This window comes from Pan troglodytes, chromosome 9, assembly GCF_028858775.2.
Source record: "Pan troglodytes isolate AG18354 chromosome 9, NHGRI_mPanTro3-v2.0_pri, whole genome shotgun sequence".
NCBI lineage: Eukaryota > Metazoa > Chordata > Mammalia > Primates > Hominidae > Pan > Pan troglodytes.
The window spans coordinates 62,292,312-62,364,400 of NC_072407.2; the positions used below are offsets into that span (position 1 = coordinate 62,292,312).

At 39.4% G+C, this 72,089-nt stretch overlaps 2 protein-coding genes and 1 pseudogene across 2 annotated transcripts in view; all 3 read left to right on the forward strand.

Moving 5' to 3' along the window:
* Positions 1-4,147, forward strand: part of MS4A3 (membrane spanning 4-domains A3) — a 14,428-nt gene extending 10,281 nt beyond the window's left edge. The window contains exons 5-7 of the mRNA XM_001136457.7: positions 1-134; positions 2,601-2,702; positions 3,231-4,147. The exon at positions 1-134 is cut by the window's left edge and continues 25 nt beyond it. Coding sequence (XP_001136457.3) covers positions 1-134; positions 2,601-2,702; positions 3,231-3,260 — 266 coding nt within the window. The 3' untranslated portion in view covers positions 3,261-4,147. The remainder of the gene's footprint in view (positions 135-2,600; positions 2,703-3,230) is intronic.
* Positions 4,148-10,395: 6,248 nt separating this feature from the next.
* LOC466620 (14-3-3 protein zeta/delta-like) lies at positions 10,396-11,464 on the forward strand (annotated as a pseudogene).
* A 10,232-nt stretch (positions 11,465-21,696) lies between these two features.
* Positions 21,697-29,938, forward strand: MS4A2 (membrane spanning 4-domains A2). Its single transcript, XM_024347168.3, has 7 exons — positions 21,697-21,854; positions 22,726-22,855; positions 23,371-23,505; positions 25,803-25,859; positions 26,420-26,578; positions 26,982-27,080; positions 28,573-29,938. Exons 1-7 carry the CDS (start codon positions 21,799-21,801, stop codon positions 28,669-28,671), a joined length of 735 nt encoding a protein of 244 aa, XP_024202936.2. The 5' UTR covers positions 21,697-21,798; the 3' UTR covers positions 28,672-29,938.
* Positions 29,939-72,089: the final 42,151 nt, after the last annotated feature.

Consider the following 72,089-nt stretch of genomic DNA (forward strand, 5'->3'; position numbering starts at 1 on the left):
TTGCCAGTGCTACAATTGCACTAGTGGGGACTGCTTTTCTCTCACTAAATTTAGCAGTTAATATCCAGTCATTAAGGAGTTGTCAGTCTTCAGAGTCACCGGACCTATGCAATTACACGGGCTCCATATCAAATGTATGTTTCTGAAAAATATGTATAAGTATAAAATATTTCAAACAATCCAGGATGTACAGAAAAATAATATATCAGGTACCAATGTGCCATAATTTGAATCTTTTTTTTTTTTTTTGAGACGGAGTCTCGCTCTGTCGCCCAGGCTGGAGTACAGTGGAGTGATCTCGGCTCACTGCAAGATCCGCCCTCCTGGGTTCACAGCATTCTCCGGCCTCAGCCTCCCGAGTAGCTGGGACTACAGGCGGCCACCACCATGCCCAGCTAATTTTTTGTATTTTTTTAGTAGAGACGGGGTTTTACTGTGTTAACCAGGATGGTCTTGATCTCCTGACCTCGTGACCCGCCCGCCTCGGCCTCCCAAAGTGCTGGGATAAGGGGCGTGAGCCACCACGCCCATCCCATAATTTGAATCTTGGGTCTGTCGCCTATTTGCTTTATAATGAAGGGCAAATTAGATAATCCCTTGAATTTTCTCATTTTTGAAATGAGGATAACAATAGTACCCGTCTCATAGGATTGATGTGAGTATTTAAAAAGTTAACATATGATAAGCAATTAAAACAAGGCTTAGCATATCATGATACACAATTATTATTATTTATTATTACCACAACTACTACTATTACACTCCCCAGAGAGATTTTTTTTTTAAAGTTTCATTTCACCGGGCACGGTGGCTCACGCCTGTAATCCCAGCACTTTGGGAGGCCGAGGCGGGCGGATCACGAGGTCGAGAGATCGAGACCACCCTGGCCAACATGGTGAAACCCCGTCTCTACTAAAAATACAAAAAAAAAAAAAAATTAGCCGGGCATGGTGGCAGGCGCCTGTAATCCCAGCTACTTGGGAGGCTGAGGCAGGAGAATCACTTGAACCCGGGAGGCAGAGGTTGCGGTGAGCCGAGATTGCGCCATTGCACTCCAGCCTGGGCAAAAAGAGTGAAACTGTCTCAAAAAATAAAAAAATGAAAACATAAAGTTTCATTTCATATCTCCTTGCTTAATAAAACAAACTTGAGAGATTTACAACTTTCTCTGCAATCTGGAATGTTCAAATAATGACTTGAAGTTTTGAAGGACTGCACTTTAGAATGAAATGAGCATGGTGTTTTCAAAGGAAAGCTCTTTAATAACCTTACCTTTTTTTTTTTTTTTTTTTTTTTTTTGAGACGGAATCTTGCTCTGTCGCCCAGGCTGGAGTGCAGTGGCGCCATCTCGGCTCACTGCAAGCTCCGCCTCCTGGGTTCACGCCATTCTCCTGCCTCAGCCTCCCGAGTAGCTGGGACTACAGGCGCCCGCCACCACGCCCGGCTAATTATTTGTATTTTTAGTAGAGACGGGGTTTCACCGTGTTAGCCAGGATGGTCTCGATCTCCTGACCTCGTGATCCGCCCGCCTCTGCCTCCCAAAGTGCTGGGATTACAGGCATGAGCCACCGCGCCCGGCCAACCTTACCAATTTTTTAAAAATTTGTGTTCAGGTACTCTACCTCTTCTGAAGTCTACTTAGAAATTAATATTTTCCTTTGGAATTATCCATTTCATCCCAGTGATCGATGAACTGTTAATTACAGACTCACTCCTAAGCTTCCTGTTTTTATTATTATTATTATACTTGAAGTTCTAGGGTACATGTGCACAACGTTCAGGTTTGTTATATATGTATACATGTGTCGTGTTTGTTTGCTGCATCCATTAACATGTCATTTACATTAGGTATTTCTGTTAATGCTATCCCTCCCCCAGCCCCCCACCCCACGACAGGCCCTGGTGTGTGATGTTCCCCGCCTTGCGTCCAAGTGTTCTCATTGTTCAGTTCCCACCTATGGGTGAGACACTACTTATGGAAGTTTGTGTTCTCATTTTCTTTATTACATTTTTAATGATCTAAATTTATATTTGTCAGAGCCTGATTTTTCTGTGAATTTGGAGGTATTTTTCCTCCAGGGATATATTGTATTGGTTGCTTCTAGGTGCCTCAGTAACAATAGTAGAATCATTAGCCCAACAATTTTATTTTTTGTTTATATTAGCTCAGTGTTTTAGTTTCTAGGGATAATGTAAATGCCTAAACCCCTATGAAGTGCTATTAATGAAATTGTGGAAGGGCCATTTTTGTTCATTTTTCTAAACTGCCTACTCCTCTCCTTAGTTTACTACTATTCGGATTGGAAGATGTTAGTGATAATGTCAGAATTTTGTTTCTACAGCTTCTTCCCCCTGTAGCTACTTCACATGCGTTGACATAGAAATGTGACACATCTTTCTCATTAGAGAAAATGTTTTCATGCTTTTAGATTGAGATACTATCTCTTCTACAGTGTTATATGTGTCTCTGTCTTTAATTTATGGTTCACTTTGTTCCACTTTACGGGAGGGAGATGTTGTAGTCTGGTTTCCTGCTGACATTTTTTTTTTTACCTCTGGATGTTGCCACTGGGTTTGATATAAGGCATCATATCCCCTAGGGCATGGTGTCTCTACTGCTGATTCTCACCTCGCTGGAATTATGCGTAACCATCTCTGCCATAGCCATGTGGTGCAGTGCAAACTGCTGTAATTCAAGAGAGGTGAGATTTTTCAAATGATTAATCATTCACATGGTCTCAAAGCCTCCCTGTAGGGTTTGAAGTTGTTTCTGATGCTTAGAAATAAACCTTTATGTGGTAATGATTTGTGGAGTTCCTGGAATTAGAGATTGTATGAATGTTAGAGATGGAATGAAGGGTAGAAAAGAATTTGGATGTGAACATGCAAGAGGAAATACTGTACTTGATATATAAGAGCATACTTTCTTATACAGCTGTAATTAAGTTTTATTATTTTCTTATAACTTGTAACTTTCTACTTGTATGACCTAGGAAAAATTAATAATTCTTTCTAAATTTTAGATATATTAACTGTAAAATGAAAATAATATTTTCATTCTCTTCTAATGTTTGTTGTGAGTACTGTGTATATAATCTTTATGGCATTTGGCACAGTAAACATCAATGAATGGATTTTATTGTTGATGATTATGATGATAACAGGAAGGGATGGGAGGAGAAGGAGATAATGATCCTGTTCTTGGACATTAATGTTGTTTTATTTTCTAGGAAATTTCCTCACCTCCCAATTCTGTGTAATCAAGAATACCTCCTTATGAAAATAATTCTGAGAGCATGAATATTTGACCTTAAATCTCCAGTGACTCAGAGCTTCACCCACAAACTCAGGAGAACATGAGCCTGTTCGTAAAGCTCAATCCTTCTATCATGGCACCAATCACAAGAACCTTGGACGTTTGACTGACTCTATCCTTTCTCTCCTAACTATAAATCCTATTTGTGTGTCGTGGGTATGGAAGGACAGATATATTTCTTTAGGCATTCTTGGATATCTGTAACTTCTGTGATCATTACTCCAAAGTTGTTTCCAGAAATTGGTTCTATTTCTTCTTATCCACCTACTCCATTGCTTTATGAGGTTTAAGGAAGGAAGGCGGTATAATCCCTATTCAATATATTTTTTCTAAAATCCAACTTCTGACCGCCCAGTAGGAAGAAAAATGAGACATTTTTTCCATTACAGAGAAATGCTTCTTGACTTTAACATCAGCATTATAAAAAGTGTCAAATAAAAAATTACCATCATTATCATTAAAATAAATTTTCACTGTATTTGAGATGGGAGGGTTAAGGCTCAGGGATTTTATTTCAGTGAACTGCTGGAACTCACACATGCCCTGATATGTAAATGATGATTTATGTTGGTGAGTCTGAGAGCAAGCCCAAATGTGTTCTTCAAAGGACAATGGGAAACTGTAAAGTAGAGAACTAAAGAATAAGGCCTTTAGAATCTGACACATCTGGGTTCAAATTCTGAAACTGTCACTTATTACCTGTATGAACATGGGCAAATTATCTAATCTCTCTGATCTATTTTTCCTCATCTGTAAAATAGATGTAATAACAACTACTTTGTCAGTTGCTCTGAGGGTTAAATGAAAATAAAAAGAAAATGTGAAACAGCACCACAGGTACTTGATAATGATGTTGCTGTTGTTGTTGGTCTTGCTGTTGCTGGTGAAAGCTAAGGTGGGATTGTGGTCAGATGTGCTGGAGAGATACAGTGGAAAACTTACTTACACTTCCATTGTGGCTCCTCGTATAACCTCCAACAACTCCAATAGCCATCTTTTCAAGGTGGCAATGTGGCGTGAAAACTTCCCTCAGTTCCTCGTTTATAAATCTGCTAAAGCACTTATATTTCCTATTCATAAATATCCAAGAAAAATAAAATTTATGAATAAGAAATATAAGCACTTATTGTGTCCATAAATTTATACCAATAATTTATTCTTAGTTACGTGTATATCGTATGTGCAAAGGTTCTTTTCTAACACTTGTTGCCTACTTATATAATAATTATTTCTTTATTTTTTAATCCATTCTGCAGTGGGATAATTAAGGAACCAGAGAGACTGAGGGGTTGAGGAGGAATTATTTAATTATTTAGGTGCACCGACCCAGTCGGATTAACATCCAAAGGACTGAGCCCCAAACAAAGAGTCCGGTTACCTTTTAAGCATTTTGTGCGGCGGGCGAAGATCTGTGCAGGGGGAAGCATATTACAGAAGTGAGAAACAAAGACAGTTATTCAATTAAGACATGTATTACAGTATTTCTTATTTTTTCAAGGAAAAACATGTTTTACGACTTGAGTTTATCTGCCTAGTGACCTTGCACCTGCACAGCTAGAGAAATAGGGTCTTCACAATGCCTGGGAAAGGGAGAGATAAGGCTCACTAGCCACAGAAAAACAAGCAGTTAATTTTAAAGGACTCCAGCTCTTTCTCTTCTTCAGGGGGAATTGGGTTTCTCTTACATACAACCGAGCTTTTGCTTACACATTCTTTAATTTCTTTTAATTCCTGTTCTAATTCAACAATCATTTAGGGAGTGCCTACAGTGTGTCACGTATTGTGCTAAGAGCTTGGCATATAATAGAGAATGATGCAAAATCTCCGCTCTTAAGTTGCTTGTAGTGGGAGATACAGACCCCTAGAAACACACAAGGGCTCTCATAGGAAGAGTATAGGAATCTTGAGAAGCACATAGGACGAGCTTCTAACCCAGATTAGAAGACATGTCAGTGATAATTTTTTAGAACACTTTTCTTCTCAACTGAGTTCTTAAAGATAACTGAGCGTTAACATGATGGAAGGCAAATGGAAGAAAAGAGGATACATTAAAAGCCTTTAAGTTAGAAAAAATTTTGAATATTCAAAGAATAAACTAGAGACTTTAGTGGGTCTAACTTCAGTGTATAATGGGCAGATGGAAAAATAAAAGTTTGGAGAGAGGTGTACATCACAAGAGATTATAAAATGACAGCACTGTGAGTTTTTTTTATTTTTTTATTTTTTATTTATTATTTATTTATTTTTTAATTGATCATTCTTGGGTGTTTCTCGCAGAGGGGGATTTGGCAGGGTCACAGGACAATAGTGGAGGGAAGGTCAGCAGATAAACAAGTGAACAAAGGTCTCTGGTTTTCCTAGGCAGAGGACCCTGCGGCCTTCCGAGGTGTTTGTGTCCCTGGGTACTTGAGATTGGGGAGTGGTGATGACTCTTAACGAGCATGCTGCCTTCAAGCATCTGTTTAACAAAGCACATCTTGCACCGCCCTTAATCCATTTAACCCTGAGTGGACACAGCACATGTTTCAGAGAGCACAGGGTTGGGGGTAAGGTCATAGATCAACAGCATCCCAAGGCAGAAGAATTTTTCTTAGTACAGAACAAAATGAAGTCTCCCATGTCTACTTCTTTCTACACAGACACAGCAATAATCTGATTTCTCTATCTTTTCCCCACCTTTCCCCCTTTTCTATTCCACAAAACTGCCATCATCATCATGGCCCGTTCTCAATGCGCTGTTGGGTACACCTCCCAGACGGGGTGGTGGCCGAGCAGAGGGGCTCCTCACTTCCCAGAAGGGGCGGCCGGGCAGAGGTGCCCCCCACCTCCCTCCCAGACGGGGCGGCTGGCCAGGCGGGGGCTGACCCCCCACCTCCCTCCCGGACGGGGCAGCTGGCCTGGCGGGGGCTGACCCCCACCTCCCTCCCGGATGGGGTGGCTGGCCGGGCGGGGGCTGCCCCCACCTCCCTCCCGGACAGGGTGTCTGCCGGGCAGAGACGCTCCTCACTTCCCAGACGGGGCGGCTGCCAGGCAGAGGGGCTCCTCACTTCTCAGATGGGGTGGCCGGGCAGAGATGCTCCTCACCTCCCAGACGGGGTTGCAGCTGGACAGAGGCGCTCCTCACATCCCAGATGGGGCGGTGGGGCAGAGGCGCTCCCCACATCTCAGACGATGGGCAGCCAGGCAGAGACACTCCTCACTTCCTAGACGGGATGTCGGCCGGGAAGAGGCGCTCCTCACTTCCCAGACTGGGCCGCGGGGCAGAGGGGCTCCTCACATCCCAGACAGGGTGGCAGCCGGGCAGAGGCTGCAATCTTGGCACTTTGGGAGGCCAAGGCAGGCGGCTGGGAGGTGGAGGTTGTAGCGAGCCGAGATCACGCCACTGCACTCCAGCCTGGGCAACATTGAGCACTGAGTGAACGAGACTCCGTCTGCAATCCCGGCACCTCGGGAGGCCGAGGCTGGCGGATCACTCGCGGTTAGGAGCTGGAGACCAGCCCGGCCAACACAGCGAAACCCCGTCTCCACCAAAAAAAATGTGAAAACCAGTCAGGCGTGGCGGCGCGCGCCTGCAATCGCAGGCACTCGGCAGGCTGAGGCAGGAGAATCAGGCAGGGAGGTTGCAGTGAGCCGAGATGGCAGCAGTACAGTCCAGCTTTGGCTCGGCATCAGAGGGAGACCGTGGAAAGAGGGAGAGGGAGACCGTGGGGAGCGGCAGCGGGAGCGGGAGAGGGAGAGGGAGAGGGCAGCACTATGAGTTTTAAGAAGCAATTGAAAATGTATGCAGGTTCCAGGCACGGTGGCTCACACCTGTGATCCCAGCACTTTGGGAGGCCAAGATGGGTGGATCACTTGAGATCAGGAGTTTGAGACCAGCTTGGCCAACATGGTGAAATCCAATCTCTGCTAAAAATACACAAATTGGTCATGTGTGGTGGCATGTGCCTGTAATCCCAGCTACTCAGGAGGCTGAGGCAGGAGAATCGCTTGAACCTGGGAGGCAGAGGTTGCAGTGAACTGAGATTGCGCCACTGCACTCCAGCCTGGGCAATAGAGTGAGACTCCATCTAAAAAAAAAAAAAAAAGAAATTTACACACGAATGTCCTGAGACTGGCTTATATTGGTTTGTGGAAGTCAATTTTAAATTTTCAGGGAGCACAGGTCAACATAGTTTGGGTAGCCTGAAGTTAGCTCTGATGGGAGGATTTACACCACAGAGATGGGGAAAAACCACAAGTTTTAGCATTCATGTGTAGATTTTGCCTGCAGCAAATACTATTGTGTTGTTCAAAAGGTGATTTTGTTTCCCTCATTTCTCCTTTATTTATCATTTAAATGTTTCAGTAAGGAAGATTTGTATCTTCTTTCATTTGTTTATTAAAGTATTTATATTGTTATGTACTCATGAATATTTATATTATTCTTTTGGTTATGAGCAATATTTGTTTTGTTTCTCAAAGTTTTCCAGCTTTGGCCATTGGGAGCTGAGTTGGCTCCTGTGTAGTTTTGACATGCTGCACCCCACTCTCCCCTTTTTAGCACTTCCATATTTTCTGGAACTACAAGATTCTTCATGTTATTTCACCTGCTACAGACCTAGAATTTTCATTTCTTCGGGGAGCCCTGGTTTCTTTACTTAGAGAACTATATTTAGAAAACCTGACCTGGAGGCAAGATGTGCTCATTGCTACTGTATGTCACTGCTTTTAGGCCCCCTCAGGAGACAAAGCTAAGAAATATATGCATGTACACTGACCCATGCATGCACACGTCTATATTTATTATCATATGTATGTATGTATCTATCCATCTCTCTCTCTCCATCATGAATTCCTACTGATAAATTCCACTCAAATATGGCCACACAGGGTCCATTCTAGCAACCTCTCAACCTTGCTTATTTATAACCTGTTTTCTGAATGTAATAAATCTGGCAACAATTTCCACAATTTATTTCCTTACCTGTTTAACATTAGTATACATGTAAATTCATTTCAGAATTGCTAACCAGTATTTTTGTGAGAAATAAATTTACCACCTAGAGTACACTGTTTGTGTACAGTTCTTTTTATCCTTAGCTTTAAGGTATGCAGTCAAAGTAGTTGTTTTTTATAGGTACTTAGGCCAGCTCCTTTTAACCTCTACCTCTTTCAGTGAGGTTGGCATGCATTTCTAATGTTGTTTAATTTATTTTTCACAGTTTAAATTTCATCCTGCGTTCCATAGGTATCTTGGTGAATTTTTATTTTAAACTAGCCTACAGTAAAGTTCATTATTTGCAAAACATCATTTTATCAGTTTTAATGAAACATAGAGTTATGTATCCACAGTACCATACAAAGCAGTTTCATCATCCTAAGAGTTCCCTTCTGTAATCTCTTGAAAATCAACTTCTCTCCCCACCCCAAACTCTGGTAACAACCAAACTATTTTCCATATTAATAGATATATAGATATAGTCTTTTCATATGATATTCTGGAAAATACTATATCTATATATCTATTCATATGGAGGCAGTAGGGTGAGAAGGAGTGAAGGCAGAGATCCAGTCATAAAGCAATGGGTGTTATGGAATGGATTTCAAAGGATGGTGATATTACTAATAATGCCAATTTGAAAGGTCACTATGGCTGCATTATGAATAACAGCTTTGAGAGGGCTGGTACATAAGTGAATATGTAAAAAAGAAACCCAGTGGTACATAAGTGAATATGTAAAAAAGAAACCCAGTAAGAATGGTATTAACAGTGTAAAGTTGGACAATAATATGAGCTTGGATAACTGCTGTGCCAGTGAAAATCAAACAAGTATACAAAATCAAGATAGTTTTAGAATTGGGAAATTTGAGACAAAAATAATGGTGTTAGGAAAGCTAGATATTTACATGGAACAAAGTGATATTGGACCCTTATACCATATACACAAATTAACTCAAAATGAATTAGAGACTTCAATGTAAGATCTGAGATGATGAAAATTCTAAAAGAAAACATAGGGAAATCTCCTTGACATTGGTCTTGGCAATAATTTTTTTGATAAGACACCAAAAGCACAGGTGACAAAAGCAAAAATAAATAACTGGAGTCACATCAAACTAAAAAGTTTCTGCATAGCAAAGGAAACTAACAAAATGAAAAGTCAATATATAGAATGGGAGAAAACATTTGCAAGCCATTTATCTGATAAGAGGTAAATATGCAATATATGTAAGGAACTCCTACAATTCAGAAGAAAAAAACCACATAACCTTATTTTTTAAAATGGGCAAATGACCTGAATAGACATTTTTCTAAAGAAGACATACACGTGGCCAACAGCTGCATAAAACATGCTCAACATTACTAATTACTAGAGAAATACAAATCAAAACCATAATGAGCTATCACCTCACAGCTGTTAGAAGAGCTATTATCAAAAAGACCAAAGATAGCAAGTGTTGGCCAGAGTATAGAGAAAAGCGAACCCTTGTGCACTGTTGGTAGGAACATAAATTGGTACAGCCATAGGGAAAACTGTGTGGGGGTTTCTCAAAAAGTTAAAAATAGGTCCAGCAATCCCACTTCTGGTATATATCCAAAGGAATTGAAATCAGTGTGCTGAAGAGATATCTGTACTCCCAAGTTCATTGCAGCAATATTTACAATGGCCAAGATATGGAAACATCCTAACTATCCATGAACAGATAAATGGATAAAGAAAATGTGGAATACATATATAATGGAATATATTTTTTAGTGATAAAAAGGAAGGAAATCCTTCCATTTGTGATAACACGAATGGAACTGGAAGTCATTATTCTAAGTGAAATAAGCTAGGCACAGAAAAACAAATACTGTATGAGCTCATTTATTTGTGAAACCCAAAAAATTTGAACTAATAAAAGCAGAGAGTAGAACGATGATTATCAGAGACTGGGGAGCAGGGGACGGGAGGGAAGTTTGGCTAAAGGGTACAAAACTTCAGTTACAAAATAAACAGGAGCTTTCGAGCAGCGAGATCCAGGGACAGAATCTCAGCTTCCTGCTGCGGCTGCTGCTGCCTAGAGACTGCTGAACCCCTGTCCGTCTACTTCCACCTACTCCGGACACAGAGCATCCAGTCATGGATAAAAATGAACTGGTTCAGAAGGACAAACTGGCGAGTAGGCTGAGCAATATGATGACACTGCAGTCTGCATGAAGTCCCTAACTGAGAAAGGAGGCGAATTATCCAATGAGGAGAGGAATCGTCTTTCAGTTCCTTATAAAAATGTTGTAGGAGTCTGTAGGTCATCTTGCAGGGTCATCTCAAGTATTGAGCAAAAGACAGAAGGTGCTGAGAAAAAACAGCAGATGCCTTGAAAATACAGAGAGAAAATTGAGAAGGAGCTAAGAGATATCTACAATGATGTGCTATGTACTATGTCTTTTGGAAAAGTTCTTGATCTCCAATGCCTCAGAAGCAGAGAGCAAAATCTTCTATTTAAAAATGAAGGAGGGCTGGGTGTGGTGGCTCACGCCTGTAATCCCAGCCCTCTGGGAGGCCGAGGCGGGCGGATCACGAGATCACAAGTTCGAGACCAGCTTGGCCAATATGGTGAAACCCCATCTCTACTAAAAATACAAAAATTAACCGGTTGTGGTGGCACGCGCCTGTAGTCTGAGCTACTCAGGAGGTTGAGGCAGAAGCATCGTTTGAACCCGGGAGGCGGAGGTTGCAGTGAGCCGAGACTGCGCCATTGCACTCCAGCCTGGCGGAGGGAGCAATGCTCCATTTCAACAACAACAACAACAACAAAAAAGAGACTACTATTTTTACTTGGCCTGAGGCTGCTGCTGGTTATGACACAAAAGGGATCCTAGATCAGTCACAACAAGCGTACCAAGAAGCTTGTGAAATCACCAAAAAGGAAATGCAACTAACAGATCCTATCAGATTGGTTATGGCCCTAAACTTCTCTGTCTTCTATTATGAGCTTCTGAACTCCCCAGAGAAAGCTCATTCACTTGTAAAGGCAGCTTTTGATGAAGCCCTTGCTGAACTTGATACATTAAGTGAAGAGTCATACAAAGATCGCCTGCTAATGCAGTTACTGAGAGACAACTTGACACTGTGGACATTGGATACTCAAGGAGATGAAACTGAAGCAAGAGGAAGAAAAAGTTAACCAGCCCTCCGACTTTTGTCTGCCTCATCCTAAAATTTACACAGTAGACCATTTGTCATCCACGCTGTCCCACAAATAGTTTTTTGTTTAGCTTTATGACGGGTTTATGTGTATTGCAGCAATATTCAGAATGGCCAAGATATGGAATTTCTATTTAAATTTTAATATTTCCCATGTGGTTTTTATGTTTAATATTAGAAGATTAGAGCCAGTCAACATTTAGGGAGTTATCTTTTTTCATCTTGCGATGGCAAATATGGGGATGTGGAATTTTTATACAAGTTATAAATGTTTGGCATAAGACTTTTGGTACATTGTGACTTCACAATGGCCAGAGTTAAAACTGCTTCCATGTCTGAGTGAAGAAAACTGCCTACATATTGATTTGTCCCCATGGGGAATAAAAGGGATAATTCGTTCCAGTCACAGATATAGTAACTGTGGGTACTTTAAGGTCTGGAGCACTTACAAGGCTGTGGTAGAAACAGATATGCTATGGATATCACATGTTAAACCACATATATCTGCAGAATACTCAATCTCAACGTGCACACATTTGACTACAGCTGCAGAAGTGCTCCTTTAGACAGAGCTGAGACCAATTTACTCTGGATACGGGCAGAAGTGGTTTATATTCCATATTTGTAAAGTTCACTGCTGTTTGCTTTCATTATTTTTGCTACGCTCATTATCTTTGTATTTAAATGTTTTAGGTAACCTAAGAACAAATGTAAAAGTAAAGATGCAGTAAAAGCGAATTGCTTGATAGTCATTACTTCATGTACATCAAGCAAATCAGTAAAATTAAAAAAAACACACGTATTTAATTTTTAAAGTGTTTTTTCTTTTATGCCTTTTTTTGATACTTGCCTCACATGCATGTACTGTAAAAGTAGTTAACAGAGAAGTAACTTGACATGATGCACAGTTTTGTTTCATATCTTATGAAATTTTTACAGACAATCCAACATAATTGTTAATAACACATGTATTATGTTCATGTAAGTGGAGTAAACGCTGTATAAATAGACTTTCCAGCTGCTTTCTCTATAGCTTTTCATGTAAATTAGTCTTCTGATTCTGAAATTTCTCTAAAGGAAATTGTCCATTTTTTGAAATTTATTCCTCATTCTCCCTTGGCAGTTAATGAAATTTTACCAAGTTTAAACACAAAATTTATCATAGCAAAAATACTACTAACATAACTACTGTTTGCAGCCATGCCCCATGTTCCCCTCTGCTCCTCCTCACCCTGAAAAAAATGAGTTTCTGTTTTTTCTAGTGGAAGGGGATTGATTGGAAAAAAGTAATATGTTCCTTTTTAAATTTTAATATACAGCATTTTCTAACTTAGGAAGCTACAATGTTCTTGGTCCATCATGACATTGGGTAGCATTAACTGTAAGTTTTGGGCTTCCAAATCACTTTTGATTTTTAAGAATAATTTATAGATATTATTATAGGCTGCCTTTGATTTTGATCCTTTATTCTTTCTATTTTTCAGGAGCACAAGATTACCTTCCTTTTTTAGCCTTCTCTCTTGTCACCAACCATTCCTACTTGGTGGCGGTTTACTTGGAAAAAGGCCGCATGAAATGTCTGGCTCCACTCAGTGTTTAAAACACTCTGCTTCCTTTGCCTGCATCCCATAAACTATTTCCCTCATCCTATTTACTGCAACAAATCTCTCCTTAGTTTGTGTTTATCTCCCTTTAAACCTTACCTATCCTGAATATTCTGTCACTGTCTGCCTTTAAAATCCTTCCTCTTTCTCTTCCTCTATTCTCTAAATAATGATGGGGTAAAGTTATATCCAAAGTTCGCTCTACAGAATATTTTCTCAATACTCTGCAGAAAACACCAAACAAACCATTTTAAAAGAGGCATTTTTTTGTTTTGTTTTGTTTTTTTAGAATGTAATCTCCTCAAGAGCAGGGACAATGTTGTCTCTGTGTTCTATTGTGCCTCACACATTGTAAATGCTCAATAAATATTGATGACAGGAGGCATTGAGTCCTGATTATAAGGGTGAGAAATTGAAATCCCAAACACTGTTTTGTTGCTTGTTTTATTATGACCTTAGATTAAGTTGGAAAATATTTGTCCTTTTGAATAACTGTCCCAAATATTACATTCAAATAAAAGTCCAATGGAGGAAAAAAAAAGACTAACAAGTTCTGGGTTTCTAAGGTGATGTGGTTTGGCTGTGTCCCCACCCAAATCTCATCTTGAATTGTAGTTTCCATAATTCCCATGTGTCGTGGGAGGGACCCTGTGGGAGGTAATTGAATCATGGGGAGGGCTGTTCTCATGACACTGAGTGAGTTCTCACAAGATCTGATGGTTTTTTAAGGGGCTTTTCCCTCTTTCCTCAGCACTTCTCCTTCCTGCCCTCATGTGAAGAAGGACATATTTGCTTCCCCTTCTGCCATCATTGTAAGTTTCCCGAGGCCTTCCCAGCCATGTGGAACTGTGAGTCAATTAAACCTCCTTCCTTTATAAATTGCCCAGTCTCAGGCAGTTCTTTATAGGAGTGTGAGAACAGACTAATACCTAAGGTATGACATGGGTGGTGATGGATATGTAAATTAATTTGATTATAGTAGTCATTATACAATGTATATGTTTATCAAGTCATTACATTGTACATCTTAAATATATACAACCTTTGTCAATTACATATTTAAAAGCTGGGGCAGGGGAATAAGCAAACATGGAAACCTCCAGCCAGCCACCCACCCACATTATAACAAAAACAAAAATTGTGGCTAAATAGATATTTGCCATGGAAAATAGTAATGAAAATTTATAATAGATCATAAATAATAGGACATGCCTGAAAGAGGAAAAGCCAAATTGATATTTTATTCAAAATACATTATATTGAGGTATGTGAAAGGTACAGAAAAATGTACAAATAGTGTACAACTTCATAATTTTTTTATTACAGTAAGAACACTTAACATGAGTTAACACTTAATGGTCCTCTTAACAAATTTTTAAATGTACACTACATTATGGACTATAGGTGCAATGTTATACATTATATCTTTAGAGCTTATTCATTTTGCTTGACTGAAACTTTATGACTGCTAATTAGCAACTCTCTATGTCTCTCTCCTAGGGACTGGCAACCATTATTCTACTCTTGGATTCTATGAATTTGACTATTTACATACCTCATACAAATGAAATCATGCTGTATTTGTCCTTTAGTGACAGGCTTATTTCACTTAGCAAGTGTCTTCCAGGTTCATCCATTTTGTTGCTGATGGTAGGATTTCCTTTTTTTTTTAAAAAAAAGACTGAATAATATTCCATTGTATGTACTTAACACACATCCATTTATGGATATTTAGGTTGTTTCCACATCTTAGCTATTCTGAATAATGCTTCAATGAACATGGGATCCTGGTATTAATTCTCTTAAATATAGAAAAGTAGGGTTGATGGATCATATGGTAGTTCTATATTTAATTTTTGCTGAAACCTCCATACAGTTTTTCATAGCTGCTGTGCCATTTTACATTCCCACCAACGGCGTACAAGAATTCCAATTTCTCCACATCCTCGCAAATACTTATTATTTATTTATGTGTTAATAATGGTCATCCTAACAGGTATGATGAGGTGATATCTCATTTTGGCTTTGATTTGCATTTCCCCAATGATTAGTGATGTTGAGAATCTTTTCATCTACCCATTGGCCATATGTATGTCTTTTTTGGAGAAATGTCTGTTCAAGTACTTTGCCTACTTTTTAAATTGGGTTATTGTTTTTGTTTGTTTGATTGTTTAACTACTGAGTTGTAAAAGTTTCTTATATATTTTGGATGTTAATCCCTTATCAGATAGATTATTTGCAAGTACTTCTCCCATCCTATAGGTTGTCTCCTCATTTTTTTGATTGTTTCCTTTGCTGTGCAAAAAGTTTTCATTTGGATTTATTTCTACTTACCTATTTTTGCTTTTGTTTCTTTGCTTTTGGTGTCTTATCCAATACATTATTGCCAACTTCAATGTTATGAAACTCTTCCTCTATGTTTTATTTTATGGGATTTACAATTTTGGATCTTCTTTACAGTTAATTCTTCAATTCATTTTAAGTTGAATTTTGTATATTGTGTAAGATAAAAATCAATTTCAGTCTATTATGTAGGATATCTAGTTTTCCTGGCACCATTTGTAGAAAAGACTCCTTTTCTCATTCTGTATTGTTGGCAACCTTGTTGATGATCAGTTGACCATATATGTGTGGATTTGTATCTGGGCTCTTTTGTTCTGTAGGTCTTATGCCTGTCTTTATGCCAGCATTATACTGTTTTAATTACTGTTGTTTCTTAATACATTTTGAAATCAGCAGATGTCTCTAGCTTTGTGTTTTCTCAAGATTGTTTTGGCTGTTGGGGCCCTTCGTGGTTTCATATGAATTTTAGAATTTTTATCAGCTTCTGTAAACAGTTATATTAGCATTTTGATAGAATTTGCTTTGAATCTGTAAATTGTTTTGGGTAGTGCAGAAATTTTAACAATATTAAGCCTTCCAATCCATGAACATGGATGTCTTCTTATTTATTTGTGTTTAATTTCTTTCCTCTGTGTTTCATAGTTTTCAGTGTACAGGTCTTTTACCTCATTAATTAAGTTTATTCATAAGTATTTTATTCTTTTTGATGCTATTTTAGATGAGATTATTTTCTTAATTTTCTTTTCAGGAAGTTTGTTGTTAGTGTATAGCAACACCACTGATTTTTGTATTCTGCTACTTAACAGAATTTATTCAAAGTGTATGTGTGTGCACGTGTGTGAGTATATGTAGTCCTTAGGATTTTTACATATATGATTATGCCATCTACAAAGAGAGATAATTTTACTTTTACTTTTTTCCAATTTGAATACCTTTTATTTATTTTCCTTGCCTAATTTTTCTTGCTAGGAATTTTAGTACTATGTTGAACAGAAGTGGCAAAAATGGGCATCCTTGCCTTGCTCCTTACTTTAAAGAAAAAGTGATTTTATACTCTCATATACTTTCATATTGCTTTTAATTGTTCTTTGTTGCAACTTGAAAAACTCCTTTCAGCATATCTTGTAATGCAGGTTCAGTGGTGATACATTTCCTCAGCTTTTGTTTGTCTAGGAAAGTATTCATCTCTCCTTCATTTCTGAAGAATGGTTTTGCCAAGAGTAGTATTCTTGTTTGGTATTTTTTTCTCTCTCTCAGCACTTTGGATATATCATCCCACTTACTTCTGGCCTGCAAAGTTTCTGCTGAAAAATTCTCCTAATATTTTTATGGGGACACCACTGTATTAACAAGTCACTTTTCTTTTGCTGCTTTCAAAATTCTCACTTTGCCCTTGACCTTTGATAATTTATCATAATGTATCTCAGTGTGGCTATCTTGGTATCATCTTATTTGGGGTCCACTGGGCATCGTAGGTGCCCATTAGGGGATTTCTAGATGCCCTTAGATTTGGAAATTTTCCTTTATTATTTTTTGAATAAGCTTTCTTTTTCTCTCCCTTCTTTTTCCGAGAATCCTATAATTTCTATACTGACCCACTTAATGGTGTCCCATAAGTCCTTTATGCTTTTTCTTTTTTTTTTTTTTTTTTGAGACCGAGTCTCGCTCTGTTGCCCAGGCTGGAGTGCAGTGGCACAATCTCGGCTCACTGCAAGCTCTGCCTCCTGAGTTCATGCCATTCTCTTGCCTCAGCCTCCTGAGGAGCTGGGACTACAGGCGCCTGCCACCACGCCTGGCTAATTTTTTTTTTTGTATTTTTAGGAGAGATGGGGTTTCACCATGTTAGCCAGGATGGTCTCTATCTCCTGACCTTGTGATCTGCCCGTCTCAGCCTCCCAAAGTGCTGGGATTACAGGCATGAACCACCAAGCCCAGCCCTTTTAAGCTTTTTTTTTTTTTACTCTTTTTATTCTTTTCATTTCTGTAGATAATTTCAATAAACTTTCTTCAAGTTCACTGACCTTTTCTTCTGCTTGCTCTAGTCTGCTGTAGAACCTACCTAGTGAATTTCATTTCAACTATTGTGTTCTTCAGCTCTATGATTTCTATTTGATACTTTTAAATCTTTCTATCTCTCTTGAAATTCTCATATTCATGCATGTTCTCCTGACCTTATTTTGCATTTTTACGATGGTTATTTTGATTTCTCTGTCAGGTATATCACATATCTTTGTATCCTTGTGGTCAGTTTCTGGAAACTTATTCTATTTTTTGGAGCATATTTTTCTGTTTCTTTGTTGTCCTTGACTCTTGTGTTGATGTTTGCACAATAGTCTCATAGAATGGACTCATATAGGAGAAGCACTTCACCAATCTGCCAGTCCAGACATTCTGGGAGCATCTCAAGTCCAGATGCTATCTCAGACTGTTATTTCTGTTCTCAGTGGTTCCTAGGCATTTGGAATATGGCAGGACCCATAAATGCTCTGAGACAGTTGAGGTAGAGCCAGTGCCTTGGGCAGCCCTCAGAAAAATCAGACTGTTGAACATATGGTTCTCTCTTTTTCTTTCCCTTCTTAGGGAGCTGGGTTTTTTTTTTTTTTGGAAAGGGAGCAGTTGTGGTTCAGTGTTGTTCTGTTTATTTTGCCTATTTGCTTTGCCCTGAGCTGGAAGCGGGGAATGTGGCATGTACTAGCTTGCTATTCAAACTGCAGCCTTTGTTCTTAATGATGCCCCTGTGTCTAGGGTATGCCAGGTCCTGTCTGCCCTTGCCTGAGATAGGTAAAACAGAAGTAAATGCCCTGGCAGCCCCCAGAAAAATTAGAATGCTGGACTTATGGCCCAGTGTTTTCATTCCTTCACCAAGGAGAAGCTTGAGGAATTGCCACACTGTCTTCCACAATGGTTGAACTAATTTACACTCCCAAGTGTTCCTATTTCTTTGCATCCTTGCCAGCATCTGTTCAGTTTCCAGACTTTTTAATGATCACCATTCTAACTGGCGCAAGATGGTATCTCATCGTGGTTTTGATTTGCATTTCTCTAATGACCAGTGATGATGAGCTTTTTTACATATGTTTGTTGGTCACATAAATGTCTTCTTTTGTGAAGTGTGTGTTCATATCCTTTGCCTACTTTTCGATGGGGTTGTTTATTTTTTTTTCTTGTAAATTTGTTTAAGTTCCTTGTAGATTCTGGATATTAGAACTTTGTCAGATGGATAGATTGCAAAAATTTTCTCCCATTCTGTAGGTTACCTGTTCACTCTGATGATAGTTTCTTTTGCTGAGCAGAAGCTCTTTAGTTTAATTAGATCCCATTTGTCAATTTTGCCTTTTGTTGCATTTGCTTTTGGTTTTTAGTCATGAAGTCTTTGCCCATGCCTATGCCCTGAATGGTATTGCCTAGGTTTTCTTCCAGGGTTTTTATGGTTTTAGGTTTTACTTTTAAGGCTTTAATCTGAGACAGCATAAATTTCAACTTGTAGCATGCAAATTCATGCATATTTATTTTAAGTAAATTGAGCATTCAGTTTGAGAAAACAATTGTTAATGGATACAAAAGCAAATTTTTTGTCAGTTTCAAGAAAGAAATCTAGTATGTAACTTAAAGAGGAAACCTTGCTTGTCAAAGAGGAAGCCAGAGATGTGGGGTGGGTGAAAGGCATGTGCAAAGACCGTGCTAGAGGAGGAAAGATACATGGTAGGGAAGGGGTGTTAGCTCTGTTATCTCTTCCTTTCAGGTAGCAGCATAGTTAAAACTCATCTTGATAATTTTGCCTCACCAAAAAAGCCAGTCATTTTGTCATATGTTTCAATGTTCATTATTGTGAAAGATGATAAAATATGGCTGAAGGGAACCAAAGTGTGGGCATAGAAGATAATAGGTAACTTACGAAGGGGCAAGGAGGTGGTTGTGAAAATTGGAATAGGAAACAATTTGGAGGCCGTAAGGTATGACAGGTTCTGATTTGCATTTTGCAAGGTTCTGTTGACAATTCTCACAAAATAGCATCGTGTGCAAACACCAAAGACCATCTTCAGTTTGTTTCCAGTCTAAATCTCAAGTTCAATTCGTGATTATTTGCTGCACAAATAATTAACTACTATAAGCTACTAGGAAACGCCACACAGAACCATGACTTCAGGACTTTTCCCAGCAGGTGTGGGGTAATTTCACTAAGAAGTAGGCAATAAGGCTGGGTGCCGGGCTCACGCCTGTAATCCCAGCACTTTGGGAGGCCGAGGCGGGTGGATCACCTGAGATCGGGAGTTCAATCTAGCCTGACCAACATGGAGAAACCCTGTCTCTACTAAAAATACAAAATCAGCCGGGCGTGGTGGCGCATGCCTGTAATCCCAGCTACTCCGGAGACTCAGCAGGTGAATCGCTTGAATCCAGGAGGCGGAGTTTGTGGTGAGCCAAGATCGCGCCATTGCACTCCAGCTTGGGCAACAAGAGCGAAACTCCGTCAAAAAAAAAAAAGAAAAGAAAAGAAAAAGAAAGATAAAATGAAAATTCGTGGCCGGGCGCAGTGGCTCACTCCTGTAATCTCAGCACTTTGGGAGGCCGAGGTGGGTGAGTCACCTGAGGACAGGAGTTCAAGACCAGCCTGGCCAACATGGTGAAACCCCTTCTCTACTAAAAATTCAAAAAAATTAGCCCAGTGTTGCTGCACACTCCTGTAGTCCCAGCTACTTGGGAGGCTGAGGCAGGAGAATTGCTTGAATCTGGGAGGCGGAGGTTGCAGTGAGCCATTGCACTCCAGCCTGGGTGACAGAGTGAGACTCTGTCTCAAAAAAAAAAAAAAAAAAAAAAAGGAAAATAGAAAATTGTTGAGGCTATCATTTTAATTTTAAGTCTGCTCTCAAATGTTACCTTGTCTGGGAATTCCTTCCCTGAACTCTATATATCCCCTATCAGGCAGAATCGTTTTACCCTTCTATGTGTTCCAACATCCTCTGGCCTCCAACATATTGGGTAATAATATATCATTTATCTTTGTTCTATTCTGCTTGATTGTGGACTAGAAGGACCTGGGATTTTGGCATTCATCTGTGCATGCACAGTGATAAGGGCAGTGCCTGGCATGGAACATTAAGTTCTTTTTGGATGAACGTATAAGTGAGAAAGGTCTATTCCTTAATTCCAATAGCACCTTGTTTAGGTCCACCAATTCCTGAAGACACCATGGGAAGATGACACCTGAGTTAATAAACTTGGATACAAAAGCTATACCAATATGTCTTTTAGTATACTCTGTTTATGCAAATATCTTAGTTTCCTGCAAAAAGATTTTCTTTTTCACCCCCCACCCCCCCAAAAAAACCACACATGATTAGAGGTGTGATTTTTAGTATCTTAAATATTATTGAAAGCCATTCAAGGTTATGTTTATAATTAAACTGAAATAAAAGAGATTAAAACCTTCTCTGAATCTTATCTGTACTGATTTTGCTATGGTCTAGCTAGTTATGGTATTTCAATGATCACATGGTTTAGCCCTAATTCTAACTTAGGCATACTACTCAGTCCAATGCTGTTTAGATCTGCTCATGGGATTTGTTGTAAAGTTCATGTCTCTCAGTGTTTTCACTATCCCATTCTTGCCATTGTGAAGATCTAAGCACCATCAGTCTAATAATTTAGCAGACAATGGAGTCTTCTTAGCTTTTACACACTATCAGGTATGGTTCACAGCAGTTAGAATGCAGCCTGTTGTATTTCCAAGACCATCTGCTGCAGCGAATCATGTAAACAGTTTCCAAAAGACGGAAAGAGAGAGAAAGATGATAGATATTAAAGTCAGAGATGGATCTGGAGACTTAGAGACTAACACACACTCACTCACATACAACAGCACTTCAGTTTTGGGTCTATGTGTGAAACCAAGCATGCCTTAAACAAGGAAGACAAGCTTTTCAAAGGTGCAATTGGATAACTTCGCCATAGAAATGGCTGAATTGGGACACAAGTGGGGACAATTCCAGAAGAAGGGCACATATCTTTCTTTTCTGCAGTTCTTTCTCACCTTCTCAACTCCTACTAAAATGTCTCATTTTCAGGTTCTGTAAATCCTGCTAGTCTCAGGCAAAATTATGCTCCAGGAGTCTCAAATTTTCTTATTTCATATTAGTCTTTATTTAGTAGGCTTCTCAATTTTTCTATTCATCACAAGTAAAAGCCTGTTGATCTTAATCAGCCAAGAAACTTGTCTGTCTGGCAAATGACTTATGTATAAAGATAATCATCAATGTCATGAGGTAACCCATTTCAACTGCCTATTCAGAGCATGCAGTAAGAGGAAATCCACCAAGTCTCAATATAATAATATTCTTTACTCCTGGACAGCTCGGTTAATGAAAAAATGGACACGGAAAGTAATAGGAGAGCAAATCTTGCTCTCCCACAAGAGCCTTCCAGGTAGGTACAAGGTATTATTTTTTTCTACTCTCAGTCACTTAGTGGCAGGGGAAGTCATAGTCACAGTGCTTAGGAGATGAAACTTTATTGATTTAGGCATGGATCCATCTAGTTTAATTAATATATTGGGTATGAGGAAGCTACTTGCTGTACTTTCCAAGTGGTTCTCTCTCCCTGGAGAGGAACATTTTTACTCAGCTTGCAAACTGGAAATAGATTTTCTGACATTAGAAGCTCATTTTCTGGGTATGAGACAGGAGAGTTCATACTGTGTATGTAGATCTCTTGCTTCTGGGTCTGACATGTGCTGAGGGACACATATCCTTCACACATGCTTTTATAAATACTTTATAAAGTAACCTGCTTCTTGATTGGTCTTTATAATCCATAAGCTGTGGGATGCTTCTCTGAAGATGAAAATAGTAATAGAGTCCCATCTAGCTATTCAAAGCCATTCCTTCACTGTATTCTGTGCACATGAAGTTGGGGTTTGTTAACTGACAAAATATATTCAGATACATTTCTATGTTAAAAGGATTGTGAGATGCATAGGTAAATGTGTTTATTTTCAGTTTTACTTGTCAACATAGATGAATGAGAAAGAACTTGAAAGTAACACTGGATTAAGAATAGGAAAATTTGGCATGGATTTTGCTCCATTTTGTCCCATCTAATCACTTGGATAGTGTTCAGGTGTTCTTGGTCAGTTACTTGGATGCTCTGAGCTTTAGTTTCTTGGTGATTACAATGAAGATTTGAATTACAGGATGGCTTTGAAAAAATAAACAAAACTCCCCTTTCTGTCTGTCGAGAATGTTGCACAGGGAGTTACAGAATGTTCTCATGACCGAATTGCTTTTAAATTTCACAGTGTGCCTGTATTTGAAGTCTTGGAAATATCTCCCCAGGAAGTATCTTCAGGCAGACTATTGAAGTCGGCCTCATCCCCACCACAGCATACATGGCTGAGAGTTTTGAAAAAAGAGCAGGAGTTCCTGGGGGTGAGTGAGCCTCCTCCAACTTTGACTAGAGTAAGGGTTGGGTCTAGAAAAGAATATTGAGTTGCATCAACTGTTTTCCCACTTGGATTCATGAGAGGTGTCAGGTCCTTTAAAAAACATGGTAGATAAAGAGTTGACACTAACTGGGTCCTTTTGGGAAGAGAGAAGCATTTCCTCATAAAGACTTTAAATTGCTAGGACAAGAATGGCCAACAGGAGTGAAGGATTCATAATCTTTATCTTTACTTAGATGTAAAGAACAATTACTGATGTTCAACATGACTACATACATAAAGGCGCATGGAGAAAAGTATTGGCCTTCCATGCATTAGGTAGTGCTTGTACCAATTCTTATAGTGACCAGGGTATCCTGGAAAATCTTACGTGTGGATCATTTCTCAGGACAGTCTAGGACACTAAAGCAGTTTCTCATGTTTGGCTTCTATTATTAAAAAATGATACAATCTCGGGAAAATTTTTTTTGATTTTCATGAAATTCATGTGTTTTTCTATAGGTAACACAAATTCTGACTGCTATGATATGCCTTTGTTTTGGAACAGTTGTCTGCTCTGTACTTGATATTTCACACATTGAGGGAGACATTTTTTCATCATTTAAAGTAGGTTATCCATTCTGGGGAGCCATATTTGTGAGTATATATCTATAATTGTTTCTGAAATAACACTGAACATAGGTTTTTCTCTTTCTCAGATCTAACCAGTTGTTTATTCCCAGTATTAAGATGATATTTATAATTCTTAACATAGATATGCTCATTAACAACAACAAAAGATTCTTTTTACAATTAACGGTGGGTTAAACATTTAGCCCACAGTTTTATCCCATGAGAAACCTGAATCTAATTCAAGTTAAATGACTTGCCTAAGGGCCACTTGACTAATAGTAATTGACCCTAAACTTTCAGAATCCAACTCCAAGAACATACTTCTAGCACTATTCATCAATAAAGGTATATGATAAGTACATACAACTTTATCTGTCAACTAAAAATAACAACAGAGGCTGGGCATGGTGGCTCACACCCGTAATCCCAGCACTTTGGGAGGCTGAGGCAGGTGGATCACCTGAGGTCAGGAGTTTGAGACCAGCCTGACCAACATGGTGAAACCTCATCTCTACTAAATATAAAAAATTAGCTGAGTGTGATAGTGCATGCCTGTAATCCCAGCTACTTAAGAGGCTGAGGCAGGAGGCTTGTTTGAACCTGGGAGGCAGAGGTTGCAGTGAGCTGAGATTGTGCCATTGCACTCCAGCCTGGACAATAAGAGCGAAACTCTGTCTCAAAATAATAATAATAATAATAGAAAATAAAGTTGTCTTCATGAAAAATGAAGAGATTGCTGGGGTGAGAAAAATTAAGATCAATGGGCATATGGTGACCTTCTATGTCCTAGAAACTCTTTTAGGTATTTTCTCCTGGTATCTCTTTTACTCATCGTTCTATCTGGAAAAATAGGTGGATGAGTGAGATAATAAGGTATATAACTTTTTAAAGGTCTAATTGACATATAATAAATTGCAAGTATTTCAGATGTACAATTTGCTAACCTTGACACACATAGACACACATGAAAACATCACCACATTAATACAATGTATGTATCCATCATTTCCAAAAGCTTCCCTGTGTATCTTTGTAACTCTTTCTTCCTCCCTCCACTCCTTGTCCTCTCGTTCCCAAGAAAACATTGATCTGCTTTCTGTGAATATAAATTAACTTACATTTTTTAGAGCTTTATATAAGTATGTTCTCTTTACTGTTTGTCTTCCTTCGCTGCACAGTTATTTTGAGATTCTTCAAGTTTTTTCTTTATATCGATACTTCATTCACAAGAATATATTTTAATTCTAGACTATGTCACATTGACTTTGTAGTCTGCTAAATCCTTAGTGCTCAGATGACTTGTTCAGGACTCTCCTTGAACCTGTACCTCTGTTATAATTGAAACTTGTCTCTACTGTCTTTTTATTTCAAACACAGCTTATGAGGTGTCTCTCAACCCATCAAACTCACAATCTGAGTCTTTAGGAGATTGCTTTGAATTTGTGCTATTGACTTATATTTATATCAAATATGTAAATATTTGGTAAAAATATCATCATGTACATTTTCATAATTACTCTATATTCACATGATATATGTCAGACTCTGGAAATATGCATGCCACAGACACGTGTTTCTTGCCTAAAGGGGCTGATGGAAGACGCACATACAAATAGACAATTGCAATAGAATGAGAGTGGTGGTCTAATCGATTCATGCCCTGATGTTGCTGGACGTTGCTACTCCAAGAGTAACCCCTGCATTGTCAGGGTTAGCATCTCCTGGAAGCCTCATGTAAATGAAGAATTTCATGCTCCATCCAGGACCTAATGAATAAGAATCTGCATTTTAGCAAGAACCTCATATGATTCATATACACTTTTTTTTTTTTTTTTTTTTTTTTAGATGGAGTCTCACTCTTGTCGCCCAGGCTGGAGTGCAATGGCATGATCTTGGCTCACTGCAACCTCTGCCTCCCGGGTTCAAGTGATTCTCCTGTCTCAGCCTCCCTAGTAGCTGGGACTACAGGTGCACGCCACAGTGGCTGGCTAATTTTGTATTTTTAGTAGAGACAGGGTTTCACCATTTTGGTCAGGCTGGTCTTGAACTCCTGACCTCCAGTGATTCCCCCGCCTCAGCTTCCCAAAGTGCTGGGATTACAGACATGAGCCACCACACCCAGCCTTATTCGTATACACATTTAATTCTAAGAAGCACTCTATAGAAAATAAGAATAAGGAAATATTGGGCTCACAGGTGACATTAATAAGTAACTTTATCGAGTACCCCAAATTTTACCTATGTTTGGAAGATGGGGTTAAAAAGGACACATTGAAAACAAAAAAACTCATTGTGGCTTTTTTTTCCTCCTTTTTGAACAGTTTTCTATTTCTGGAATTTTGTCAATTATATCTGAAAGGAGAAATGCAACATACCTGGTGAGTTGCCTGTTTCTGTCTTTGTCCATCCTTGAAAAGATAAGAAGAACAGAGTTTTAAGAGTCTTAAGGGAAACACATCTTTGTCTCCTATATTACTTGTCAATGTGGATATATGATTTTGTTTCAATCTATTTTGTGTCCTAAGGCTTTTTGCAACAGAAGTTGGATATAATCATTAGAAACATAAATTGTACCATTTAATATACAATGAAGTTTATGTTTACCTTGACGCTTGTTCTAAAAAAAGTGTCCTCACACTGGCATTGTCCTTGTAGGCATATTCACATGATCAAATAAATAATTAGTTTTCAATTAAGGAGAATATTTGAAAATATTCTCATGTGTTCGTATGTGTTCATGTGGTTCCTGAAGGCAGTCCAGCGAGAAAGTAATATATGCTCATTAAACAATGCGGACATTTTCAGGGTTTCCCTTTTTAACCAAAATTTGGAAGCAATGTGGAATTTACGGGATGCATCCAGCCCTGAAATGAAGATAGGGTTATTGAATGTGCCAGCAAGTGCAGGCCCAGGTCTGAGTGTTCTTCATTATTATCAGGTGAGAGGAAGCCTGGGAGCAAACACTGCCAGCAGCATAGCTGGGGGAATGGGAATTACCATCCTGATCATCAACCTGAAGAAGAGCTTAGCCTATATCCACATCCACAGTTGCCAGAAACTTTTTGAGACCAAGTGCTTTATGGCTTCCTTTTCCACTGTATGTATTTTTTTGTGTGTGGGAAGACTAAGATTCTGGGTCCTAATGTAAGTAAGAAGCCCTCTTCTCCTGTTCCATGAACACCATCCTTTTCTGTAACTTCTATTACACAGTATAGTGGTTCTGTAAGTTCACACAGCCCAGGGAGATGCTGGCTGCCCACTCCCCTCAACCCAGGCAGATTCCTCGGGGTTAAAGTTATCTCCTGCAAGTGACGATCTCTGGGTTTTTCTGTGCCTGTGTTTGTGTGTGTGTGTGTGTGTGTGTGTGTGTGTGTATGTGTCACCTTAAAAGGACTGGTCAGATGGTAGGGAGATGAAAACAGGAGATGCTATAAGAAAATAAACTTTTGGGGCGCATACCATGTGACTCTTTTTGTTTGTCGTTTGTTGCTGTTCAATAGGAAATTGTAGTGATGATGCTGTTTCTCACCATTCTGGGACTTGGTAGTGCTGTGTCACTCACAATCTATGGAGCTGGGGAAGAACTCAAAGGAAACAAGGTAGATAGAAGACTGATATAAAATCTTGAATGACAGGCTAACGAATTGGAGCTTTATTCCTTAAAAATATGGCCTGGGTTTTCTGAAACATTTCTTCCAGAAAATAGTTTCTCCAAGTTTTATTACTTTGGTTTCCAAATCTCACATTTTAAATCACATTTTATACCCATAAGTAGCATACATTTCATAATATATCCCTCTGAATGAGGGTTGGGATAATAGGATCTGTATAATGTTAGAAAATGCCTTAAAGTGTGTGGAGCATGAGAGATGAATGTGCTTGTGAGGAAACCACCCAGGTATCTGGCCTTGTTTTCTGCCCCAGAAGTAGCCGCCTATTCCTGTTTCTGTTTTATTCCTTTGTTTCTTGACTTTTCCTTTCCAACTTGCTCTAAAACCTCAGTTTTCTTTCCTTTCTGATTCATGACTACCAAATGTTTCCACTTGCCTCACCCGTCCATTACACCTTTGATAAGAACCACCAGCACCTTGTGCTCATGTACTTGCCCATGTCTGATGGAAGAAACAGACTCTCTCCATCTGTCCACTTTCCTGAGGCATTCAAGTCTAGCCACCTTTTAAAATCACTCTCCTCCAGGCTGGGCACGGTGGCTCATGCCTGTAATCCCAGCACTTTGTGAGGCCGAGGAGGGCGGATCACTTGAAGTCAGGAGTTCGAAACCAGCCTGGCCAAATGGCAAAACCAAATCTTCAATTAAAACCAAATCTTAAACCAAATCTCTACTAAAAAATACAACAAAACAAAACAACAACAACAAAAACAGAAAAGGAAACATTAGCCCAGCGTGGTGGCAGGTACCTGAGGTTCCAGATACTTGGGAGGCTGAAGCAGGAGAATCGCTTGAGCCCAAGAGGTGGAGGTTGCAGTGAGCCGAGATCATGCCACTGCACCACAGCCAGGGTGACAGAGCCATACTTCCCAGCACTTTGGGAGGCCAAAGCCGAAGAATAATTTGAGGTCAGGATTTGGAGACCAGCCTGGCCAACATGGTGAAACTCCGTCTGTACTAAAAATATAAAACTCAGTGGGGCATGGGGGCACACACCTGTAATTTCAGCTACTTAGGAGGCTGAGGCAGGAGAATTGCTTTAACCCGGGAGGCGGAAGTTGCAGTGAGCCAAGATCGTGGCCACTGCACTCCAGCCTGGGTGACATAGTGAGACTCTGTCTCAAAAAAAAAAAAAAAAAGAAATTAAAAAAATCACTCTCTTCCAAAGATAGATAAATAAGACAGCAGATATACTAAGGAATAACCTCACCAACTTGTCATTGACTGACATGATTTCTTTTGGGCCCACTTGGCCAGCCAGTCTGGTTTGGTTTTCTGGAAATGAAAGAAATAATCAGAGTTTAATGACAGAGAGCGTGAGACCCAGAAAGACAAAAGTAGATGAGGTAAGTCTCTTGAGTGAGACTTCTAGGGATGGGAAATTCGTGGTGATTGATATGAAATGATTTTTCCCTTATCAGGTTCCAGAGGATCGTGTTTATGAAGAATTAAACATATATTCAGCTACTTACAGTGAGTTGGAAGACCCAGGGGAAATGTCTCCTCCCATTGATTTATAAGAATCACGTGTCCAGAACACTCTGATTCACAGCCAAGGATCCAGAAGGCCAAGGTCTTGTTAAGGGGCTACTGGAAAAATTTCTATTCTCTCCACAGCCTGCTGGTTTTACATTAGATTTATTTGCCTGATAAGAATATTTTGTTTTTGCTGCTTCTGTTCACCTTAATATTCTCCTTCTATTTGTAGATATGATAGACTCCTATTTTTCTTGTTTTATATTATGACCACACACATCTCTGCTGGAAAGTCAACATGTAGTAAGCAAGATTTAACTGTTTGATTATAACTGTGCAAATACAGAAAAAAAGAAGGCTGGCTGAAAGTTGAGTTAAACTTTGACAGTTTGATAATATTTGGTTCTCAGGGTTTTTTTTTTTTTTTTTTAGCATTCTTAATAGTTACAGTTGGGCATGATTTGTACCATCCACCCATACCCACACAGTCACACATACATATGTATTACTTACACTATATATAACTTCCTATGCAAATATTTTACCACCAGTCAATAATACATTTTTGCCAAGACATGAAGTTTTATAAAGATCTGTATAATTGCCTGAATCACCAGCACATTCACTGACATGATATTATTTGCAGATTGACAAGTAGGAAGTGGCGAATTTTATTAAGTTACTCGTTGTCTGGGGAGGTAGATAGGTAAAAACAGGGAAATTATAAGTGGGGAGATTAACATTTCACAAATGTTTAGTGAAACATTTGTGAAAAAAGAAGACTAAATTAAGACCTGAGCTGAAATAAAGTGAGTGGAAATGGAAATAATGGTTATATCTAAAACATGTAGAAAAAGAGTAACTGGTAGATTTTGTTAACAAATTAAAGAATAAAGTTAAACAAGCAACTGGTTGACTAATACATTAAGTGTCTGAGTCTAAGATGAAAGGAGAGGAGAGCACTGGTTATTGTTGAAAAAATGATAAAAAGGGTCGGGCGCGGAGGCTCACGCCTGTAATCCCAGCACTTTGGGAGGCCGAGGTGGGCAGATCACGAAGTCAGTAGTTTGAGACCAGCCTGGCCAACATAGTGAAACCCCGTCTCTACTAAAAATACAAAAAAAAATTAGCTGGGTGTGGTGGCAGTCACCTGTAGTCCCAGCTACTTGGGAGGCTGAGGCAGGAGAATCGCTTGAACCTGGGAGGCGGAGGTTGCAGTGAGCCGAGATCGCACCAGTGCACTCCAGCCTTGGTGACAATGGGAGACTCCATCTCAAAAAAAAAAAAAAAAAAAAAAAAAAAGATAAAAAGTCAGAAATCTGAAAAGTGGAGGAAGAGTACAAATAGACCTAAATTAAGCTCATTTTTAGGCTTTGATTTTGGGGAGACAAAGGGAAATGCAGCCATAGAGGGCCTGATGACATCCAATACAGAGTTCTGGTAAAGATAAAATTTGATACAGGTTTGGTGTCATTATAAGAGAAATCGTTATTAAATGAAGCAAGTTAACACTCTAAGAGAATTATTTTGAGATAGAAGTGAAGCTAAGCTAAACTTCACATGCCTATAATTGGAGGGAAAAACTAAGGATAACATCTAGCCTAGAAGATACAATAATTAGTCATAAACATGCATTGTGAAACTGTAGAGAGCAGGTAGCCCAAAATAGAGAAAGATTAGATAAAGAGAAAATAAGTATCCATCAGAGACAGTATCTCTAGGCTTGGGCAAGAGAAAAGTCCACAGTGATAAGCAACTCCACCTAAGGCATGAATATGCGGCAGAGAAAACAGCAATAGTGAATGAATGCAAAAGGTGCTGAGAAATTCCACACATGAGTATTGTGGTGAGTAAATGAATAAAACATTTGCAAAGACCTTTAGAGAAAGAGAATGGGAGCATATGTGAGAAATAAGATAGTTGATTATGAATAGAAGGTAGTGAAGAAAAGCAAGCTAAGAAAAAATTCTGTTTATAAAAGGAAAAGATAGTTTATGTTTTTAGCCTAAGTATAAGAGTCCTACAGATGGACTGAAAAAAATCAGCCTGAGAGTATTAGTCACAATTAATGAAATAATTACATTTTATGTATTGAGGATGCCAAGATTAAAAGGTGACGGGTAGATGTTAATTTCCCTAGATTGTGAAAGTGATCACGACACTCACACAACAAATAACTAAGTGACTTGGTATGCTTTATTTAATTGTAGGGCCTGAGGTTTTCCATTCTCATTTTTCTAAAATACAATTTTGTTTCTCCAAATTTGACAGCAGAATAAAAACCCTACCCTTTCACTGTGTATCATGCTAAGCTGCATCTCTACTCTTGATCATCTGTAGGTATTAATCACATCACTTCCATGGCATGGATGTTCACATACAGACTCTTAACCCTGGTTTACCAGGACCTCTAGGAGTGGATCCAATCTATATCTTTACAGTTGTATAATATATGATATCTCTTTTATTTCACTCAATTTATATTTTCATCATGGACTACATATTTCTTATACACAACACACAATTTATGAATTTTTTCTCAAGATCATTCTGAGAGTTGCCCCACCCTACCTGCCTTTTATAGTATGCCCACCTCAGGCAGACACAGAGCACAATGCTGGGGTTCTCTTCACACTATCACTGCCCCAAATTGTCTTTCTAAATTTCAACTTCAATGTCATCTTCTCCATGAAGACCACTGAATGAACACCTTTTTATCCAGCCTTAATTTCTTGCTCCATAACTACTCTATCCCACGATGCAGTATTGTATCATTAATTATTAGTGTGCTTGTGACCTCCTTATGTATTCTCAATTACCTGTATTTGTGCAATAAATTGGAATAATGTAACTTGATTTCTTATCTGTGTTTGTGTTGGCATACAAGATTTAGGTACTTATCAAAGATAATGGGGAATTAAGGCATCAATAAAATGATGCCAAAGACCAAGAGCAGTTTCTGAAGTCCTCCTTTTCATCAGCTCTTTATCAAACAGAACACTCTATAAACAACCCATAGCCAGAAAACAGAATGTAGGAACAATCACCAGCACACTCTATAAACAACCCATAGCCAGAAAACAGAATGTAGGGACAATCACCAGCCATCTTTTGTCAATAATTGATGGAATAGAGTTGAAAGGAAACTGGAGCATGAGTCATATTTGACCAGTCAGTCCTCACTCTTATTTACTTGCTATGTAAACTTGAGAAAGTTTTTTCTCCTTGTGAACCTCAGGTTTTACATCTGAAAATGAGCGATTTGGAACAAAAGATTCCTAACTGGTCTTTCTGTTCCCATATTCTGTGATTTTTCAATATTTAGGATTTTTGGTAATCACAATTACTGAGTTTGTGGTTGAGATAGCAACAGCAATCAGAACTATTTGGTGGACATATTTTCAAAGGAGTAGCTCTCCACTTTGGGTAAAGAAGTGATGCCGGTCGTGGTGGCTCACGCCTGTAATCCCAGCACTTTGGGAGGCCGAGGCGGGTGGATCACGAGGTCAGGAGATCGAGACCATCCTGGCTAACACGGTGAAACCCCGTCTCTACTAAAAAACACAAAAAAATTAGCCAGGCGTGGTGGCGGGCGCCTGTAGTCCCAGCTACTCGGGAGGCTGAAGCAGGAGAATGGCATGAACCAGGGAGGCGGAGCTTGCCGTGAGCGGAGATAGCGCCACTGCAGTCCTGCCTGGGCAAAAGAGCAAGACTGCGTCTCAAAAAAAAAAAAAAAAAAAAAAAAAAGAAAGAAGTGTGTGGTGTAGCAGGACACCTGCAACAATAATATTTTTCCAAATCCCTCTGAAAAATGCTAATCAAAGGGTTTTTTTTCTAAAAATTGTCTTAGAAATAAAATTTCCCCTTTGGGAGACCGAGGCTGGCAGATCACGAGGTCAGGAGATAGAGACCACGGTGAAACCCCGTCTCTACTAAAAATACTAAAAATTAGCCGGGCGTGGTGGCGGGCACCTGTAGTCCCAGCTACTTGGGAGGCTGAGGCTGGAGAATCACGTGAACCCGGGAGCTTACAGTGAGCCGAGATTGCGCCACTGCACTCCATCCTGGGTGACACAGCGAGACTCTGTCTCAAAAAAAGTTAAAAAAAAAGAAAGAAAATTTCCCAAATAATTCCCATTATAAGTATATAATAGGTAACAATTCCCGCTATAGACATGAATGTACTTATATAAACAACTAATGAGACAGGGTACCATATTTTTAATTGTAACTTGATTTAGAGTGTTGGGGTAAATCTATATATCCCAGAGTGTGAGGCTCCCTCATTAGTATCTCTCTGTGTTACATGAGTATTTCCCTCCACTGGAAAACCTCTGTTCACTCTACAAACAGTTAAGTGAGCTGAACTTACATCTCCAAATAGCTTCTATCTGGGAGTTCCAGCATAGGGTTTTGTTGAACAATATTGGGGGTCATGGATTATTAAGATGGTGGATTTTGGAATACAATATACGCAGAAGCAAATTGCAGTAGCTATATTAGGTATTGGCTGTATGATCTTGGCCAATCATTTTATTCTATCTTAGTTTTCTTCTGTTTCTTAAATGGATATATTAAACATAATATTGTGCATGTTCAAAAATCATTTAGCCCGGTTTCTCGAATGATGAATGGAACCTATTTTTTCATTTATAGACATTGATGTGTAATCCTGAACTTGAAATTAGGAAAAGAGACACTGTCAGCTTCTCAGGAACGTTTGGCAATATTCACCTATCCCTTAACTCCGGTTGGAAAAAGTGAGCTTAAGACCCTGGGTAAGATCAGGGAATGTAATTATTAGTAACCTTCACATAGACTACTTCCAGATAAATTGAACTGTAAAAAACATATATTACAAAATGATATTATCTTAGTCCCAAAAAGGCAGAGAGGTAGATGGAAAGAGGCTCTAGGGAAAATGCTATCAGATGAGTTTTGGGAAACCTGTAAAAGCATATCAACTTTCTTCATCAGTGAGAAATATCTTAACCCACCATGTCTGCCTATCAGGAAGGAACTGGTTGAAAAACAGTACAAGAGGCTCAATCTGTAAAAAACAGAAGGAAGAGAGAGAGCCAAGATCAATTTTTGGCTCTAACACTAAACAGTGCGTAAAAGGTGCCCAGAGAAAACAGCTCATTTCCTCTTGTTATTTGGTGGCCCTACATAAAATTTTTGGATTGGAATCTGTTTTGTGCTGCTGTAAGGCCTTGTCCTGGGGATAGATTTAGGCTGGGCAGAAGGAGGGCTGGCACCTTTGGGAGGCAGAGGTGGGCATGTAGCAGGACAAGCCACAGACGAAACTCCTCTGACACTGAGTTAAAGAAGGAAGGGGTTTATTCGGCCAGGGGCATCAGCAAGACTCCTGTTTCAAGAGCCGAGCTCCCCAAGTGAGCAATTCCTGTCCTTTTTAAGGGCTCACAACTCTAATGGGGTGCGCCTGAGAGGGTCATGATCGATTGAGCAAGCAGCGGGTACGTGACTAGGGGCTGCATGCACCAGTAATTAGATCGAAACAAAACAGGATACGGATTTTCACAGTGCTTTTTTATACAACGTCTGTAATCTACAGATAACATAACTGATTAGGTCAGGGGTCGATCTTTAACTACCAGGCCTAGGGTGTGGCACCGGGCTGTCTGCTTGTGGATTTCATTTCTGCCTTTTAGTTTTTACTTTTTTTTTTTCTTTGGAGGCAGAAATTGAGCATAAGACAATATGAGGGGTGGTCTCCTCATTTATTCCCTCCCTTTGAGACGTTCACTCAATAGTGGGAGTTCTCACTTTCATTTTCGCTACCCATGTCTTCTTGCAAGACAGATCAATAGTGATTCATACAGTACACTTGTGCTGAAACATTTTGGTCAACTAAGGTAGTGATGAAGCTTTTTATCATTTGAAGAAGTACAGGTAGCAAACAAGGGAGCAATAAGCAGGTTCTTATTATTATTATAAGTCTTATTATAAGAGTTTTAAATCTTCCTAGCGCTGGGAACTATTTTCTAAACATGGCCTCAGGATCAAATCTATGCCACACTTGCACGGGCACATGTGCCAGTTTTGTCATATCTTTAACTATGTCTTCAACTACTTGCCCTTGATTATCTATGTGTAGGCAGCAATTAGTAAGGTTAAATTTCTTACAGACCTCTCCTTCAGCTGTTAGCAAGTAGTCGAGAGCTAATCTATTTTGATAGATACCATTTCTTATCTGAGTTTCTTGCTGGGCCAGAATAGTCAAGGCTCTGCCGGTTTTATTAGTGATCATTTTTAAGACAGCTTGTAACTATGATTCGGTTGATCATGTAAATGGGGATCTGGTATCCTTACGAACTGTCTGGTGCCTAAGTAGCAGGCCTATAATATTGTATGATTTTCTCGGGGGCCATTTATCATTTTTCAATTTTCTATAGCTATGCTTTTCTTTTCGCGGGAAGCATAGACAGGGAAGCTCAGGAGTTCACCTGTCTTTATGGGCAGTAAGAAGAAAGATGGTTTAATAGTGCCAATAACACAACTACCTGCCGACTCGTCAGGTAATTTGGCATAAGCTCTATGCCCACATATCCAGTATAATCCAGTGAGGGATGTCCAGTCCCGGTGGGACTCTGGATGGGTCCACACGGTTCGCAACTTTGGGAATTTACTAAATGGATTTCTCTCTGTGTGATTTGAACTCCACCAAGTGACTGTTTCTGTGGTACCATTATACAGTTTCTGTCTTAGACAACTAAGTCGTCCTACGGGGTGAGTGAATTCTTTTCTTTCTCTAGCTATGCAATATTGTCCAAGAATTGAGGCTTTTATGACCTAGAAATTATCAGGGTGATTCTTTTGAGCCGGGAATTCATCAGGAACTGGGTCTGTAGGTAGTAATTCTCAGGCTTCCTATGGCCATTGACCTCTTATTACGTTCTTCCACATACCTAACATGAAGTGACATTGAGAGACTGGGCTACGTGCTCAGCTAATTGCAAAAACAAATTTCTTGTTTTTTCTGGAATTTCTGGTACTGGCACATTTAGTTCATCATAGAAAGTCTGAAACACTGGCTGAGGAGAGCATTTGTAAACTTCTCCTCGAACTAACATGTTCACTTGAGGATCCAGTCCAGCCCCGTCGATTCTTAAGGTCACACGCTCCTCTTTTTTCCAGCGAGGATCAAGGGGATTGGTTATTACTAGCTCTAAGGGGTTACATTGTCCTTTAGTACAGGAAGGGCTATTTTTTCTTTTCTGGAGGTGGACTGGATCCTTTTTATTTTTTTTTAATTTAAGTGGCCTAAATGACACAAGACTAGTATTTACATTTATTTCTACACAGTCCTAATTTATGACAGATGTACTTATTTTCTGCCATATAGCCTCTTTTTTAATTAAGAGAACCACACCTTATTCCTAACTTATTACTATTAATGACAGCACAGGCATCAAATTTCAAGGTGACTTGTTTGGGCACCCCTTTTTCTTCTGTTTTGGCTAACACTTTACTCGTATCATTTATGAGCCTTCACCAGTCCTCAGTCTTTAATCTTATTTTAAAAACTGTGGTCATGGGAGGCTTAGATGGGTCATAACACACATCAGGTTGGTCATTTCCTGGGCTACATACCTTGTATACAATAACATTATACAAACAAGTTCTTTTTAGAGTTCCAGTACACTTATAATAACCATAAAATAATAGGACTGTAGCAACCTTTTGTCTTACCTCAGTGACTTGATGTACACACTGGGAACAGTCTTCAGTCTGAGGAAGGTCAGTTGAAGTCCTTACTGTAAAAGTCTAAATTTTAAGGAAAAAGAGTACTGTGATGAGTTTTCTCATGCTTTGGCCGTGCGTGGACCAGTCAGCTTCCGGGTGTGACTGGAGCAGGGCTTGTCGTCTTCTTCAGAGTCATTTTGCAGGGGTGGTGAAGCTGCTCCCATCCACAGTCTACTGATGTTTAAGGATGGTCTTGGAGGTTGGGCCTGCTAGAATAAACTGAGTCCAACACCTCTACACAGTTATGTTCAACTGGGCAATCTGATACCGGGGGCAAGGTGGCAGGGTTTAGGGTGTTGGAAACTTTAATGGTTATAGGGGATTTTCACATAGCAAGCTTTGGTACTTGGTTAATCTAGCATTTGTTAACTAATGATGTCCTTTGGTAGTCATTAAAGTTACTACAGCATAGGGAGCCTTTATATTCAGGTTTTGCCTAAGGGTTAGTTTATTTGCTTCTTGTGCTAACAGGGCCATGGCTGCTAGGGCTCTTAGACCGGGGGGGCCAGCCTTTGGAAACTTTGTCTAGTTGTTTTGAGAGATAGGCCATTGGCCTTGTCCAGGGCCTTACAGTCTGGGTTAAAATTCCAATTGCCATTTTTTATTTTTCTGACACATAGAGTGTAAAGAGTTTTGTCAGGTCAGGTAGCCTCAGGGCTGGGGCCGACATGAGTTTTTCTTTTTAACTTATGAAAAGCTCATTGATGTTGGTTGTAATAGATGTAGTTTATCTAATCTACATTTTTATTACCTGTCACCTACTAAAATATTGACTCAAATCCTGCAGCTATTTGATTTCAAGCTTTAAATTCATCTGGTGTTCATTGTGGGACTCCAATTGCATCTAAATAGACATGAGAGTTGAAAGACCTATAAGGGGCTTCTCTCACTTTACAATGTCTGATTTTTTTTTTTCTTCTGGTTGATGAAATGCCAGGGTGAAAGGGATAGCCAATTGGACTAAAGTACAAGTGCCACTCCAGTTATTTGGCAGAGTGCCTAGTAAAAGTCTACCACAATATCACCACACATCCACTCGGGGATGAACAAGGGCTGACTGATTGATAAGCTCTTGAAAATTCTTAAGCTCACTGCATCCTTTCAGGTCTCCAAGAAACACTAAGTTTCCTCTGTGTCATGAGAGTGATGAAGTGAACTTAGTGTTGGGAGACGGAGGTTGGATGGCCCTCGGGGACTGATCCGCAGGGTGCCGGACTTTGGGATATAGCAGAGAGAGCTTGACATGACTTATTACTCCAGGTTGTAGAATCCTGGAAATGAGCTACCATGCAGCCTACACCTGGTCAACTGGAGGACCACCTTAGTGGAAAAGGGACAATCTGGGCCTGTGGCCTGCCATGTGCACAAGCATAACAATTGCTTTTGTTTAATGTGCAGATGGAATATTTGATCCATTTTAACCAGGCATTTGCATCTTGGTATCTTGTCTTAATTGCTAAAGTTTGTTTTAAGTCTTTAACTTCTATGATGCTCTAGTAAAATGAATGTATGGTTTTAGCAAATTACAAAACCCGGTTGAGGCAGTCCATGCTTGCCCTTTAGTGAATGTTGGACCAACTATGGCATAAAAGCTCTACATCAGGGGGCAAGACTCTTGGTTGGCAATGGGGTCTTTATCAAAATCTCCCTTGATTAAATGGTCCTAGTTTACTAATGCCTAGTCTGAGGAGAGTCAGGAGGGACAGAAGTACTTTTCTGAAGTAGAAAACTGTCTTTGACTTGTACTTTTCTGAAGTAGAAAACTGTCTTTGACTTGGCAAGTCCTCACAGGGTATAACAAGGCAAGCATTAAATGCAATAGTTTGAGATGAAATTGACTTGGTTATGTTAATAACTAGATGGTCAGCAATAGAATGCGGAAAGAAGAAAGAGTAATAGAATAGATGAAAAGAGTTAAATTTTTCTTAGCTTTAGTTTGGTAGGATTTTCCCCTGGGACTATGAACTACGACTCTCGAGGGGGTGGGGCTTTCTTGACTTGGGTGTGATGAGTCCATCCTTTTTTTTTTTTTTTTGCTGCGTGAACAGCAGTCTTGGTGGTTAGCAGCACAAGGTAAGGTCCTTCCCAGGCTGGCTCGAGTTTTTCTTCTTTCCACCTTTTGATGAGAATGTGAACTCCAGGCTGGTGCTGGTTTACCGGAAATTTTAGGGGCGGTACATGTGCTAAAAGACTTTTAGATTTTGAGAGAAAGGAAAGTGGAAGATAAACCAAGTATATAATTTTTAAGAAATTGATCTTTTGTTTTAAATGTGGGGACCTTCGCAGTGGACTTTATAGTCCTTAGTGCCTTTTCACTGAGAAATTTCTTTTAGCACCTATTTTTATTAATTTTTAAACCAAAGAAAGCCAAATACCATTTTACTTTAACAATGCTTCTCATATGATTTTTATACCAGATAAGCTAAATTTTATCTTTATATTAGGGTGTTATTAATGTTAAACCTAATTTTAATAAAACTTTGTAGACATCTTTATCTAATTTTTAATGTTTGACCAAAAGGTAAGATTTTATAGACTCTTTTTAATCTTTTATAATTTTTGCTAAAGAGCAGGTTGGTGCTTTAAGAAAAACCTATTAGGCTTTTACTTTAATGTCCAGTTGACAGAAAAACTGGATGATACTTCTTTAATTTTAGCTAATATGGTTACACACAGAATTTTCTTTACATTTAACGTTTTAAAACTTGCTTAAACCTTCAAAACAATAATTTTTTTAACTTTTTAATGTAGGTAAAAATGTACATTTACTTTTCTTATACACCTTGCACATAAACTGTTTTTTTTTCAATAGTTTTACATTTAGGAGGCCTAGTTACTTTTAAATTATACAATATTTTTTGCATAAATGTTTTTTATAACATTTTTCTCTTCCATGACTTTCCACAGACAATTCTTTGACATGCCTCAACTTTCTCACTTATTACAAATATTTTTTTCTTTAAACAACCACTTAATTTATTTCAGGACAAGAATTTACCATATAATACTCTTTTTATATAAATTTCACCCTTCCTTTTTTCTCCTTTTTTTTTCCTTAGGATACTTCTGAACTGGTGAGGTGTGCTCACAATGAGGTTTTCTCTAAAAGTTTTTCTTTTTTTTTTTTTTACCTTTTTTTTGTTGTTGTTGTTAGCAAAGCAGTTGCCACTACAGACTGAATGCATTTGGGCCATCTGCGGGTTACTGAGTTAAGGATTTTTGATAGGAAGGCCTCAGTGCTTTTGGGATATGTCCTTGTTTACAGTGACAACAAGGTGGTATTGGAGTGTTATAGGGTTACAGAGAATACCTTCAATGATCAATTATAGGTTTTAAATTTACCTTGTCTTTTAAAGGAATAGGGTACACTTTTTTTTTCTTAACTACTTGTATATCTCTTTCTTTTTTTTTCTCTTTGACTTTGTCTCTTTCTCTTTGACTTTCCTTTTGCCTCTGTCTCTTCTTTTTCTCTGCCTCTCTTTTTCTCTCTCTCCTTGACTCCTTCTTTTTCTGTCTCTTCCTCTCTCTCTTTGCCTCTTTTCCTCTCTGTCTCTTTCCTTTCTCTCTCTCTGCTGGTCTTTCCTTGCCTCTGCCAGCCGCTTATGCTGCTGTTTTCTCAACCACTGTGTGTTGAGGGGCAGGGGGTCTAAAACTAGCTGTAACTAAGTGTCTCTGTACGGGAACTGGTCTGGTTTCCTTGTGCCATACCTTTGAAATAAGGGATCTGTCCAGGCTTCTTTCTAATGGCCAACCTACCTCTACTGCTGGCCAGTCTATCTTACACAAAGTTTCAAGTTTTCCTAGTGTCATAGTACTCTATAGTCTCCTTTAAAATCCTTTTTGAAAGTTTTCAACATAGTTCCTAGTAGGGTGGGCTTATTTGTGCCTGAACTATGCTTCTTCCAGACAAAACACTGCACTCACACCACACGCACACCACAAAACAAAGAACGGGTAAAAAGGGCACACACACACTTTTGCAGTTTGCACTAAACCAAAATCAAAACTAAAATTAGAGTATCCAGAAATCCAAGCCAGGTCAAAACTAAAACCAAAGTATCAAGCAATCCAAGTCAAGTCAAAAACAAAAACTGAAGTGCCAGTACAAGCACACCGCGGGTGATCAGGCCATGCTTCTACTCAAATGGAGTGGGCAAGTTCCTAAGACCTGTCCTGTCAAGCAATTCAAACCAAGTCAAAACTAAAACCAAAGTGCTGATAAAGGCACGACATGGGTGATCAGGCCACGCTTCTACTCAAATGAAGTGGGCAAGTTCCTAAGACCAGTCCTGTTAAGCAATTCAAACTAAGTCAAAACTAAAACCAAAGTGCTGATAAACGCACGACATGGGTGATCAGGCCATGCTTCTACTCAAATGGAGTGGGCAAGTTCCTAAGACCAGTCCTGTCAAGCAATTCAAACCAAGTCAAAACTAAAACCAAAGTGCTGATAAAGGCACGACATGGGTGATCAGGCCATGCTTCTACTCAAATGGAGTGGGCAAGTTCCTAAGACCAGTCCTGTCAAGCAATTCAAACCAAGTCAAAACTAAAACCAAAACCAAAGTGCTGATAAAGGCACGACGTGGGTGATCAGGCCCCGCTTCTACTCAAATGGAGTGGGCAAGTTCCTAAGACCAGTCCTGTCAAGCAATTCAAACCAAGTCAAAACTAAAACCAAAACCAAAGTGCTGATAAAGGCACGACGTGGGTGATCAGGCCCCGCTTCTACTCAAATGGAGTGGGCAAGATCCTAAGACTGGTCCTGTCAAGCAATTCAAACCAAAACCAAAGTGCCAATAAAGGCATGCCATGGGTGATCAGATCACGCTTCTACTCAAGTGGAGTGGGCAAGTTTCAAAGATTAGTCTTACAAAGTTTTAGATGTCCAGACTCCAAGTGCCCGTTCCTTCCCGGTGTTCAGCCACTGCATTGATCCTCCACGGGGCCCTGCCACACACTGCTCTGACTAGGCGTCCCACCGGGGCAAATGCCTACCCAAGGGTACTCTCAGGATCCACGTAGCTCGGGCTGGTTGGAGTCCCCCACAGGGATGTTCCACAGGGCAAGCTTGAGCTGCCTGGACCATCCGCCAATCACCTCGCTTCCTGGTCAGGGAACCAAGAAATGTAGCAGGACAAGCCTCAGACAAAAGTCCTCAGACACCCAGTTAAAGAAGGAAGGGGTTTATTCGGCCAGTGGCTTTGGCAAGACTCCGGTCTCAAGAGCCGAGCTCCCTGAGTGAGCAATTCCTGCACCTTTTAAGGGCTCACAACTCTAAGGGGGTGCGCAGTGAGAGGGTCGTGATTGATTGAGCAAGCACGGGGTATGTGACTGGGGGCTGCATGCACTGGTAATTAGATCAGAACAAAACAGGATAGGGATTTGCACAGTGCTTTTTTTATACAATGTCTGTAATCTATAGATAACTGATTAGGTCAAGGGTCAATTTTAACTACCAGGCCTAGGGTGTGGCGCCGGGCTGTCTGCTTGTGAATTTCATTTCTGCCTTTTAGTTTTTACTTTTTTTCTCTCTGGAGGCAGAAATTGGGCATAAGACAATATGAGGGTTGGTCTCCTCCTTTAGGCAGATCACGAGGTCAGGAGTTCAAGACCAGCCTGGCCAACATAGTGAAACCCTGCCTCTACTAAAAATACAAAAATTAGCCAGGTGTGGTGTCATGTGCCTGTAGTCCCAGCTACTTGGGAGGCTGAGGCAGGAGAATCACTTGAACCTGGGAGGCAGAGGTTGCAGTGAGCTGAGATGGTGCCATTGCACGCCAGCCTGAGTGACAGAGTGAGACTCCATCCCTCCACCCCCGCCAAAAAAAGAAAGAAAGTGAATAAAGCCAAACTTACTTGAATTTCCATTATGTCTCCAGCCTTCTGCTGAAAGCCTAACTTGTGTTACTTCATTTTAATCCATGAAACAAACTCTTGAGGTAAGCAATACCCTTTTTTAAAGCTGTAAGCATCTTTACATAACAAAAATAAGAACAATTTGCCCAAGGCCACTTAGCCACGAGAATATAGAGCTGGGATTTAAACCCAGCCTGGCTTGACTTTAGTATCTGTGCTCTTCCTACTTGGCTTAAACTGTCTGTCTTAGCCATGGGAGGTGTGAAATTAATGAATACTATCTTCCAAATGATTACATATTTGTTCTTGAGATAGAAAACATGGAGCATTAATTGGTGGTGCAGTTCTATATAGCTATCTCTACATAACCATTTTTTTTTAAACCTAAACACAAGAAATAACTTCTTTACACCTCACACTCCAGCCCCTGGAAATCACCTATTTCCAGGTCTCTGGTATCACCTGATATCTTGGGCTCATCTTCTATTAGAGTTTGTAGCTTTAGAAAGATGTCTACTTCTTTTAGAATTCCTCTCTGAAGGGAGGATGATACTCTGAATATGGAGTATCACACTTGATTATCTTAGGTTTTATTACAGAATAAAGACTCTTGCTTCCAGAGGTGTTATGGCCTGAATTGTGTTCCCCTCAAAGTTTATATGTTGAAGTCCTAAGCGCCAGGACCTCAGAATGTGACATATTTGGAGACAGGTTCTTTAAAGAGTTGTTAAATTGAAATGAGATATTCAGGGTGGACCCTAACTCAATATGAGTAATATTCTTATAAGAAGAGGAGTTCAGGACACAGACATGTACAGAAGGAAGACTATGTGAAGACAAAAAGAAAACAGCCATTTATAAGCCAATAAGAGAGGCCTGGAACAGATCCTTCCCTTACAGTCCTCAGAAGAAACCAACCCTGCTAAAGCCTTGATTTTAGGCTTGATATAGCCTCCAGAACTATGAAAAAATAAATTTCTATTGTTTAAGCCACCCAGTCTGTGGTACTTTGTTATCGCAGTCGTAGCAAACTAATATAATTAGGATGAAAATTAGCAGTCTGAGAAACACCAAAATTCCCAGTTAAGGATAACCAAGACATTTGGAATTATGTTGTCTCCTCAAAGCAAACTGCAGCAATTTCTCAAGGAGAATTTAAAATCCCAGGTGATACATGAGCCTCAGGCCCACAGGTATCTCTCTCCTCTTCAGATAAATCTAAAGGGAGAATAACGAAAAAAGATTGACCATACTAATTCACAAGATTGAAAATAAATGCATGGCCAGGCATGGTGGCTCACTCCTGTACTCCCAGCATTTTGGGAGGCCGAGGAGGGCAGATCACCTAAGGTTGGGAGTTCAAGACCAGCCTGACCAACATGGTGAAACCCCATCTCTACTAAAAATACAAAATTAGCTGGGCGTGATGGAGCATGCCTGTAATCCCAGCTACTTGGGAGGCTGAGGCAGGCGAATCACTTGAACCCAGTGAGCTGATCACGCCATTGCACTCCACCCTGGGCAACAAGAGTGAAACTCCATCTCAAAATAAATAAATAAATAAAATAAAAATAAAAAATAAATGCATGCCATTGTATCTGTAGAGACTTTGAGGAGGACAGAGCAGGCTTGGGTTCCACATTCATCGGAGAAGGAAGGGCAGTGGTTGGGAAAGGTGTACCTGAAGATATGTGTGTGGAGAAATATAGGACTCTGTTATGGCAGTGTTTTCCAAACTTGTCTGACCACAATGTCTAAAACAAATGTATTAAATCAGAATTGCCAAAAGAGTGAGCCTGTTGAGGGGGATAAAGCAACTCCTTGGCTGCTAATTCACCATGTTTGTAACCAGCAAAAAGGGTCTGGCTGCTCGCTGAACTTCTTTCTTAAGGAATGACGTCAAAATAATAATGCATTATGATAAGAAAGAGTGATATTCCTTTATTATCCGTGCTAGGTAAGGGGAAGAGTACAGAGCAATTCCTCTCTTCGATTTGTGGAGGGTAAGCAGGGTTTTTTAAAGGAAGGGTATGCAATACAGAAGAGAGAAGGGGCTAAGAGGTGCCAGGTGGCATGACTTGCTCTGATGTCTCATCTTGAATTATTGTCTCATTTGGTGAAGGGGTTGGCACCATCGTGGATCCTGCCAGGTTATAAATTAGTTGCAGTACATCTTATAGTCACCTGGAGTGGATTCCATCTTTGAAGTAATCTTTCACTGGAGAAAGAATTCCAGAAGTGCCTGGTGCCTATAAGGATCTGACCCATGAAGCTTCCAAGGAAAGGCAGGACCGGATAAGAGAGCATGGTGTGTGCTTAACAAGCATGTAGGAAAATAAATATGCATAAGGCATGGGAGCATAGTATGGGAAATGAAAGGGAGTGGAGGTTCACAGCACATTTTGAGCCTGGATTTAAAGATGAGAGGTAACACATATGCAGTTTGTCTCAAAGTTATATCTTCAGACTGGGATGGGAAAGAGGAAAGAAAAGAAAAAACGTTTAAAATGCAGCTTGAGGCTACGTTGTTGGGCTGCTAGGCTGCTTGGTTGCATGTTGACTTCTGATTGACCCCTATTCCGGGAATGCCTCTAAGATTTCTACTTTATCTACTGTTACTATAAATCCTGCCTTGAAGGAGACTTACACAGTGTTCTTGCCTTTCCCTGGGGAATCGACTTCAATTGTCCTATTGTTACCAATCACAGGTTCTTAGACTCTCATGTAATAGAAAGTGGCATGAGGCCCAACAAGTTTCCCAGTCAAGGCCTTTATTAAGTGCTTGTGTTGGAACAAAAGGGAGCCAGCACTGGAGTTAAAGGTTTCATGCTGTCTCCCTAAAGGCTGTGCATTGTGGTGCCTTAATACATTTATGCCTCATGCTCCATTATTGGAATGCTAAGCGTGTGGGAGTTTTTCGTATCCTATTGCTCAAGGTCATCTCCAAGGTCTGATTGCAAAAATTCAAAAAATTGCAACCTTAGGCATAAGCGGGTTAAGGAGAGTGACATGCATAATTCATGAGATAGGTGAGTATCACCACATGTGTGGGATGCAGTGCAGGGTGCATGAGTCTAGTAAGGAGTAATGCTAACACATACATGACATGATTAGAAAATGGCAAATAAGGCTCTCCCTGGGTAGGGATTTTAGTATTATAATGAGGCAAAGGTAAAGACCAGTCATCCTTCTGGTGTTGTGCACATGAGGGTGATAGGGTTAACTTCTTTGAGTGAAATCTATTTTGGAAGGCCATTTGTTTTAGCTTTTCAAAGGTCCTCCAATCAGAGGACCTTGCATGAAATGTATGGGACAGGGTCGGAGCATGGCTTATCTTGGCTTGTAAGGTTTTTCCATCAACAGGGCTGGCTCTAGAAGAAGTGAGAGTGCAAGGTCTTGTCAATGAAAAGAGTTAAACTGCAAAATATTTTAAATTTGTTCTGAGCCAAGTATGAGAACCAATGCTCCATGACACAGCCTCCCAGGGGGTCTTGAGAACATGTGCCCAAGGTGATTGGGATACAGCTTGGTTTTATATCTTTTGGGGAGGCATATGACATCAGGCAATACATGTAACATGTACATTGGTTCAGACCAAAAAGGTGGGAACACTTGAAGGAGAGAATTCAAAGATTTTCTGATTGGCAATTTGGTTGAAAGAGTTTATTACCTAAAGACTTGGAATCAATAGAAGGGAGTGTCTGGGTTAAGATAAGGGGTTGTGGAGATCAAGATGCTTATGCAGATGAAGCCTCCAGGTAGCATGCTTCAGAGAGAATAGACTGTAAAATTTATCAGATTTAAAAGGTGCCACACTCTTAGTTAATTCTCTCCTGAACGAGGAAAAAGACTGGGAAAGGGAAGGGGATTCTCTACAGAATGTAGATTTTTCTCCACAAGAGACAGCTTTATAGGGCCATGTCAAAATATGTAAAATATGTTAAAGAAATATATTTTGGGATAAGATACTTCAATTTCTTTCAGGGCTTGCTGGCTTTTGTAAACCAGAGGTATCTGAGACAGATCTCAATCAATTTAGGAGTTTATTTTGCCAAAATTAAGGATATACTCATGACACAACCCCAGGGGTTCCTGAAAACATAGGTCCAAGGTGGTTGGGCTACAGCTTGGTTTTATACATTTTAGGGAGACATAAGACATCAATCAATATATGTAAGATATATATTGGCTTGGTCCAGAAAGGCAAGACAACTTGGAGCAGGGATGGGGAATGGAAAAGGGAGAAGGAGGGGTGTTGGTTGGGAGTCTTCCAGGTCGTAGGTGGATTCAGTGATTTTCTGATTGCCAATTGGTTAAAAAATTTATCTAAAGACCTGGAATCAGTAGAAGGCAGTGGCCGAGTTAAGATAAGGTGTTGTAGAGACCAAGGTTTTTATTATGTAGATGAGGCCTCCAGGTAGCAGCTTCAGAGAGAACAGATTGTGTTTCTTTAGACTTTGCAAGGTGCCAGAATATTCCTTGATTCTCTCTTAGATCAGGAAAAAGAGTTGGAAAAAGAAAGGGATTGTCTACAGAATGTAGATTTTCCCCACAAGAGACAGATTTGCAGGGCCATTTCAAGAAACATCAAGGAAATATATTTTGGGGTAAAATACTTTGATTTCTTTCAGGGCCTGCTATCTGTCATGTTGGCATTTTATTGCTACAAAGAGTCTGCTTTGCCAGTCTTAAGGTCACTGTTTTAATGTGAATGTTGGTCAGTTGTGCCTGAATTCCAAAGGGAGGAGGGTATAATGAGGCATATCCAACCAGTCTTTCCAATCATGGCCTGAATTTGTGTTTTAGGCTAACTTTTGAATGTCCTTGGCCAAAAGGAGTGGTCTATTCAGTTATTTGTGGGGTGAGAGGGAAGCTTAGAATTTTATTTTTGGTTTATGCTGTCATGTGATTCTATACTAGAGAGGGTTGGAATTTGGTGTGTTATTGCTACAGAGAGTCTGTTTTGTCAGTCTCAAGGTCTCTGTATTAATGTTAATGCTGGTCAGTTGTGCTTGAATTTCAAAGGGATGAGATTATAATGAGGCCTGTCCTACCTCCCTTCCCATCACAGCCTGAACTAGACTTTCAGGTTTATTTTGGAATATGCTTGGCCAAGAAGTGAGATCTGTAAGTCAGTTGGGGAACTTAGGATTTTATTTTTGGTTTACAGTCTGGATGGTCTAGTTGTGATCTCCAGCAGCTATAGGGCCTTTACCAGTTCATAGTACAGGCCTTGGTGGGGTGGGGCATGCTGGGGCTTCTTTATTGAAGGTTATGGAGGAGATGATGCAGGCACTCTTGGCCAAATTGAAATAGGGAAGTTGCAGGTTGAAGCCTCTGCCCACTATTGCCCGACAGTGCTAGGCCAGCCAGCAGCAGCAGTGTGGAGCCTTGGGGGCCACCTGCTCTGCCATGAGCACTGCATTCTGCCCTTTCCCTGGGCTGTGTCTCAGCACCCCAGGGGCAGCATGCAGGACCAGCAGGTCTGAAAAAAATGCATTAGTGGGGTTGGGAGTGCCGAGTCCCATTCCTATTGTGTCTTTGTACACATTCATTCCCTATAGTATATAAACCCTGGGTCTGGGGGCAATGGCACAGCAATCCATCACCTTGTCACTTTGCTGTATGTGACATAGTCATGGCTTCTGTTCCTAAGTCTCTATTAAATGATTCTTTCTGATAAACTGGATATGTCAGTCTCTTTCTTTGGCCTCTCAGATTTCTTGAAGTTTGGGGATAGGATTGCACAGACTATCGCCACGGAACACCTGTCTAGTTTAAGAAACACTGAGTGTGGTCAATGCCAATTCAGGCAACTGAAATTCTCATACACAAATGATCTCCCTATCACTAGGAACCCCCTCTAATAATGACATAGAGTAGAAAAATTGACTCACAAGTGATCTTGATGTTCTGGTGCTGATATTTTGGAAAAGCCTTTCCTTCTCCAAATACTTTTTCTTTTCTTTCTCTAGGTACTCTAGACTATGATTGGTATTAAATGCTTCCTTTTAGGAATAATGAGGTATTTAATTATATTTTTAAAGAGGACAATATTGTTTTGTTTTGCTGCCATATAGCTTCTTCATTCTGAGGAGCTTATCTGTGACCACATCTCTCCCATTTACTTCTAAAATTAAATAATTACCCTATTAATTCTTCAGACAATTATTGCATGCTCATCTGTGCCAGCTGTATAAGTTTTATAAGTTATTAAAAGTCGCACATATAAGACAACATCTCTTTTGAGAAGCTGGCAATCCAAAGGAGCCCAAAGACACAAAGCAGAGTAAATCCAGAGCAAGTTCTAAGTGTTCAGGAAGAGTTGCCTTGATATTTGGACCTCTGGGTGCTGTAACAGTCATGAAAATCCATGTGGAAGAAGCAAAACTGTTGAAGTGTGAAATGAGATGCAGACCTGAGAAGACCTGACTAATCTGCAGGGGACTCTGGGGTGAGGACGATTACCCTTCAGACTGTTCTTTTTTTTAATTTTTTGAGACAGAGTCTCACTCTGTCACCCAGGCTGGAGTGCAGTGGCGTGATCTCAGCTCACTGCAAGCTCCACCTTTTGGGTTCACGCCATTCTCCTGCCTCAGCCTCCCAGGCAGCTGAGACTACAGGCGCCTGCTATCATGCCCGGCTAATTTTTTTTTTTTTTTTTTTTTTGTATTTTTAGTTGAGATGGGGTTTCACGGTATTAGCCAGGATGGTCTTGATCTCCTGACCTCATGATCCACCCACCTCGGCCTCCCAAAGTACTGGGATTACAAGCGTGAGCCACTGCACCTGGCCCATACTGTTCTTACCATGTAGAAATGGCCAAGCTTGTTTATACTTCTGCCTTCCTCGGTCATCTGATGTGGCCTGCCTGGGAGGTTTTGACATGAGTTGAAGCATGTATCTAAATTTGAGGCAGACCAATACAGAGTTTGCTCACTGCATTCCTCACCACTGGGAAGTAAGTCTTTCCTTGAAGGGGCACCTGGGCAGCATATCTTCATATTCACCTGAAGATCTAGCCTGAAAATGGCACGTGACAAGGGCATGCCAAGGGCACTGGGTGATTGAGCCATAAAGGAGAGACTTGACCCCGGGTGGAAGAGTGAACTCTTAATTTTCCATTTTGTAATCTTCTGTTTCAGTTTTAGAAACATTGGTGCACTTCTCGAACTCACTTTTGAATTCCGAATTTGAAAATAAGCCTGACTGTGGGCCTGAGAATGCAATTTCAGTATTCTCAATCTTATCTGAGAAACCAGTAGAAAACTGGGAAATTTCACTCAGTCAGAGAGGAACAGATCTTCATATTATTTTTCCTTGGAAATTCATGTTTTTCTCTTCTCTGGTGGATAACCACCATATTGAAGAATAATGTTTCTGTAAGTTGCCAATTGCATTCTTTTTCTATCATTGTTTGTGACAGGAGATTAATGTGAAAATGAACTACTGTACTATTCTGTAGATGCTGTGTTAGAATGTCTTTGATAAAACCCTGAAACTTGCTGTTCTTGCCTTATCAACAAAGCTCTCCTATGGTGAGAGAAAAGTAGGTGACAGTGAAGTGGGTCAGAAAGACAAGAAATGGCAAGAGATTCTTGTTGGCTGTTCTAAATGTTTTTCATCCTGTTATCACCTAGGCTTATTTCAGGAGTCTTACCAAAAATGGGAGCTAACAAGTCCTATTTGTTGTAAAACTGGTTCAAGTTGGAAATATGTCACTCACAGAAAAATGACTCCTGAATGATTTAAAAAATCAGTATGAAAAACCAAATTTTGAAAACACAGACCCTGAGAGGTAAAATCTGTGGCATCCAAGAGGATGTTGAGCATGTTCTTACTCACATGTGGGATCTAAAGAAACATTGAGTTCCTAGAATGAGAGAGTAGAATTGTGGTTATTAGAGGCTTGGATGAGTAGCAGGGAGGGGAGGATAGGGAGAGATTGGTTAATGAATACAAAATTGCAGCTAGATAGGAAGAATATGTTCTAGTGTTCTTTAGCATTGTAGGGTGAATATAGTTAAGAATAATTTATTTTATATGTTTGAAAAAAGAATTTTGAATGTTCCCAATACAAAGAAATGATAAATGTTTGAGCTGATGGATATGCTTATTGCCTTTATTTGATTACTATACAATATACACAGGTATGAAAATCTCACTCTGTTCCCCATAAATATGCACGATTATGTGTCAACTAAAAATAAAAGGAAAAATAGTGGATTGTGAGATTTTCTCCAGCAGACAATATTGTTACACGATAAAAAAGGAATAATTCTAAACAGTGTTTATTGAGTCTTAGAACTTAACACATATGCCTGTTATTCAGAAGATTTATAAAACCCAAATGAAAGATGACAGGATTCTAGAATAGCTTAGTTATTTATGGCATTTGGGGAAGCACTTAGAACAATAAAAAAGCTTTTCAAAGCAAGCTTAGTGATTTAAAAGCCAAGATTAAATATTCAAATTAGAGAGACCCTGTCTACTTGGGACTACTACACTGCTAAAAGTTGGATAAACATTTAATACGCTAAGTTGCAAATAGAATGAGTTACTCCAGGTTAAAGTAGAATTACAAGGAAGGAGCCAGATAAACAAGTTTCTCTCCTGTGTTCCATCTGCCTGTAATTTCTTCTGTAAAATGTGTATACTAGAACCTATCTCATAAAGTCCCTGTGAGAAGTCACTGAGTTAATAAATGTAAACTATTTAGAAGAGTGCCTAGGGATGAGAATGTACCCAAAAAAACATTGAGTTCCTAGAAGAAGAGAGTAGCGTTTTGGTTATTAGAGGCTTGGATGGGTAGTAGGGAGGGGAAGATAGAGACACACACATACACACACACAGACACACACACACACACACACACACACTTATTGCTATTCTAATTACCTGACAAAGGTAATAATCACATCTCTCTTTTAAAATAAAATCCACAAAGATATAGCCCAGAAGCAATGAGGAGATTACTATTGATTTCATTCATCAATTCACAAATTATTTATGAAGGGCTCCTTCCTAGGGCTCATTTTCACTCTGGAAGACACAAACTTGAACAAGAAGTTCCCTGCCCTTAAAGTAGGCAAATCAGAAAATAAGCACGTTTAAAACTAAATGCATTCATACATGTATACACAATGCATAGATACAGTTATACATATATCATAAATATAATTTTAGGAAGTGAATAATACTGTGAAGAAAATCTATTTAAGTAATAGGATAGAGAGTAACCAGTAGATGGGGTAAGAGCCTGGTAACTGTGTGACTCTGGGCCTTTTGCTGAATCTTACTTTGCTTGTGTTCCCTCACCTGCAAATGGAGATAGTAACAGTATCTGTCTCACATCGTTTTGGGAAAAACTGCTGTCACAATATATGTATGAAACTCAGATATAATGATGGCAAAGTGATGATAATGTTGATGATAATGATGATAATGTAGTTAAAGCTCAAAATTATTATTATACAGTAGACAGAGAACCTGAGGAAGGGATGTGTGAGCTGAAATCTGCATTTTGAAAGCCATAGAGCCATAAATGAAAGTCTAAGGGAGAATCCTAAGCTGAAGGAACAAGAATTGCACACACCATAAAACTAGTCCGGTCCCTTCATTTGAAGGATAGAGAGACGATCTCAGAAGCTGTGTTGAGATTTTTACATTGTATTAGTCAGGGTTCTCTAGAGGGACAGAACTAATAGGATAAATGTATATACATGAAGGGAAATTTATTAGGAAAATTGACTTACATGATCACAAGGGCAGCCTGCAAGCTGAGGAGCCAGGAAGCCAGTCCGGGTCCCAAAATCTCAGAAGTAGGGAAGCTGATAATGCGATTTCAGTCTTTGGCAGAAGGCCTGCGAGCCCCTGGCAAATCACTAGTGTTAAGTCTAAGAATCCAAAAACTGAAGAACTTGGAGTCTGATGTTCGAGGGCAGGAAGTATCCAGCAAAAGAGTAAGATGGAGGCCAGAAGACTTAGCCAGTCTAGTCTTTCCACGTTCCTCCACCTGCTTTATTCTAGCTGAACTGGCAGCTGATTAGATGGTGCCCACCCAGATTGAGGGTGAGTCTGCCTCTCCCAGTCCACTGACTAAATTGTTAATCTCTTTTGGCAACCCCCTCACAGACACACCCAGGAAAAATACTTTGCATCCTTCAATCCAATCAAGTTGACACTCAATATTAACCGTCATATACATCTGTCATTAGATTTATACCTATTTTATATTTTTGATGCCTCTGTAAATTGTATAATATTTAATATTAAGATTATTATTAGTATATAGAGACAATTTTGTATTGGCATTGAAGTATTAGATCATGTCTTTTGCTAATTAGTATTTCTTTCCAATTAATATATTCTATATTTAAATTAATATTTATTTATTCATTATTTATTTATTTATTTATTTATTTATTTTTAGAGACAAGGTCTTACTCTGTTGCCCAGACTTCATTGCAGTGGTGCAAGCATGGCTTCCTGTAGCTTAAACTCCTGGGCTCAATCCATCCTCTCGCCTCAGCCTTCAAAGTATCTTTATAATTTATTTTTAGAGCAGTTTTAGATTTATAGAAAAACTAAGCAGAGAACAGAGAGTTCCCCAATACTCCTCTGCCCTCGACAGTTTCCTCTTTTATTAGCATCTTGCAATTGTGTGGTATATTTGCCACACTTGATAAACCACAGTTATAGGGTAGTTAGGATGACAAAAATAGCATTAAAAAAAAAAAAGACATCTTATACACCACTGAATCATACAGCTGAATGGGAACCTACTCTGATTTCTTTTTCTTTTTTACACTTAATTATTTACCAGATTTGAGTTCCTCTTTCAAAATAGCCTCCTTTTCCTATGAGAAAGTACAAAATGAACTTTTCAGGATGATTCTGTCATCTCCAGGTTCAATGGATAGCATGTCTCTAAGGATAAGTGAATATAGCAAAATTTAGTTCAGAGAACCCTGAGGGTCCCCAAGACCTTTTCATGGTCCACGATATCAAAACTATTTTCACAATAATGCTAAAACATTACTTACCCTTTTTACTCTTCTTGTCTCACAAGTGAATTGTCAAATATTTTAGAAGCTACCTTAACTATTGTATTACAACAGATTAAACAATGAATCACAATAAGAATCTAGATGTTTTCTATTAAGTTTAGCATTAAAAGATTTGTAAAAGTGTAATGTGATGCCACACATGTAGGATTTTTTCTTTCTGTTTTGTTTGTTTAGAAAACTTATTATATGTTATTAAATGTTATTTAACATGTAATTGGTTTATTACTATCTTCAAATAATAAACATTTTATAATGTCTCATTATTAAGTTCTAATACAGTAGATAACTGTTAGATACAACTTACAAAACCAAAAGCTTTTGGGGACCTTCAATAATTTTTAAGAGTGAAAACTTTTAAGATCGAACCATTTGAGAATTGCTGAGATAATCAATTAAGTCTGTCCCACTGACCATATTGATTGATTCAGGCAAACATGAACCAGAGTTTTAAATGCTTGGACAAGAGGTTTTCTTTTCCTCTATTATGTGGAACACACATCTGAGGGCTAGACCTCTGAAATCTTTGGTGTTTTTAAAAAGGCATTCAGCCTGAGGATGAAGCCACCACTCAGAGAAGAGCAGAATTCAGAAGTGTAGGGAATTGGATGTGGAGCACTTGTCATACCTTGAATTTCTGCAGCAAACTATTCTTAAGATCTGTCCTACTTGTGAGCTTTTACATGTGTAAGCCAGCAGTTACCCATTGTTCGGTTTGTGATCGTCTTACACAATTCAGTGATAATGAGAAAATGGTTAGATGAGCGAGGTGAAAGAAAGAGATGACTGAGATTGCCAGGCTACAAATTCCAGGGGGTTGCCTGGTACCTAAGCATTTTGGGGAAGGTGGGGAAGCAAGTATAAGTCAATTAAATAAAAATAGCAGATTTCTTCTTCTTCCTCTCATAAGTGGATTTTATTTCATTTTTAAAAATAGTTCACTGAAGGTGGTGGAAAAAAGCATAAGCCCATTTACAATTCAGCCACTTATATAGCATGATCAACCAAAGAAGGAAAAAGACAAAAATCTATGTTTATATAATTGGGTCATTTAATCCAGGGGATCCCAACCCCCAGGCCATGGACTGGTGGCCTGCTAGGAACTGGGCCACACAGCAGGAGGTAAGCAGCAGGCAACCAGGGAAGCTTGATCTCTATTTACAGCCACTCCCATTGCTCACATCACTGCCTGAGCTCCACCTCCTGCCAGATCAGCAGCTGTATTAGATCCTCATAGGAGTGCAAACCCTATTGTGAACTGCGCATGTGAGGGATCTAAGTTCCGTGCTCATTATGAGAATCTAATGTCTAACTATCTGAGGTGGAGCTGAGGCAGTGATGCTAGTGCTGAAGAGTGGCTGCCAGTACAGATTAACATTAGCAGAGAGGTTTGACTGCACACAGACCATAATAAATCAATTGCTTGCAGCCTCCTATGAAAACCCTATCAGTGAGTGGCAAGTGACAATTAAGCTGCATCTGTTGGCAGGCTTTATAGTGCCAAGTAAATTAATATACTTAAAAGTGATGTACTTAAAAGTTGATCTACTTAAAAGTGAGTTGATGGCCTTAAAATTATGTCTGAGACAACTTCAAATCTCTGTACATTCTGAATTAAAGTCAAGGCAGAATCTCCTGAGATTGCCACAAAAGCACTGAAAAGCCTGCTTCCATTTCAAACATCCTATCTTTATGAAGCAGGGTTTTCTGCAGTGACAGCAACCAAAATGATATTACAGAGTAGATTGGACATAAGCAACATGCTTTGGGTGTCACTCTCTCCTGTCACCCTCAGATGGGACCACTTAGTTGCAGGAAAACAAACATGGCTCCCACTGATTCTACATTACGGTGAGTTGTACAATTATTTCATTATATATTACAACATAATAATAATAATAATAGAAAAAAGCACACAATAAATTTAATGAACTAGAGTCATCCTGAAACCATTGCCTCTGCCCTGGTCCATAGAAAAATAGTATTCCACAAAACTGGTCCCTGGTGCCAAAAAGATTGGGACTGCTGATTTAATTCTCACAACTAGAAAAAAAAAAAAAAACCAGAATCTTATTATCTCTACTTTATAAATGAAGAAACAAATTGGGCAAAGAGAGCTTCAAGTAGGGTCCAGATGGGACCAACGTTCTTGCTCTTAGTCATTCTCTTGACTTGCTCTGAGCTTTGTGATTAATTCCATAATGGAGGCCAATCAGGTTATAGATGCAAATAGGATCCAGATTATGGACTCTGAAAATTTTGATTATTAAAGCGGGGGCAGCATAACACATGAACCTCCTTGAAGCAGGAAATGAAAAGAAGGGGAGAATGGATATAAACCAAAAAGTGTGTCTGAGGCAGGTGTCAATCAATTCAGAGGTTTATTTCACTATGTTTGAGGATCCACCTAGGAAAAAAGACACGAGCTACAGCAGGATGTGTGACCTGTGTTTTTTCCAAAAAGGCTTTGAGGACTTCAATATTTAAGGGGGAAAGGATGGCAGAGGGGGAAGAGGAAAGAAAAAAAGAAGGAGGGTAAGTAGTGAGATAAGTGTTCATATCCTTGTGAGGCTTTGATTAGTGCTCACTGAATCCACATGTTACATGTGAAAGGAGAGGACAGAGGAACAGTCAATTATGCATTCATCTTGAGCTTAGTAAATCTTAATTTTACATAACATAAAAAATAGACATAGAGTAGAGGAAGAAGTCAAATATGTATTTGTCTCAGGATGGGTGGAGGGATGGTTTCTTTATCTTTGTCCAATGATTGCAAAGATAAGCTGTTAATTTACATTGTCAGGGTGAAATTCAAGACAACTCCCTTTAGGGTACAGATTTTCCAGCCCACAAGGAATTTCTTTGTGAACAATTTGTGAAAGAGGCTACCTGGGGCAGTATGTGGCTTTCTATCTTGCAGCTATTTAGGAACAAAATGGAAGGCAGTTTTTGCATGACTGAGTTTCCAAGCTTAGCTTCTCTCTTTGGCATGGTGTATTTAGTGGGGGGTCCCCAGATTTTATTTTCCTTTCACATGGGCATTTCAGAGAGTTAATAGTTCAGACTTTGTAAAAATAAAAAATTAAAATTTTAGACATGTCTCTATTCTGATGCAAATAATCAAGTTGAGAGGGAAAGAACTAAAAGATGTAAGACAGAAAAGTGATAAATTCAAAAGTGAAGTCGTTAATAATGCAAGAAAAAACGGAGTCTCAAATAGAGGGAGAAAGCTTTACATAGTATATGGAACACGTACCTGACAGCAGTAATTCAAGCATATGCTGAGAATGGCCCTATAGTCTAAGAATGTGTGTTTGGTGTTCTGAGCTAAGGAATCTAGGAATGGCCAACCTGGGGATTCACTCCTTATCCATGAAGAACATCCAAACTCCAGGCCCATTGCTTGGAATCAGGCAATACAGGGGATTGAGGCCCTTTGTTTTGGGTTAAATGGAGATTGGTAGGTGGAGGTTGGCAGATGGAGGTGGCTAAGTGAAAATATAATATATCCTGCATGGTTTTCACACATGGGAGCAGTTTTCCTGTCCAACTCACTGCTCCTGGACTACCCCGTATGTAAGTCCACAATGATCCCTACGTCTTGTTCGCAGGCTCCAGGTCTCTTCCTCAGCCTCTTGGACATGGTGCCATTCCTATTGGAGTCAACAGGCGTTCAGTACAACACATGGGAACAGAAATGTTTATAAGTAGAATGAAATAAAATATTACCCTGTAATAAAATAAAAGGCCACATGTGTGGTTATAAATATAGTTTGGTTGACAGATAGGATAATGGAAAAAAATGAGTTAGTTCTCATTTTACAGAAAAACTGTTGCCATTGCCTTTTTTTCCATAAAATACTACATATTGAGTAGTTGAGAATGTGGGTAGGGGAAAGAAGTGTCTTAAAATTGAATAAAGATTAAAATATGAAAGATTCCTCCTAGAGAGTCAGAATTTTATTTACTAGGGAAGTGTATCCAGATTTCCTAGCACCAAGTGTCTATTTACTATTTGTGGCTACAGCTACAAATGCTTTCTCACCTGCCTTTGAAGAAAATAAAACTATTTTACCCCAAAATATACTTCTTTGATGTATTTTGAGATGTCTGTTCAGAGAGCCAGCAAACGGAAGTAGCCCTGAAAAGCTGTCTTTTGAGGGAGGGGATCTGCAACTGCAGAGAAAATCTACATTAATGCAGCCAGGTTTTATTTGAGGCCAGCCCTTGTGCAAATCCAGAAAAGATTAACTGATAGATAGGCTGACATCTTTAAAGGTCTGAAAAAAAGATTTACTACCTGTTTTCTCTGAGGGCTACTACCTGTGAAGTTTCATCTACATAACAAGACCAACTTTGCTAGTCAGGCCTCCTCTTTTCTCCCATAACCTGTGTTACCACCATAACCTGCTTTGTCATGTATGTATACTGGGCAGTGACATTTTGAAAATTATCTGGGCAGTGAACTTAATTCAAATTAATTGGGGCAACAATTTAGATTTCAAGAAAAATTAAGTTGGAAATTATAGGAGATCGGTCAGGGTGGCGGGAAAAATTATAGAAAGAAGCAAATCTTCTTGGAAGGCCAGGAGGTTTTGCAAAAGCTTGGGGAAAGGATGTAGCTGAAGGCAGCTGAATTCTCTCGGAGTAGATAACAAGGAAGCACAATGGAATTGATATAGATAAGTTAGTTTACTTAGGCCTTGGAACCTGGCCTTTAATTATCTGCGTGCAGGACTGCTCTCCCCAGGGGTGGGGAGGGGGGCCCAACCGTGTTAATTACTCAAGGCCTTTGTGATTAAATCTGTACTGAATAAATGCCCCCAAAGCCAGCTTGTCAAGGCTGCGGCTGCTGACTCTTTATGGCACCCTCCTCAGGGTCTTTGAGCAGCCCGGTCCCCTAGCCATGCGGCCAGGCAAGAAACCTGTGTCTGGCATACTCCATTCATCCATCGCTCAGTCAGGGTCTGAGGGTCAGACCCGGCAGGAAATCACAGGAAACTATTTTTAAGATAGATTGCTGTTTTACATACTTCTTCCAAAATAGTACCAAGTAGAAAGAACAACTCGAACTGTTTTTCCTCTGCTCTCACACCAGAGACACAACATAGACTTCTGCGACCAAACGTGTGGGGATTTCTCCCCACCAAAAAGGCAAGCAATCATTTCTGGAGTGAACACCAGCTGGCTGTCCTTCAATTCTGTTGAGACATCATCTAACCTGGAGATAATATCGGATTCCATGGTTTGAGGGCTCAGTCTTACAAGACTTTTTCCCATTTCCAATGCCAATCAGAAGCCCTGGGTTATTTTGCCTGTACTTCTGACTGACCCACTATAAATCAGGGATCCCATGCCCCCAGTCTTGGACTTAACTAATTTGCTGGAGCACCTCACAGATCTCAGGGAAACATGTTTATCAGTGTATTATAAAGGAAATAATAAACGATACTGTTGACCTAAACAAAGAAAGCAAGACAAAATTAATATAGGTAGAGAGTTTATTTTGACTAAGGTTGAGGACTGAAGCCCAGCAAACACTGGGAAGTGCTCCTGAGATCAAAGAAAAGGCTCAAGTTTTTGAAGAAAAAAGGTAGAATTAGGGGAGATGATTACAAAAGTTCTCTTTTCAGAAATTTGTGTTGGTTTACAGAGATAACTTGATTCATGATTGGCTATAAGGTTCGACTTATGCTGCCAGCATATGGCATCATTATGTTAATTGAGCCTAGAGTCCTTATAGCAGGTGGCTTAGAAATGATTACTTAGCTCAAGGAGGAGAGGGTGGGACATGACTGTAGTCTAATTTCAATGTCTCTCTGGGCCTGATAATTTACAAGGGAGATCGCATTTCACAATAAAAAGTTTAGTTTCTTTTGCAATACAAACAAAGAACCAGATGAAGAGGTATATAGGGCAAGGTCCAGAAGGGTCCCAAGCACAGGAGCTTCTGTCCTCATGGAATGTGCTAAACTTCCTGCACATCAATGAGTTCTTGTTCACCTTCTTGTAAGCCTATGCATTACCTGGAAACCCTCCAAAACCTGTCCTTTTGGGTTTTATGAAGGCTTTATTATATAGGCATGACTAATTGAACCATTGGTCATTGGTGATTAACTGAATTTTCAGCCCCTCTTCCCCTTCCTGGAAGTTGAGGGTTGAGACAAAAAAATCCAACCCTCTGGGCACAATGAATCATTCCCCTGGGAATCAGCCCTCCAACCAGTTGTTTCTAGGGCTTTCTAAAAATTGTCTTATTAACATAAGCTTAGGAGTATTTTATTTTATGTATTTATTTTTTCTTTTTAAAAAACTTTTTATTAAAAAAAGTTTAAACCTTTAGAAAAGTTACAAAAATTGTAAAATGAACTCTCATATGCCTTTACCTAGATTCATCAACTTTTTCTTTTTCTTTCACAATTTTTTTTTATTATTATACTTTAAGTTCTAGGGTACATGTGCACAACGTGCAGGTTTGTTACATATGTATACATGCGCCATGTTGGTGTGCTGCACCCGTTAACTTGTCATTTACATTGGGTATATCTCTAGCTTAGGAGTATTTTAAAGCACTTGTTGTAAATAACAAAAGACTGTCTTTCAACTTTATCTTTTAGGAGTGACTTCAGGAACCAAGGATAAAGGTCAAATACTTTAACAAAAGATATTCTTACTGCTTTAGTACTTGGGGCATGAGAAGTCTTATAGGAATCTTCCTAGTTGAAAACTAGGAGTCACAGATGGACAAAAACAAATTATATCTATCGTAACATCATAGATACTTATAAACATAAAAAGAAAATAATATTTCTGAGAGCCCAATATGAGGCAACCCCATTGAATGACTTATATATGTTAGCAGGTTTGATACTAACAACGCTTTTATTTTTGTAATTGCCCACTGCACAGCTACAGCCGATTCGTAGACAGCAGTATTACAGTAAAGATTTTAATAAATACAGAGCTAGCCAAATGGAAGGACAGGGGTTTATTACTCAAATCAGCCTCCTTGAAAGCTTGGGGGCTAGAGTTTTTCAAGGATAGTTTGGTTTGTAAGGGGCTAGGAGATGGGTAATGCTGAATGGTTGGGGATGATATCATAGGGGTTTGGAAAATAGTTCCTGTGTGCAGAGTCAGCCTCTGGGTGGGGACCACAGGATCAGTTGAGTCATGAGTCATGAGTCCAGGTGGAGTTAGTAGGTCATCGTCATCAGAATGCAAAAGTCTGAAAAACATCTCAAAAGACCCATGTTAGGTTCTACAATAGTGATATTATCTATGGGAGAAATTGGAGAAGTTGCAAATCTTGTGACCTCCAGAACAATGGCTGGTTATTATCTAGGTTTGCCTACATTTTAGCAGAATTCAGGCCTCTCCCATAATCGTAATCTTTCATTAGTTTTACAAAGGCAGTTTTGTCTCTGAGCAAGGAGATTTGTTTTACAGTGGCACTATTATCATTTTTGCTTCAACGTTAAACTATAACCTAATTCCTCCCATGGTTAGCTTGGCCTACACCCAGAAATGACCAAGGGCAGCCAATGTATGAGTCTAAAAGCAAGAAGAAATCAGCCATGCTAGACTTCTCTCACTGTCATAGTCTTTGCAAAGGGAGTTTCATTCTTAAAAACTATAAAAAAATCCAGAGATGATTTCTTTAATAAGTATTAGAGCTACAATTTAAAATCTAGCACCTCTGAATGGAGTGTCTACATTGTTTTTGCTGTTATCATACTGGTACCAATAAGAAAAATATATAATATAATTGAAATATAAAACATTTTGAAAGACTTGTCTGCTGAGACTTCCTTCCTCGAAGACTGTAAGACCTTGCTATAGATCAGGAGTTTATTACTCAGATCAGCCTCCTTGAAAGCTTGGGGGCTGGAATTTTTCAAGGATAGTTTGGTTTGTTTTTTACAATATGGTTTTTTTTTTTACAATATGGTTCCAGAAGCATGAAGACTTAACTGCCTCTCTAACGGCCCTTAGGGTGTTTACAGCTCACTGAATTAAATCTGATTGTCTGGTTAATGTTGGAGCTCAGAAGCTAATAACTCAAATTATGGCACTTTAACTTGCTGAACTGAAGAAACCTCAAGGTCTTTCTGACCTTCCCCGGGCTTCCATCATCTCTCCCAAAGAAGTTGAAGTGCCTTTATCTGCCTAAATTCCGGACCCACCAAGAAGAACAATTGGTTTTTTTCTTTGCTTTTCTGTAAAACCAAAAATGTAACAACGCCTGAATAGACCCTTTCACTGTCAAAGAGAGTTATTTAAAAGTTAATCTGTTCCCAGGGATCCTTTTATTCTTCCTAGTAATATCCTCAATACAATTCCTCTTCTCTCCCCTCCCATAACCTTTCTGGCCAGCATAATGTAGTGGCATCATTGTCTGGGGTAACACCCAAGGTTTGTTGTCCCACGTCATTTAAAGCTAGGAGGCAGACACATCAGAGTGAGGTTAAGCATAGAAATTTGATTTTTTTTCTTTTTCTTTCTTTCTTTTCTTTTTTTTTTTTTTTTTTGAGATGGAGTCTCACTCTGTCACCTGGGCTGCAGCGCAATGGCATGATCTTGGCTCACTGCAACCTCTGCCTCGCAGGTTCAAGCAATTCTCCTGCCTCAGCCTCCCAAGTAGGTGGGATTACAGGTGTCCACCACCAAGTCTGGCTAATTTTTTGTATTTTTAGTAGAGACAGGGTTTCACCATGTTGGCCAGGCTGGTCTTGAACTCCTGACCTCTGGTGATCCACCCACCTCGGCCTCCCAAAGTGCTGGGATTACAGGCATGAGCCACCGTGCCCAGCCGAAATGTGGAAATTTAATAGGCGAAAGAAAGGGAAGAGCTCTCCATCATCACTGGCCATCAGAGAAATGCAAATCAAAACCACAATGAGATACCATCTCAAGCCAATTAGAATGGCGAACATTAAAAAGTCAGGAAACAACAGGTGCTGGAGAGGATGTGGAGAAATAGGAACACTTTTACACTGTTGGTGGGACTGTAAACTTGTTCAACCATTGTGGAAGGTAGTGTGGCGATTCCTCAAGGATCTAGAACTAGAAATACCATTTGACCCAGCAATCCCATTACTGGGTATATACCCAAAGTATTATAAATCATGCTACTATAAAGAAACATGCACACATATGTTTATTGCAGTACTATTCACAATAGCAAAGACCTGGAACCAAGCCAAATGTCCAACAATGATAGACTGGATTAAGAAAATGTGGCACATATATGCCATGGAATACAATGCAGCCATAAAAAAGGATGAATTCATGTCCTTTGTAGGGACATGGATGAAGCTGGAAACCATCATTCTGAGCAAACAATTGCAAGGACAAAAAACCAAACACCGCATGTTGTCACTCATAGGTGGGAATTGAACAATGAGAACACTTGGACACAGGAAGGGGAGCATCACACACCAGGGCCTGTCATGGGGTGGGGGGAAGGGAGAGGGATAGCATTAGAAAATATACCTAATGTAAATGACCAGTTAGTGGGTGCAGCACACCAACGTGGCGCATGTATACATATGTAACAAACCTGCACGTTGTGCACATGTACCCTAGAACTTAAAGTATAGTAAAAAAAAAAAAAAAAACTCATATTATTAATAAAAAAAAAAAAAGAAAGAGAAGAGCTCTCTGAGCAGAGAGGGGTCCCAGAGAAAATGGGTTGCCACTTCAGCAGTGAAATGCAGAAGGTTTTATAGATAAGCTTGAGGAGGTGTCTGATTTACACAGGGGATGAAAGATTGACTGGACCAGGTGTGCCACTTGCATAGCATGTGAAGAAGCTGGTTGCCCCACCCTAATCTTTTAGGTTGCAGATAAGTTCTCTACTTGGCCAGCGTCATGTTGCCTGGTCCTTACTGTACACACGGTGACAAAGAAAAGGGAAGATGGAGCCTCCATGTTGAACATACCTGGCTTCCAGGTAGCCCTTTTCTATTGGCACAGCTGCTGGTATTCACCCGTGCAGGCTTCCAGCTTGCTTATCTATGTCTGCAGCTTGATTTTTCAGGCTGCTCTTTGTTAGAAAAGAAATGATTTGGGGCTGCTTTTTGTTAAAAAGGAAGCCTTGCCATGGACTTCTTTACATCTGCCTAAATAATTTCTTTCTAGCTCCTGTATCAATAGTATATAAGTTTCTGAACCATGTTGAGCAGTGAGTAATCCCCCTGTGGTTATAAATTTGTATGTTTTGTTTTTTTTTTTTCCAATTAACCAGCCTTTTGTGAGTTGATTTTTCAGTGAATGTTTGGCAAATGGCTCCTACATTATCTCTGAAAATAGTACAAATAAGGAGGACTCAGTGGACCTAAATTTAAGATCTCTGTCAATGTGTGTGGCCTTTTCCATATATCGGTTAGTCCATGCACTCATTGCATGCCTAGCCTTGGGCTAGATGCTCTAGGCCTAGATAAAGCAAAGAGGAATGCATTACTGCTGCCCTCTGGTGTCAATCAGTCTCAATAGGATGTAGAGATAGATACAAAAAGCAGAGGATGAGGTATGTTAGAGACTGACTCTCACTGTAAAGACTGTATTGGAGAAAAGAAAGGAAATATCCTTGTGTGCTCATTTAGAACTTCCTGGAGAAGTTAGACCTGAGTGCATGTTCATAATTTTACTTGACCCTATTTGACTAAGAATTTGCATTCTTGTTCCATTTTTAACCTCTAGAGTTTATATTAGATAGCACATTTCTTAGGAAAGAAGAGAAAAGATAGTTTTGGGGGATGGGAGAAGAATGGATTGCTGACAACAGAAATTTTAACATAAAGTTTTGGGAAAGATATATGGGGCAAGAGGTTGCCCAGTGCTCCTCAATTTCCAACAGGCATGAAACTGTTTAACATTGACGCTGCTATTCTATCTTTAACTGCTGGAGAGATTGAGACAGTCTTTGTTTTTACTATTGTAATATCATTAAAAATATAAAATTATAATATGGAAATTCAAAAGTCTAACATGCAATATACCAGCATTGTAATGTTACCACTTCCCTCAAACATGTTCATGCTGTTTGACTCTAGTAGTCCTGGGATATAGGTTGACCAAAAATAAATGTAAGCCATGGAGAATTTATATCATGTTCCAAGTGTCTCAGCAGCTAATCAAGAAGAGAAACCATTTTTGGGTCCCAACCCAAGAAGTGCTGTTTTCTCTTTCTAAACAATTCTTTACCCATATACTCTTTTTTTTTTTTTTTTTTTTTTTTTAGACGGAGTCTTGCTCAGTTGCCCAGGCTGGAGTGCCCTGGCATGATCTTGGCTCACTGCAACCTCCGCCTCCCGGGTTCATGCCATTCTCCTGCCTCAGCCTCCCGAGTAGCTGGGACTACAGGTGCCTGCCACCATGCCAGGCTAATTTTTTTTTTTTTTTTTTTTGTATTTTTAGTAGAGACGGGGTTTCACGGTGCTAGCCAGGATGGTCTTGATCTCCTGACATCGTGATCCACCCGCCTCAGCCTCCCAAAGTGCTGGGATTACAAGCATGAGCCACCACACCCAGCCATCCATATACTCTTATGGAGGAGATATATACTTTCCAAATCTTCACTCTCTCATAAAACATACTTGTTCACAGGTCATGAACGGTACAATGCTGATTCTCATGATACTGGAGTTCTGAGTTGCTGGACTTACTTCAACCTGTTGTAGTATCAGGGATACCTGGTGTTCTTTGTGGGCCTCGGGAGACAAAACAACTTTACTTTGAATTGCATGCTTTAGAAAACAAGGTACTACTGCAGATATAACTTTTGAGGAGGAAGAGGGCTGATGACTGATTGGTAATGAAGATGTTAAAATAAGTATTAATTCAAAATCCAAGCTGTTGAAACTCTAAATTGTTTTGAGCCTTAAAGGAATGTGATTATGGAGTCTGAGTCATGTGACAGACAGCTGTAACCTAGGCAGCTATAACCCTTGTTACTCTGATTATAGATTAGCCTCGTTCCTTACCTTCACTGCTTCGTAAAATGTTGAAAATGACTAAAGGGCACCAGGAAAACCTCTTTCCCCCTTCACTGTTGATCTTCATTATAGTTTAGTTTTTTTCTTACATTTCTTACACAAAGATATGGCTATCACACTGTTTTAAGATGGAATATTAAATATGCTGTTTTAAATTGGAAAGGATATAAAAACCAGCTGTAAATTAAAGAAAACAAGCCCTATGAAAAAGAAAGCAAACTGTAATAATTAAATTTTTGTAACTCATAAACCAGCCTTGTATAGAAAAATTATACTAAACTTGTTTGTTTTCTGCCTATATAAGCGAGATGTTAACTTTTCACTTCAGAACACTGACCCCATTTATCTGAAGTCTGTTGTCTTCTGAATGACCATCCTCAACTTTTTGCTTGAACAAATTTTAAAAACTGGATTGCGATCCTTTTGCTTATTTCAGGTTAACAAAGACTAGTTTTCTCTCACACGTAATCACTCAGTATTTTCACTTCTACTCCTGCACTCAAGTCTTGTCAGAAAAGGATATTAAAAAATAAGTAAAAGTCTGTATCTAATAACACCTCTCAGATTTATAACAGTATCTTCAGGCAACAATTGAAAGTTTGAGGTTTTCTAAATCATTTATCAATATTAGTTCACTCCTGTATATACATGATCCTTCCATCCAGGCATCAGAGTTGTCTGTTAGTTCAACAGAGATAAGAAAAAGACAAATAGGCCATGGTTAGGCCCAGAAGAATAAGCAAGATACAGTGGGAGCAAAAAGAAAGATTTAGAAGAAGGCTTCTCAAGAAAACACATAATTAAGACTTCTTCAGGTAAACATTTCAAATAGTGCTTGATATGGTTTGGCTGTGTCCCCACCCAAATCTCACCTTGATTATAGTAATCCCCATGTGTTAAGGGCGGGGACAGGTGGAGATAACTGAATCATGGGGGCAGTTTTCCCCCATACTGTTCTCATGGTAGTGAATAAGTCTCATGAGATCTGATGGTTCTATAAATGGGAATTCCCCTACACAAGCTCTCTCTTGCTTGCCATCATATAAGATGTCCCTTTGTTCTTCCTTCATCTTCTGCCCAGATTGTGAGGCCTCCCCAGACATGTGGAACTGTGAGTGCTTTAAACCTCTTTCCTTTATAGATTACCCAGTCTTGAGTATGTCTTTATTAGTAGCTGAGAAAAGACTAATACAGTAAATTGGCACCGGGTAGTGGGGTGCTGCTGTAAAGATAACCCAGAATGTGGAATTGACTTTGGAACTGAGTAACAGGCAGAGGCTGGAACAGTTTGGAGGGCTCAGAAGAAGATAGAAAAATGTGGGAAAGTTTGGAACTTTCTAGAGACTTGTTGAATGATTTTGACCAAAATGCTGATAGTGATATGGACAATGAAGTCCAGGTTGAGGTGGTCTCAGATGGAGATGAGGAACTTGTTGGGAACTGGAGAAAAGGTGACTTGTTATGCTTTAGCAAAAAGACTGGCAGAATTTTGCCTCTTCCCTAGAGATTTGTGGCACTTTGAACTTAAGAGAGATGATTTAGGCATATGGCAGAATAAATTTCTAAGCAGCAAAGCATTCAAGAGGTGTCTTGGATACCAATGAAAGCATTCAGTTTTATTCATTCACAAAGATATGGTTTGGAGTTGGAACTTATGTTGAAAAGGGAAGCAGAGCATAAAGGTTTGGAAAATTTGCAGCCTGACAATGCAGTAGAAAATAATAAAAAAAAAAAAAAAACAATTTTCTGGGGAGAAATTCAAGCTGGCTGCAGAAATTTGCATAAGTAAGGAGGAGCCAAATGTTAATTGCCAAGACAATGGGGAAAATGACTCCAGGGCATGTCAGAGGTCTTCACAGCAGCCCCTCCCATTACAGGCCCAGGAGCCTAGGAGGAAAAAATGGTACCCTGTGCCAGGCCCAGGGCCTTGCTGTTTTGTGCATTCTCCAGACTTGGTCCCTTGCATCCCAGCCATAGCTAAAATGGGCCAATGTGCAGCTCAGGTCGTTGCTTCAGAGAGTACAAGCACCAAGCCTTGGTGGCTTACACATGGTGTTGGGTCTGCAAGTGCACAGAAGTCAAGAATTGAGATTGTATAGAAATGCCTGGATGTCCAGGCAGAGGGGTGCTGCAGGGCTGGAGCCATCATGGAGAACCTCTGCTAGGGCAATGTGGAAGGGAAATGTGGGGTATGAGCCCCCACACAGAGTCCCCACTGGAGCACTGCCTAATGGAGCTGTGAGAAGACAGCCACCATCCTCCAGACTCCAGAATGGTAGATGCACTGACAGCTTGCACCGTATGCCTGGAAAAGCTGCAGACACTCAACGCCAGCCCATGAAAGCAGCCAGGAGGGTGGCCATACCCTGAAAAGCCACAGAGGCAGAGCTTCTCAAGGCCATGGGAGCCCACTTCTTGCATCAGCATGACCTAGATGTGAGACATAGAGTCAAAGGAGATCATTTTGGAACTTTAAGCTTTAATGTCTATGCTATTGGATTTCAGACTTGCATGAGGCCTGCAGCCCTTTTGTTTTGGACAGTTTCTCCCATGTAGAATGGGTGTATTTATCCAATACCTGTACCTCCGTTGTATCTAAGAAGTAACTAACTTGCTTTTGATTTTACAGGCTCAGAGCAGAAGGAACTTGCCGCATCTCAGATGAGACTTGGACTTGGACTTTTGGCTTAATGATGGAATGAGTTAAGAATTTAGGGGACTGTGAGGAAGGCATGACTGGTTTTGAAATGTAAGGACATGAGATTTGGGAGGGGTCAGGGATGGAATGATATGGTTTGGCTCTGTCCCCACCCAAGTCTCACTTCGAATTGTAATAATCCCCACATATTATTATTATTAATATTATTTAATAGATACGGTTTCTGCTTGAGGTGGAAAAAAAGGTTTTGAATATAGTGATGGTTATGCAAAATTGTGAATGTAATTAATGCCACTAAATTGCACACTTAACAATAATAAAATGATAAAAAGGGCATAAGGCCAGCATTAGACTAATACTTATGAATTTATTCTTTAAAACCTGAAATGTGAAAATTAAATATAGAATGTTTTCATATTTTAAAAAAGTATCTGATTCAGTGAGAGCAGTTCTCTGAAAGAAAACTTATAGCCATAAATACCTATATTAAAAAAAGAAAAAAATTTCTCAAATGACCTAACTTGACATCCTGGAAACTAGAAAAAGAACAAATTAATCACAAAACTAATAAAAGGAAGGAAATAATAAAAATTAGACTATAGATGTATGTAATAGAAAATAAAATATTAGAGAAAATCAACAAAACCAAAACTTGGTTCTTCAATAGATCAACAATATTGACATTTTAACTAGACTGATAGAGATAGACAATGCAAAAAAATAATAAAATCAGAAAAGAAAATGAGACATATCTACCTATCTTACAGAAATAAAAAGGATTATAAGAGGAGGCATTATCAAGATGGTTGACTAGAGGTGTCCCATATGTGTTTCTTCTGCAAGGAAGGAACAAAACAACATATAAATAATTGTTTTATAGGTAGAGTGACTAAGGGCCAACACTGGAATTCAGCAAGGAAGGGATAAAAAAGCCTCTGAGGAATACACACTTGGGATGGCAGCATAGAGTGGGAAGTAAAGCATCTTGCCAGGATTGGTCTGAAGCCAGTAGGAATACTCCATTGTGAAAAAAAGTAAGCTGGAGATCCCCAGTAGTTCCTATTACCACTGCAGATGCCTGCAATCATAGCTTCAGGAGAGCCCTGCAGCCCTCACAGGCCCTGAACCTAATATAGGAAGTTTCCTGAATATCATGCAGCTGTATTGCTACAGAGAGAAAACTCACATTGTGTCCTTCAACTCCCTGAGACCCAAGCTGCTGTGGCACAGTACGATTTTGAGAATATAGTTATTGCTGGAGTGTGTCCTGTCTTGGGGCCAAATATCCCTTGCACCTCCATATTCCTGGGGCCTTTCCATTACCCCACTACATATACACAAAGAGTTGCTATGCCATGATCCTAGCTGGAACTAGTAGTATAGCTATGACTCTGGCACTTGAACCCACATAATGCCTTATATCCTATGGAACAGGCAGTCCAGCACAGTGGAGTGCTTTCCCCATGACTGGGGAAGCCAACGATATGCTCTCCAGGGCCCGTGAACAGGCCCTCCAGTTCTCACCATCATCATTGAGCCTCTGATTAGTGGAGCTGCTGAGCACTATGCATGCCCCATTCTAAAGACTTAAGACTGGCTGGCAGGCATATACCTCCCTGTATCCTTGACCAGTGGAGATGCTGAGTGCTATGCACATTTTCCCTGGAGGCTGAGAGCCAGCCCACCAAGCAGCTACTTCTGTCAGTGACCCCATCCTTGCATCTGGTGGAGCCCCTACACTTGGCAAGCAACCCCCCAGGAACTAGTACTGGCCTACCCAGTGGCCTCTTCCTCAACCAAAACCACACCCCATTTCCAGAAATACCCACAGTCTAGGCAACTGAGGCACTCACAGACACTGCTGACATTGATTACAGCTAAAGAAATCACATGGAGACTACAGTACTGCACTCACTAGAACACAAGCCACACCACTGTACTTGACTGTTAATATAGGTCACAGCTACAGAAAAAGAACTTTTCCTATAAAAGCTACTCTAGTATATTGAAAGAGGCAACCATTCCACCAGATGTGCAGATATCAATACAGAGAAACTAGAAACAAGGAAAAGCGAAGAAACATACTGCCAAAAGAACATAATAATTCCTTTGTAACAAACCCTAAAGAAAAGGAAATCTATGAAAGGCCTGAAAAGAAATTCAAAATAATAATCTTAAGGGTACTTAGGGAGATACAAGATAAACAGAATGACAATTCAACAAACTCAGAAAACAATTCATGAACTGCATGCAAAATTCAATAGTTATACATCATTAAAAATAACCAAATAGTATCTTGAAGCTGAAGAATTCAATGACTATAATAAAAAATACAGTCAAAAGCTGTGATAGACTAGATCAAGGAGAAGACAGGCTTTCTAAACTTGAAAACAGATCTTCTGAAATAATATAGTCAGACAACAAAAAAGAAAAAAAATGAAGAAAGCTTATGGTCCCTATGGGACACCATGAAACAAACAAATATTTACCTTATGACTGCTTCAAAAGAAGACATGGTAAAAGGCATAAAAATCTATTTCACAAAATAATGGCTGAATTAGTAATTGATGCTGGTAAAACTGAATATCATATGCAGAAGCATAAAACTAGACCTCTTTCTTTAACCATGTACAAAAAACAAACTGAATATAGATTAATGACTTTAATATAAGATCCCAAACCATAAAAATACTTGAAGAAAACATAGGGGAAATGCTTAAGGACATTGACCTGGGCAAAGATATATGGATAAGTCCTCAAGAACACAGGCAACAGAAGCAAAAATAGACAAGATTACATCAAAATAATAAGCTTCTGCACAATCAACAGGGTAAAAAAAATGAAATATAATAAATAAAAGTAAGAAAATGAAAAAAATACTTGAAATGTGTTCATGTGACGTGAAATTAATATTCAGAATATAAAAGGAACTCAATAGCAAAACCACAAATAATCCAATTAAAGATGGACAATTGATCTAAATAGACATTTCTCAAAAGAAGACATACAAATGGCCAAGTGTATAAAAAAATACTCAACCTCACTCATCAACAGGGGACTGAAAATCAAAACCACAATGAGATATCATCTCACCCCAGTTAGTATGAATGTTATGAAAAAGATGAAAAATAAGAAATGCTGGTGAATAGGCAGAGAAAATGAAATACTTGTAGACGATTAGTGGGAATGTAAATTAGTACAACCATTATGGAAAACAGTATGGAAGTTTCTCAAAAAGCTAAAAATAGAAGTAACATATGATTTAGTAATCCCGCTACTGGGTATATATGTGAAAGAAGAGAAATCAGTAGTCAGAGGGGTATCTTTTACTCTCTCATGTTTATTGCAGTATTATTCACAATAGGCAACTATGAAATCAACCTAACTGTCCATCAACAGATGATGCATACAGAAAATGTGATATATATATATATATATATATATATACACAATAGGATTTCAGCCATAAAAACAGAATAAAATCATGTCATTTGCAGCAACATGGATGAACCTGGAGGACAGTTTGTTAAGTGAAATAAGCCAGGCACAGAAAGATAAATAATACATGTTTTCACTCATATGTGGAAGCCAAAAAAAGTGGATCTCATAGAAGTATAGAATATAATAGTGTTTACCACAGGCTGAAAAGGGAAGGGGAGAGGGAGTATAGAGAGAGGTTGTTTAGTGGAGACAACGTTATAGCTGGATGGGAAGAGTAAGTTCTAATGCTCTGTAGCAATGTAGGATAAATATGGCTAACAACAATTTATTGTATATTTTTAAATACATAAAAGAAGAGATTTTTGAATATTCCCAACACAAAGGAATGATAAAGGTGTGAGGTGATGGATATGCTAATTACCCTACAAATTCCTAGAAAAAACATAAACTGTCAATATTGATGCAAGTGAAAAGAGAACATATGAACAGATCTATAATACGCCTATTGGCTGAATCAATAACCAAAAACCTCCCTACAAAGAAAAGTCCAGGACCAGATGGCTTCACTGATGACTTCTACCAAACATTCAGAAAATATTAAATACCAATCCTTCTCAAACTATTCCAAAAGTTGAAGAGGAGAACACACTTCCTAACTAAATCTTTAAGGCCAT

What these genes read in the sequence shown, in the direction of transcription:
- MS4A2 (XM_024347168.3), top strand. Translation starts at nt 21,799, where the DNA reads ATGGACACGGAAAGTAATAGGAGAGCAAATCTTGCTCTCCCACAAGAG. An exon ending in CTCCCACAAGAGCCTTCCAG is followed by an intron (nt 21,855 to 22,725) that starts GTAGGTACAAGG and finishes TAAATTTCACAG; the next exon opens with TGTGCCTGTATTTGAAGTCT. An exon ending in AAGAGCAGGAGTTCCTGGGG is followed by an intron (nt 22,856 to 23,370) that starts GTGAGTGAGCCT and finishes GTTTTTCTATAG; the next exon opens with GTAACACAAATTCTGACTGC.